The sequence below is a fragment of the Pyrus communis genome, chromosome 8, assembly GCF_963583255.1.
Source record: "Pyrus communis chromosome 8, drPyrComm1.1, whole genome shotgun sequence".
In the NCBI taxonomy this organism is placed as follows: Eukaryota; Viridiplantae; Streptophyta; class Magnoliopsida; order Rosales; family Rosaceae; genus Pyrus; species Pyrus communis.
In genome coordinates, this window is record NC_084810.1 from 5,387,217 (window position 1) to 5,459,305 (window position 72,089).

A 72,089-nucleotide genomic window follows, 5' to 3' on the forward strand; every position below is an offset into this window, starting at 1 on the left:
AGAGCCTTTAGCTGACACCCCCTCCCCCAGTCTTAAGCTTGCTCATGGTTGTTTACTGTTTTACAAATTGCTCGATGTTTGTGCACTGCCACCACTCACGGCGGTGCAAATTTGGTTCCAACATGTGCCAAATTTCATTTAGCCCCAAATGAACCTCAATTTCCTAACCCATACCACAGATCCAACCCTCAAGACTTTCTTTTGCCATCAATTTACCAGTTTTCAATTGAGAAGTCTGACCAAGTTCCTGTGCCCATTGCCCACGCTAGGGTGAATCGCCACTCATTCAGTTGAAGGTGTGCGAAAAGCATTTGAGTTCGGCACAAAGTTTTTCCCTGCCTCCTTCTGTGGTTATGAATTCATGTCCTACTTTGCTGAAGTTTGAACTATGTTCTTGCTGATCTCCGGGCGGTGGATATAGTGAGGTTTGGTTGCTTCTTTTGGCTTGCAAGTTAATTGGTGATAATTGTCAGTTTTGCTTTGGGTTTTATGATGCTATTGGTATGTGGTTTGCCATTGATTTTTATTGGGGCAATTGAAGGTCTGTATGTGGTACGATGTATGGATGGATAATTTTATGGTGTGGAATTGACAATGTGGGTTGTCGGCCACTTCTGATTTCGGGTAGCTGCGACAAGTCATCCCTCATCTAGGCTTCTAAGTTTCTCTCTATTAGCCACTTTTGGGCCTCTACTATTTGAGACCCTGTGGATAATCTTTTTTGGGGGTTAAAACTCTTTTATGTTATTTCTTTTATGTACTCTTTGAAATTGTTGTAAAGAATAACCATTACTCATACTTTGTTTGTATAAGTAGCTCTTATTTTTTTATGCCGACCATTCGAGGACTGCGTACGTTGTATTTTGTCCCATTTGGACTTTCTTTTATAAACGTTATCTACCACTTGAAAAAAAAAAAAAAAAACAAACAAATAGTACCAATACCATCGTTCAAGTCATTTTGAGTAGTCTCATGGGTCATTTCGACCCACTCGTAACACAACACCAATTTTGAACCTTAACCATACGATCAAGTTGGACAACTCCTAAACCAGCCCGCACATAACTCCCTTATTGTCAACCATTTAGTATAGAAGCTTAACAGATTGATCACGCGCTTATTGAACATATATTTGGTTTCTACGCCCGGTTTGATTTAGCAAGTTCGGTTAAAATTACTTTTAAAATGACTAAAAATGATTTCAGATTACAAAAAATGTTTTTAACCATCTTTTAAAGCGATTACATACTAAAAAATAGCAACTGTAGTGCCTTATACAAGACATGCTATGTGCTTCTAATAAAAATGTATTTATTGAAAGTGCTTTCGAGCAAAATTGTTTTTTATTAAAGTACTTCGAAAGAGCTCTAAGATGTTTTGGGCCTGGCCCCTAGATGCACCCAAAAAACAAAAAGGCTATATACTGTATAATACTAGTAAAATACGAAATCTCTACCAGCATATGGTGTATATATTCTGTATGATGGTCATTTCTTACAACTGTACAAGAGTGAAGCTATATAAAGAATATGTTCAGAACAAGAGAAGGCACAGCATAAAACAGCAGAAAAGAAAGATGGTTACTCTATTGAGAGATTTGTCCAGCTCTACTTCCTGCCTTCTCATCCTAAGACTACTTGGGGTGTACGAATTCGGATACGGGTAAGTAAACAAATTAGTGTTTGAGTTCCCAAACATCCTTGCAAACACAAACTCTCCAACCATTCCAATCGTTGGATTGGATAAATTTGTCATCGTTGTACCCCCGAGATAAGCTGAATCTGAGTTTGTAGCATAACCACCATAAGCGGGATAGTACTGATCGTGAACAGACTCTGAATGCCTTTGCAAAAAATTTGGATGAAGTTGCTGTCTTGGCACTGATGTGGCGGTAGTAGCAGTACTCGGTGGGGGTCTACGTGGTACGACCAGATCCAACTGAGATTTCTTTCCGTCAGAATCTGAAGAGGATAAGCCCCGACCGTAGAGGGGAACCACTGAAGAAGGGGTGATGTTAGCCTTACAGACAGGACAAGTTTGCTGCAGGTGGGATTGTTCATCAGAGGCAGTTGGTACCTGAAGCCACTTGTAAATGCACGGCCAGCAGTACAGGTGGCCGCAGAGAGTCACCACAGGTTCATGTGCTGAATCTAAGCATATGTTGCATTCAAAGCAGCCAGTGTCGTTGTCCGAGACTGTAGTTGGGGATGAGACTGAATTCCACTTCTTGACAGAAACATCTCCAACTGAAACAAAGTGTGTCTCAGGCTCATAAAAGTTCTGTTCCATAGCGATATGTTCTGTTACAAAAGGGTTTGTTTATTAGTAAGCATAAATTGCCATTACACACCAGTAAAACAAAACAACTCAAGTGCGTGCAAATGTTTGCGCATCTGACAGAAAGAAGAGAGATTCCGTTAATAAATACTACAAGCAAGGAATTTCGAGAGTACAAAAGAAACTGTCCCTAAATCTTATGACCTCGACTAAAAGCTTTTATAATCAATCTCAACAATGCCACTGACAACTTCCTCAATCCGAATTCTATCTAAATAGACACCAAGCATTTAGAAAAACCACAAATGAATAAAACAAATCCGAATTCTATCTAAATAGACACTAAGCATTTAGAAAAACCACAAATGAATAAAACAAAGGAACCAACATAGAAAATAGTGTTTAGTGTTTAGTTAACTTTAAAGCGACAAAGACAGAAGGATACAGAAATATCACTTAGCCTCTATTGGAGGACGAAAAGAACAAGGGTTTTAAACCCACTAATCATGTATAAGAAGAATATAAATGACCTCTACCCATCTTAATCCTAAACAATTGAAAAGATGAGTATGACTAACATGCCAGGATCATGTTCTCCCCCCTTTTTCACCTCTCACCTCCAAAACAACTCTATGTTAACTGTTAAGCCTACAATGTTTAATTTCGGTTTCTTGACGATTCAGTAATAAATAAAATAACTCTCAAGAATAGATCTTAAGAACCCCAGAGGATTACAAGATTAAAGATTTCAGTAATCCAGGTTCCAAAACCTACAGATCTTGATTCAGGACTTCAAATCAAGCCAAAAGTATCCACAAAAAAAAAAATGTTTTGGAAGAAGAAACAATGTTGCAAGAGTGGATTATGAAATTATGAGGGATTTACGATCACAAAATTAATCAGAAATCGCATATGCCAAATCAAAGCGAAAAGAATAGCAAAAACTTTCTTTTTTTTCTACAAACGATACAGGGGAGGGGGGAATTGAAGTCAGGACCTTGGGTGCAAGGTGAAGGCTTCTAAGCTTGCAAGGATAGCAAAACTCAAAAGCTTAGTCTCCAAAACGGAACAGGTTTATAGATATTCAGAGGGAATTCTAGAGGACAATTTAATTTCAAGAGAACAAATTAGTACCATGAGGATGCCTAATCATTTGTGAAGATTGGCCTTCATAAGAACTATAGTGTAAGATGCTCAATTTTTCGGATTCAGCGCAGCTAAAGTAAGCCTAACAAAAAATTTACATATTCCTTCAAGAAAAATTCCCAGTTCTTTGTAATATTGATCAAACAACCAACTAACAGCTAATGTTTAGCAATTGAAACATGTTTTTGTATAGGATGTAAATCAGTTGAAACCGAAAAATCGCCAGTGGGAGAATTACAAGCAAGGTTTTCCCTACATGAACAGAGACAATGGCAGAAATTGCCACCGCCACTCACTTCCATTAATAAATTCCTCTATGGAAAATCACATGCAAAGATATACACCTTAGGTTCCAGAAACAACTTCTCCCAAGCAAATAGAACTCAGAAGATGGGGGAAAAATAAACAAAAACTCCTAATTATCCAGGACTACATGAAACAGTTATATTTTCAAGGGATTAGAAATCACAGACATAATAAAATCACATTAAAACATGGCAATTGAAACCCCAACACAGAAAAAAGGAGGAGAAAAGGAACCGACCCATCATTGTTCTAAACGTGAAATCAAAATTAAAGAGAAACCCATCAAATAAAACCAACAAATTCAAGACCTTTCACAGACAAAGTCCAGAAACAAATAATATGAAAAAGAAAATTAATAGAGAGCGAGAGGGAGAGATAATGCATACCGAGGAAGAGAAAAAGCTGGAAGGGATCGAGGTGGCAATCAAAAACAAGCTCCGAATCTTACAGGTTACGAAACAGAGGAGAGAGAGAGAGGTGGTGGGTTTGATTGTTGGCGACAGAGAGGAGAGGTGAAATGGTTGAGAGCGAAAGGGTTGAGGTGTAGGTTGTATAAATACAAAACAAGAAAGAGATCTTTGAGTATTGTATTTTGGTGTAATATTGTTTTGGGGCTCAAATGTCATGCAAGATGTGAATATATATATTTACAACGAGTTCAACCGCGTCGGCTCTTCAATCCACGTATGAATGGATTTATTATGGTAGTTCAATTCAACGCCATGATCCCTTTTTTTCCTTTACCCCTCTTTTATTTTCTTTGTTTGCTTGGACGAATTTTTGTATGTATTCCGAGCACAACATGATACACACTTACATGACATAATCACATTGTTATTGTAATGTTCTGTAACATTGGAATAAGAGAAATGTTAAGAAAATTTCAAAAAAGTAGGACTCTTCATAGACTTTCTGTTACCTTATATTTTTTGCACAACATTTATAATATTGACATGTGAATTAACGTTAAACAGTGAAGTGATAGAGAATCTATAGAGAGTCCTACTTTAAGAGTCTCCTTAGCATTCACATGCCTTTGTTTTGTTGGCAAGGGACGCCATTTGCAATGTACGTGTGTCAGGTTAGTTGTTCTCTACTTTTAAGAAATATTTTCTCATTGTCCTTCCACTTTATTATTGCACATAGTGTATCGCTTGTCTTCTAATAGAGGAGAAATTTTTCCATGTGTCATAAACACATACTAATACACTTAATATAATAATATAATTGGTTGAAACTTTTTTTTAATTTTCAATACACTTAGTATACTGAGCCATATTCCCTGCACCATGAAAAATATCTCCTAATACAGTAAAAAACCTGGGTTTGATTGAGGTTAGAAATGAGTTTTCTTGCCACATGTCATTGATGTGGCAAGAAGGTAAATTAGAACGAGCTTACAGTGAAGTGTTTAAGCTTATAAGATCTTAAATTCTTTGTGTAAAAAGTAAACTACTTATTTTTTTGGTAACCTTATAAAATCAGTTTCTTAGCTCTATTTTTTTTTTTTTTTTGTCAATATATTGGCTCAGTTTTAATTGGTCTTGTTTCAATCACTTTTTGTGTATTTGATTAAAGATACGTATACTTAACGATTTTTTATTGTGGACTGGATATGAATATCTTGAATATAGTCTATACAAATCTCTAAAATTATTTTTTAAGGATGAAAAATACTACATCCGCATTAACAAGACAATGTTTTATTTTAAAATTATTGTAATTTACTAGAAAAGAGTTTCAAACTCTAGGAGGTCTCTTTTCTTGAACTGAATTATCTGTTATGAACCGGATCATTGAATTGGATTAGAACAAAATATGATCCACGTACGTCCTTACGTACCTACATCTCATGCACCAATAAATTCACATTTAGATCAAAAACCTGTGCAGCCTTGCTATTGGTGTTTGGCAAGGGCCGGCAACAACAGAGGAACGTTCCTGGTTCCTAGCTATGAATTTAGAAGAAGCAACTAGAAACTACGACTAAACCAGTGAAAACGAAACCTCATTTTCTTGACCGAAGAAAAATATTTGGCTGGTAAGTAAGCAAAAGCTGATTAGGGTTTTCATTGGTTATAACTAAGCAAGGGAAAAATTGAAGTTGATGAAGATTAAGGGAGTCGATGGAGATTTTACTTTTGGACATTGACCATCCAGAAGAATGCGACTTGCAAATTAATTATATTTTAATGAAAAATATAGGGTTGGATGTTGGAGGTTTTGCTGACTAGACCGTTACCCGCAACCGTCTTTATCTTTAATTAGTCATTTTAACAAATAAATAAATTAATTAACTCTAATTAGTCTTAGTTTCTATACGTGCCAGGTGGAATTAGCTGCTGATTAATTATCAGCAGCCTGGTTATTTTGAGAAGCAAAAAATGAGTAGTTGCCCTAGCAGTAGCAGACCAGTGTGTTTTGAATTGATAAGTTGACAGCAGGTTGGACGGCGCATCTTAATAATAAAAAATAATATGAAATAAGCACGTTAATTAACATTTAAGTAATAATCTAATCATCAACAACTACGTCATATGGTCTATAAATTTGGTTTAAATAGATAGTCTTCGTTAGGCTTTCACATGATTGTCACAGAATCGAACTCTAATGTCATTACTATTGATTAGTATGTGGTAGTGCCAAGGGAGAAATAGCACACCAAGGGGAAGAGGAGAATTTTGTTTCACGTTGAATGATTTATCTAGAGGATTAATCTAGAGAGTTGTCATATTTCTATGAATAGTCTTATGATTTTATTCATGATAAGACACATTGCTTATGCAAGATAACCCTTATGATAAGTCATACTTCTTATCACATTTTTGGTTAAATGTTATTAGTACACCAATCTTACGGTGCACCTTCATACATCAAATACACACATAGTAATTAAAGCCAACATCATCGTGATCATATTCTAACATCTCCCACTTGATTGTGATGATATAAAATCTTGTTGGCTACACAGATTGGATATCATTACCAAGTATCAAATCCTATGTACTCTTAACTTTCCAACTGTAGTTTACAAATATTTGTAAATTGTCCTCAGTCCGTGGTTCGGCTTATAAATGTGCATGCTTTGACCACTATTACTAACTACGCTTGTACTAGCGACTCCATTTTACTAATCTTTCAAGTAAAATGGTACCATTACTCTGTTCCAAGAAAATACCATCTATACCTAGTATTAATGGCGACTTCAGCCAAGTCCAACTTGAAATGCATTGAAATTTCGATCAAGTACTTCCTCCTAAACCAATCATGAGGCTTTCCTCGATACACTTAATCCATGACTTTACACATTATACGCCAAGATATTATACAAAGTCGAACTTGATGTGTTTGACAATTTTACATACAAGAAGATCTGTTATAGCTTTGTTACCTCGCTAGGGCCCCTATATCTTTTATCCGACCAACCAATCAGATAGAGTCTCATCAAATTTTTCATTTCAGGCATCCTCGAAATCCTTCTAATGCCTATACCGCATGCCCCGACTGCAACATCTAGATAATTCCAACTTGTAGTCACATACTCCTCTAAATTTGCTTTTAGAGAAATCCTTTGCTCATACAATTGGTCGTCATCTTACTAAGGTTGTGTGGTTGACTTTCACTTCATCCCTCTCCCTATAATTCCATATAATGATAATTTACATTAATGTGTTCTTAAGAACTAACAATTCCTAAAAGATGGCAGACTTATTGTCATATGACACATTGGCATACTTTATAGGAATACAATATCGATATGCATCAATAAACAACATATACTAAAGAGTACTTACCGGCCATATTATAACACAATTTTGTTTCTTAATTAATCAAAAAAGGACAATTATGTTTTTAATAAAAATTTCATGCAACAATGCACTACAACAACAAAAAACACGTATATTATTACTTAATTCAATAAATTTCATATCTTGACTTCTTACTAACTCTCTTAACTTCTTGTCAAGCTGAAGCAGCCCCCTAGAGGCAAGGGGAAGGGCACTTGAGTCAAAAAGCCCCTTCTAGAACAAGTCTTGTTTATCAAGTAATCTCATCATTCTTCTTAAGAAGACAATGGGATAGTGCCTCTTGGATTAGAACAAAATATGATCCACGTACGTCCTTACAAATAAGGTGATGATATTCACACACCCGTTTTTTTTTCTTATACACTTTCTTAATTTCCGGCCTTCGGCTCGAATGAATTGAAAAAAATCAAATGACATAAATCAACATAAGATGTGTAAGAGGTAAAATGCTATATATGAATAGAACCACTTTCCATATATATAGCTACATCACATGCACCAAAATTCACATTTGTGTCAAAAATCTGTGCAACTAGAAACTACGATTAAATCAGTAAACATGACATCTCATTTTCTTGACCAAATCAGCTTTTCATTTGTTTACAATTTTTGAAATGCGGAAAATTGTAACAAATAAATTAAGCAAGTAAAAATTTGAAGTTAATGAAGATTAAGGGAGTCGATGGAGATTTTACTTTTGCACGTTGACCATCCAGAAGAATGTGACCAGCTAATTAACTATAGTTTAATGAAAAATATAGGGTTGGTGATTATGCTGACTAGACCTGTCTAATATCTACAATAGAAAATTAGATTTTAATCCTTAAATAAGATGATGTTTAGAAAAATGTCTTATACAAGATTAAAATTTGATTTTAGTCCCTAAACTCTATTTAATGCCACCATATGTATTCAATGTCTCTCTTTTTTTATTTATAATTTTATGGTGTTCATAATTATAAATTTTAATTCTCATTATGGTAAGTATCTTATATAGAAAATATTTTAGTAAAGATTTTTTTTGGTACACTTATATTTTTGCATATTTTCTTATGTGCTACTAATTCATTACAATATATTTAGGTAAGAACATTTCGGTACACTAGGTTAGTATAATATGTTTAGGTACAGACATTTCGTTAAACTAGTTTAACTAGTTTAATATAATATATTTAGGTACTGACATTTTGGTACACTAGTTTAGTATCATATATTTAGATACAAAATTTTCGGTACACTTATGTTTTTGCATATTTTTTTATGTGCCACTAATTCACTATAATATATTTAGCTACGGACATTTCGGTATAATAAATTTAAAATTTAATGTATTAAATATTAAAAAATAATAATATAATATGAATTTGAATTAAGTACTTGAAGGACTAAAATCAATATCCAATCTAACACCAGATTTTTATTAAATTTTAATCTACTTCAAGGATTAAGGTTCATCTACAACTGTCTTTAGCTCTAATTAGTCATTTTAGTAAAGTCTTAAATGTCAAAATAGTTCTTGTGCTTTGCTCATTTGGCCAATTTAGTTTAAGGATTTTTAATTTGGCTAATTTAATCTTTGTGTTTTATTTTATTAGTTAATATGGTCCATCCGTTTAATTTACTGTTAAAATTTTCATTTTAAATTAATTAAAACTCTAAATACTTAATAAATATAAAAAGATCAATTTAAAAATAAAAATACGATTTAAATAAAATAAAATAAAAAGGAACTGACACTGCTGGGATGGTGGTCGATGAGAGTGTGAAGGTAGGGTTCGTATGGGGTCAACACTGGCGCAGGGGAGAAGAAGGTGGAGATCGACGTATGGGCGACGTACCCATGGAGGCAACGATGACGTATATATGGAGAAATGAAACAAAACTCGATGGCAGATATGGGACAGTGTTGTGAAGATTTCTTAAAATAAGTAGAATGGCTGGTTGCTCAGGGTATTCATGGTGGTTGGGGTGTTGGCTTGGGTCAGTTTGGTGATGGTGGTGGCTAGGATTAGGGTGGAGCCTCATGGAGGTATGAGGCAGGATGCTTTCAATCTTTTGTGTGAGATTTTTTTATATTTTATTCTCTCTTTTTTTTTCTTTTTTTTTTCATTTTTCTTATTTTATATTATTGTTTAATCGATTTCAAAATATATTTGTAAATTTGTAAACAACAATTGGACGGAAAAGAACACAATCACTAACTGAATTGAACACAGTGACCAAATTAACGAAATTGAAAACACAGAGAACCAAATCAGTTGGAGAGATAAAACATAGGACCACTTCAACATTTAAGCCTTTAATTAATTAAAAAAACACTAATTAGTCTTAGTTTCTACACATACGAGGTGGACTTAGCCACTAATTAATTATTTTGAGAAGCAAGAAACGAGTAGTTGCCCTATGCACGTGGTTTGCTTATCGGACACGGTTTGAGAAGCAAGAAACGAGTAGTTGCCCTATGCAAGTGGTTTGCTTGTCGGACACGGTTTTGATGCCCTAAACCTTTGGCTGTGTGGGTCGCCATTCTACAAGTTTCTTGTGACTAGAGTTCAAAGTTTTTGAGATGCAAAGACTTCTCGAAGTTTCAAACCATTGCTTAAAGAAGCGATTACGTTGGTTTTTTTCCTCAACATGTGCTTCAGATTTCATTTTGACAACACATCTTATATTATGACGAAGCCACATTAGGTCCAGAAGGGTTCAAGATTCATCATTTTCCTCTCCCATTTTCACAACATAAAAATAAAAAATAGTTGAAAAAAAACGTTGCAACAAACGCCTTAGTAGAGAGTAGGTGAAGCTCCCAACCTCTAAAAGTCTAACTCCGCCGCTTCTTGTAATGATACGTTGTGCGTGTTCCACATTATTTTGCTAAACAAATTCTATAAATGACTATCATATGGAACGTGAGTCTTCGGAATACATCAAGGCCAAGGGGATATAATAAAACAATTTCTTACAAAATAATTACTTTTTCTATCATGAAAGGATTAATGTGAATTCTAGCGTGTGGATGTGAAGAATCAGATTCTTGTAGAATTCTAGCGTGAGTCTCATCAGTCTTGTCCCTGCAAATCATGTTTCTGTTTGTGCCATTAAGAAATAGGGTAAACTACTAATTTAGTTCCTGAATTATCACCTTAGTGAAAATTAGATTCTGAAATTATTTTTTTCAAAAAAAACAGTCCTTGAATTATAAAAATTTGCCAATTACATCCCTAATGTTCAAAGCTACTATATTCAATTTTCCGTCAATTTAAGTCACGTTACTTGCATATGATACACATTGGAGTGTAGATTGGTAGTTTTTCATAAAGAAATAGTGTAGGTTAACTTTTGAGGGTAAATTAGACATTAAATTCGCAACCTATATGAAATGTTAAGCACTTATAGACGAGAAAATGATGGTATTACACTCTAAAGTGTGTCAAATGATTTAAGTTGACGAAAAATTAGATAAAATAACTTTGAACATAATAGTAGGGATGAAATTAGCAATTTCTAATGAATTTAGGGACTTATTTTACCAAAAAAATAATTCAAGGTCCTAATTTTCACTGAGGTGATAGTTCAAGGACTAAATCGGCACTTCATCCTAAGAAATATAAAGGGTTACTGCAGAGTCCAATATGCCATTCAAAAGGAGTATCATATAATCCAGGATCCCAGAAATCATTTTGAGATCAAATAAAGAACCATTTTTGTTCAGATCAAGATCTCAAATCATATCTAACTTTTTCTTTTTCTGTCTTTAATATCCACCCTCTGCAATTCCTTGTAATTTTTTTATGATGAGGTTGATCAAAGTTCGGTACCCGATTCCCTTCATGAGAGTTGTACTTTAACTTTTTCAAAAGTATATTTTAATGAGAAGATCTTCAACAAAATAGAAATTATGGGAATGATAAGTCCAGCTTAGGACGACAGAAAAATATCTGGCGACTAAGAAAAATTTGATATGCTTGGACAGGTAAATGACAATTCAAAGGGTTCAATCAAAATTTAAAATACACAGTTTTGTTCAAAAGAAATGTATGTATATTATACTACATCGATGAAGCAAAACTACACCAAGACTCGGTTGGTTTACTATTCTTTCAAGCATAACCACCAAAGTGTATGTCTATCTAATTGATTGGTTTTACTTTGTTGCAAGCCTATAGTTTTATTAAACTCCTGATTTTCTATGTAACCCTTTTTTTTTTTTTTGACAAAATAGTAGTTGATTCTTTAGGGAACTTCTAGTTTAAATATCAAATTCAAAATAACTTTTAAGTTAAAATACCATATTTTAGTTTACGTACTAGTTTAAAAGTCAAACTAATTTACTAGTTAAAATGAAAATAATGTCCCACCCTACCATATTTCACTACGTTAATCCCTTAGGGTGAAGGGTACAGTTCCCTGGTTTTAGGCTCCACTCAAGACAAGAAAACTACACCCCAAGCCCTAACCTCCTCCCAAGGACATTCTAAAACCCTAAACCCAAATGATCAACCTCAAACCTTGACAAACCTTCTAAAACGCTAATGGAGCTCGGACTGTACTGACTATTTCTGTCGGATAGGATAAATAGTCACCGGATAGTACTGACTAAATTAGTCGGGTGTTTGGTGCAATATCGGACTAGTGACCGTATTATTTATACAGTGTTTGGTATTATACTAGATAGGAGGAATCAAACTTAAAAAAAAAAAAATTTTAAAAAAAGTGAAATCATTTTTTTGTTCCCATATCTCTCCGCACCCCCCCCATACACCCTCCCTCTCTCTCCCTTCTTCTTCCCCGACTGCAGAAGAATCCCAAATAATTGTTCCCCAGCTCTCTCCGCCACACCCCCCAAACTCCCTCCCTTTCTCTCCCATATTCTTCTTCCCTGACTAAATAATTCAGGCGTTTTGGTTGGTTTTATTAAGCGGGTGTATACCGTGTTAATCCGGCGCTTATTTAGTACGAGTGAACGCCAAACACCCGAGTCCGTATAACTAATCCTATCCGATCCTTTATCCAATCTGTCAAACAAAGACCTTATAAAATCCGTAAAAGAAACAAACTTGAGGGCAAGATATTTTATTTAGTCATAGGCTCAAATACAATAAAGTTTGTGGCGTATTCTGAAATACTTAAAAATGGCTTCAATTTTTTTTCGCAATATATGCCCAACTTGGTATTTAATATGAATTAACCTTTAACGGAATTTTTGTCTCAAAATTGAAATTTCAAAGTGTAAATCTATACCCATGTTGACAACAACTTTTGAGTATCCCTATAAAGAATAACATTCTCTCTCAGCAAATGGAGATCTCAATCTCAGAAAGATAAGTATCACTTGACTGTATATATTCTCATTGGCAAGACGTGTGGGATTCATAAATGCCTTCATTTACTCTATTTTATGGTTTTCGACCCATGCAGTGCACAATATACCTAAAGGGAAATATTCATTGGCCACTAAGAAAATTCAAGATTGTGAAAATTGATGGCTGTGACAAATCCAGATAGGGATGGCGAAATGGTATATGATCCCCACTTTATGCGGCATACAAATATTCAACCTTATCGAAATCAACAAATTAAACCGTATGACATGATTGTTGATGATTGGATTATTACTTAACTGTTGATTAACAAGCTTATTTCCTATTGGTGACATATCACATGGTTTACAAAATTGGTCTGAAAAATTGGTCTACTTAGCATTACTCTATTTTGTCAAGTGTAAATCGTACATGCTCAATAACTTTTTTTATAACATAGGAGGTCTCTCACGATACATTGATGACAAACTAATATTCCTCCTCATCTAGTTTTGGTACCACATGTCAGACGACATCCAGGTCAAATGGTACACCAAACCAAAGTTGGTGGCCCCAAAAAATACATCATGGAAGTTCAAACTTGGATTAAGAGTTCGAAACCTTTACTCATCTTCCACTAAACCAACCCTTAGGATTAGTTCAAATTTTGATCCAGCATTTCAATTAAAGATGTAGTTTATCCTGTTTGGTCATTTACGAACTCGTGCATATTTAATCTCATATATGGCGCTTTCATGCACGTAATCGTGAGCATTCATTTAAATGTAGTTTTTCCTTTAAATTAATGCCGAATGGGAAATAATTAAGGACTTCCCATGTATTTTTCTGTACTGAAAGTTAATGTCAACAGGCAACTACATTACATGAACACAAGTACACGTGTGTATGTGATCACTACTTGTGTTCTTTAATTTCATGTATATTTTCCATGCAAGTTTTGAGGTTCGAACGCGGTGGGGGTATATGTCAAAGAATTAAGGTTCAAAAACGAAATCATGAAGTTTGATCATCCCGAAGAATATGACATGGAGTTCCTTTTCTTTGCAATCTTCTTGACTTTCTGAGATGGATTTTATCAAAACGGAAATCAATCGAAGTTGGAACTTTCTATCATGCTGACTAGACTCTTATCCCTATGTTGGGGGGATATTATAAAGCAAGCCAGCATTCGGGTCAAGTATCTTATTCGACTGTCCAATAAACGGGACCGGCCTTGAGGATAGTCGGAGGAGGCGGGCTGCTTAAGGCCTTCACTTTTAAGGGGCCTCTAATTTTTATTTTATTATATTACATATAAATTAATATTAAGAATTTTATGACTGTTCATAAGAAGTTTACAAACTTTGAGTGTTTGGGTTTTTTATAATAGAACTTTGTTAGTTATACAAGTTACAATTGCCTCTACGGAAAGAAGTTTTTCAAAATTAAAGTTGTTCATATCTTATCTTTGATCAACTATATCACAAGAAAAGACTGAATGAGTTAGCTATTTTATCATTTGAAAAAAGAATTGGTTGAAAAATTAAATTATGTAAACTTAATTAGTACATTTGCGTCTAAAAATACGAGACGTGTTATTTAGGTAAGGTTTCTACATCTCTCTTATTTTGATATTAATTTTTAATGATATATGATGAAGATATCGAGTTTTTTGTTTTTGAGAATTCTTTTTTATACATATCAATGTACAAAGCCATGATCAAAGAACTCTAAGACGCTACTTCAAAGACTCGATTAGAGCGTCCAAATTTTCAAGGTCGGCCTGGCCAATGAAATGTTAAATATCGTCATTTACTTTTCACTAAGAGTTCTATTCGCAATATATTGATGCTATAATGTTGACAAAGTAACAGTAATACAGATAATATGAAAAACATGTTTATGAAAAATAAAATTAATCTACTTCTCGATATTAGGTGATCTTATATGTCACGTGATTTAGTGCTAAGAGCAACCCATGTACGGATAGTCATGTAGCTTCAATGAAATATAATAAGCCACATGAATCTTACACAGAGCCACGTGTTCCTTTCATCGGCAACAGTAATGTGACACTTGGCATACAGTAGAGAATCAAATCTTCAGGATGAAAAATGATGCTTGGCTTCTTATTAGGAGGCCTATGGTCGGTCGGATTTTCTAAATAATCAGGAGCTAATACCAATGGACAAAGCCTTCACATGGAAGAAATTTCTACCGTTGAATATGAATAGTCTAATAAGACCTCTCTAGCAATAAAAGACTCCTCTCTCATGTATTTTCTTTCAATACAGAAGAGTGTGGAGTATCAATTACAACTCTCATAATAACGTATATCAAGTTGATCCACTCTCATGCGCAAATTCAGCATCTTCCAAACCAACAAATAGTGGAGAATGTCAGTCAAACTCGGGATCTATTACAAATAAGATTCTAATATCATGTTAGATTACCACAAAGCCTAAAAGCTTAACCTATCAATGTACCGACAATGTATGTTAAACTTAAACTTATACGTCATCATAGCATGTCAAGAGATATGCTGTTGGATCAAACTTAAAAACAAAATGCTGATTTATTTGCATACATATTGTGCGGTGAATCTAACAACCCATGTAGAGCATTTGATGGTACTACTTCTTATGCTAGCTCTTTTCAAAATCATCATGCTATATCTTTTGAAGTGTACCTGGCTATATTTAGTAATATGAGTCATAACTCTGATGGTGGATAAGGACAATGCTCGATCCTGTGAATTTAGGAGACTAATTGTACATATGTTACTAGACGCTACGGTGACGGTATTTTGTGGCATATAAGTTCTCGAGGTTTAGGGCAATGGTAATAAGGGCAGCAAGTGGAGACAACATTAAAAAGGATAACGTTTGGCACGTACGTTTGAGGAACATCTATTTTTATCAAGACTGCCATAATTGGCAATGTCCTGGACCATCCAGATCCGACCCCATTAGGATTTTTGGGAGATTGTAGTTGAAAGTTGAAACTAAACACAAATCTCAGCTTCTGTCAGAGCCTCAAAGTTAGCTCTCGGGGCATTATATATGTTCACGTAGGATAGGAATATTTTGACCCGTTTTGTGGACTAGATGAGATTGGTCTTAGGTACAGGATTGGATTGGTAGCCCACCATATTTTTCCTATTTCGGATTTGTAGTCAATCCAGTTTATGTTACAATTTTTCTCACCAAACAGATTTACTAAAAATAACTCATCTCATCCTACCCACCAAACGGGTTGGAGGTTAATCCGCACCCTCTTACCTTTTGTAGGAGGAATTGAAGGACCCCAAAGTGTGTATGGCAACACTGCAGATATGATGAATCTCTTGAGCAGCTACTAAAGCGTTTTGAGTTCACATTGAATGTGATAATATTAAAAGAGACACGAATCATCCCTCCCAAACTCATTAATTTAGGACTCGTAATTTGGAAAACGAACACGATTACTTGACTTGAAGATGACACGAAATAAACGGGTTTGAGTTGAACATAATTGCATGATAGGGTTAAATAACAGTTGATCTCGTCAACCTGTTTAACCTGAAAATAACACACTTGAACATGTTTATATTATTTTGTAGCCTGTTAACCTGTATACGACTAGGGGTGTAACTCGGGCAGGTTGGAAGGTCAACCCAATCCTAATCCAACTTTTACAATTCAGGATTGGGTTCGGGTTGGATTTCCATCGAGTTCATTTGGGCTTGGGTTTAATTGGGTTGGGTTCGGATTGCCCAACTCTTTCATAATGTGCCCAAACTTTAGACGGGTTCATATACTCTTTTGCGTTTAGATGTACCTGAGGTTTAATTGTAGCATTTTGAGGCTCTACAGGAGCAGCTGGCAAAGGCTCTCTTGGAGTAGTCTGATTATGTTTTGCCATGTATGACAATCAAATGGACCTGAACAATTAACACATGAAACAAAATATTAACTTATGACAACAAAAATAGCTGATAGGAAGTAACATAAACATATAAGACAGAAATGTCAAAATTTTAATTTAGTTTGTATAGGAACTAGTAATTGAGATTTTATCAGATATGCATGCATGATTACCTAGAACACTTCTTCTTCTTTTTTTTTTTTCTTTTTTCTTTTTTTTTTTAATTTTATAATTCTTTCTTCACTTTCATGCGATTTGATTCGAAAGAGCTCCCTAATCAAACTTTTAGTGTATATTATATTATATTATATTATATTATATTATGTGATATATATGTATATTATATATATGATTAAACCAATAGGTCCATTGATCAAGGAGAAAAGGCTTACTGTTTTGTATAGGCAGAATGAAAGAGGTAGGCTGAGTTGCTGATCAATTGCTTCTAAACACAAAGAATTTAGGGTTGGAGACTAACAATTTAATATATAGCTTTAGGGTTTAAAGAGTGCAAGTATGGGGCTGACAAATCAAAGCCTTTTATTCTTTTCTTCTTCTTTTTATTTTTTTAATGAAAAGAAAAGATTTTTTTTTCAGGTCGGACCCAAAATCCTTTACAATCAATTAGAATAGAAGATGATGAAACGGATTGGATTATGGATTTAAGGGGTAATTTATTAAAAAAATATTAAAAGGATGTGGGTTTTTGGACTTGGCCCACTTAGGTGTAATATGAGTATTAATTGATATGGGCCACAGTTAGTTTTGGTTAATCGGGCTGGTTTGGGTTAGAGATGGATAAGCAAATAATCAACCCAACTCAATCCAATTAATAAATGGGTTAAAATTGGGTTGGATTCGAGCAGGTTATCACTATAAAAAAATCCGCTTGTTCGGGTTTAAAGTCGGGTTGGACATGGACGGATTCGAATTGGTCCAACCCAATTTGCACTCCCATATACGACCCAACACGAGATAAATTATTTAATTGTGTTGGATATTTGGTGGGCTATGGCCACAAGTTGAAACCCAAATTCAATCCATGTTGAACATTGTTATGCACTACAATGCACTATAAATTGAACCAAACACATAGAGATAAAAAGTATATCGAACTAAAGCTGCACAATTTATCTCTACATATAGAGGATCAAAGTCTCCTCTCTAAATTGGTATTCAAACTATTCAAAACCACAAGAATTATCAATTGATTAAAAGCATTTTACCTTGCACACGAGGTTCCAAGTTCAAATCTCCTATTCCCTAATATCAAAAATTAGCTAGGCCTTTCTTTCCAAAGCTATAGCTACATCCAACAGTAGGGGAGTTTATGGTGTAGGGCTTTTCTTTTACGGTTTTGTTGTGCCGATGGTGAGAGTGATATTTGGCAATTAAAGATGTCTAATGTGCGGATTAGAGAAAACGAACTCGAAATTATAACTACATGGACTATGAGTCAAACTTCCTACTTAATGCAGCCTCAAATGGCACTCTAGCCATTTAAAAGAAGAATGCACGCATATAAATAGCCCTAGAGCTCTGAGCTAGTAACTTCCTCTCACCTTAAACATAATACGCAGTTACCCCACCAGCACCTCCACCAAGAAGACAACCTTAAGATGGAAGGTTGTCTTAAACTTGACTAGCTAAACCTAAGGACACCCCTCGCACCCCGCATAACAAAACACACACCCCCCCCCCCCACCCCCCCCCCCCCCACCCCCCCCCCCTCTTTTTGCACGAATAATTAGAAGGTTGTCTTAAACTTGACTAGCTAAACCTAAAGACACCCCTCGCACCCCGCATAACACAACCCCCACCACCACCCAACACCCCCCCCCTCTCCTCTTCCCTTTTTGCACGAATAATTAGAAAGAAAATACTCTAAAATTAAAGGTGAACCCGGGGAGTTGACATGAATTTCAATCCATTGCATCATCCCTTTGAAATGGTCTCACAGGAAATCCCACCTAACACTTACAACCTCCTAACATATATTTTCTATGTTATTCTACATGCGTAGGTTCCTGCATCACTGACTACGATCTTCAATCAAAAGATAAAGAAACATAACTGAATTCTGTAACAATGGAAAGTACGTCTAAGATAACCCACACACAAGATTAATAATAATTTACTAAGTCACTAACATTCTCATAAAGTAAAAAAATAGTTACAACTTCATCCAGATAACTAACTATACAGGAACAGACATGAGTTTATTTTGGGAGAGAAGCATCCGAAATCTGAGAGATCATAATCTAGAAAGAGAAGAAACAGATACAAGGCACAGCTTAGGTCCAACAAGGTGAATAATACTTACCACACTCTACAAGAACTTCTCTATGCTGGTGGTTAATGTAGATTTTGGAACAGCACCAATAACGGCATCTTTCTTCTCGCCACCTTTGAATATGATGACAGTTGGGATGCTTCGAATCCCATATCGGGTTGCAATTGAAGCACTCTCATCAGTGTTAACTTTGTAGCATTTGAGCTTCCCAGCATATTGCTTTGCCAGTTCATCAATTATAGGGTGGATCATACGGCAAGGCCCGCACCACGGAGCCCAGAATTCAACCAAAACAGGGGATTCAGAATCTAGGACAAGTGACTGCCATGTTGCATCACTAACAGCAGCCACTGTAATTTTTAAGAGAACATACTATCAAAAATAAAACTTGTTGAACTACCAAAAGTAATAGACAAATATATGTGAACACAGAACTGCATAACTCTTTCTAATACTTCGGACATTGATTACATAGTAAGCAAGAATCAGTCCAAAAGCACCACCTTGTAGATCAAAACTCAATTTTTCTAATAAAATTTTTTGATATTTTCTCAACCAATTTTATACTTTCGTTGTATACTCTCATAAGTACAATACTTCTGTTCCATATCTATACATAATTTTGATTACATGTCCGAATTACCCAAGATTCATCCACACATCCCTAGGTTTATTATTCGCTTCTGTCTTTAATGATCAGTCACCACACATTCAATCAACATTTCACCTGAAATCCAACATTCATGTTGGAATTTTTAGTCAGTCACTGTGAATTAAGTCCCTTGACAGTCTCAACCATGGCTTGTCTTTAGCCACCGAGCAGCAGGTCTATTTCAGCCATCAACCGGCATGACCAAACAATTACAAGTAACCACAACTTGAAATCACCAGATAAAGCTTGCCTAAGAATCTAAAGTACATCTTCCGAACCATTTGATTACGCTTCTTAGGTGGCCTCATCGTCGGTTCCTTCCATCTTCCCTTACTAATAATCTAATTTTTACGAGTCAACCCAAGTTTTGCAAATGTTTCAAAACCCAATATTTTTCTTCAATAATTTCTTTCCCGATCGATTCCTTTCATTTCCCAACTCTTTACAAACAATGCCACCAATATCATCAACTTATACGATATTCGGAATATGGGTAAAAAGTTTAAAGCCCAATTGATGCAGCTAATAAACAGAGAAAAACAGTTATTTTCTTGGCTAAAAGTTCCACCTTTACTCAATAAACAGTCTAAATCCACCATCTTACAACAATCTCTACACAAAAATCAAATCCTCTGTTGATTGCTAAGAAACTGAAGGAGAATTAAACAGACAATTTTCCAGACACCCAAACACACAGTGTGAAACTTGAAAATAAATAAGAAAAACTTCAAAACAAATAAAAAAATAAAAAAATTTGAAATCCTGACTGGAAGGGAGAGATTACGAGACTGACCTTCGACGGCAGTGTCCTGAGCCTCGCAGACGACGAGCCCGCCACGGCGGCTCGCTCGTCCGGAAGCGGGACCGTAACTCAGCGATCCGACGGAGCGAGTTCGGAGAGCTGATCCGACCTTGAGGCCACTGTAGCGAGGCAAGCGAGGGCCGGCGGACAAGGACGAGAGCGACGAGGGAGCCGGGATCCGAGAGAGCGCGGCTGAAGAAGGGAGAGCGGAGGATCGGGGAACGACGATGGAGTCGAGGACTGTAGCCATGGCCGCAGAGGATCGGGGCTCTAGAGATAGAAAGTAGAGAGAGAGAGAGAGCGATGATGGAGACGGAGTAGTTGATGGGGATGGCCGAAGCAGCAGCTAGTGGATTGGGGAGAGGAGTGTGGATAGCCAAGGCGATGGATGAAACGATTTACTGGGGGCGAGAGCGGCGATATTCTGATTAGATTCTCCCTGCCTTGTGTAAGGTCACCAATCATACTGTGACACCTCAGCACTAATTATATTTTTATTTTTCTTATAAAAATAATACTTGATAACTAATTTTCTAAATTAAAATTGTAAATTGTGTCACCAATATGAAAAACAAAACTTTAACATTTTAAACAATAATCCAATTAGAAACTACGTTATATGGTTTATAAAATATAATTTAAATACATATCGCTCCAACAGGTGAGCATTACCTTTTTAAAATTAGCTATGATTTTTATATATTAGTATTAGTTTTTATCAAAATAAAAAATTGACTTCATATTCAGTTATTAAAAAAATTATAAAAAAGTGATCAAGCACCCACATAGTAGTGGGTGCTTTGTTTGAAAATTTTCAAAATGATATAGTTTAATTTATTATTTTACTCCTAAGTTGTTATATTTTGGTATTCATAACTAGGGAGGGGTATTTTTGGGAATTTAAAAAATCATTATTTTGTGTTCTCAGTTTACATATATAGATGTTAAGTTTACTTACATGTTGTGTTTTGTACCATATATGTGAAGTTTTGGCATCTATATTCTAAAATTTGAGAAAACAAATCCTTAATGTGAAGTAAATTTTGACCTTTTGACGTAACACTCATTGTCACTTAATGTTAAAATAATAATATCTGGATTAGAAAGGTGCAACATGAACAAGAAATACAAATTTTCTTTAAAAACAAAATTAGTGACTCACGCAAACAAAAGCACCAACTTAGTTTGATTAAAATAATAATTAATTTAATAATTTGACAAAGAGATGATTAACAATTAACAATTTATAATTTTACATGTTACTTTTACTAAATCTAAAAAGAAAGAAAAAGAAGAACATGACCCACCCAAAACCTCCAAAGGTGCAAAATGTGATATAAATAAAATGTAATGGTAGCTAATTCCTTGCGGGTTTGTTGTTCTTGGCATATTTGTGGTAAGCAAAAAGCTAATTTTGCTAAGGACAGTATGGCAGCAATTTAATACTTAAAAAGATGTTGGAAACAGCTCCTTGTCTTCGCTTGATCCCTTCACATCATGCTTATTTCAAACATATTTTGGTGTTGTTATCATATTTACAAAAATTAGAAGTCTGAAAAAATGTGTCATTTCCAACGTTTATTGATTTGTTTTGGTGTTCAATCCAACGGCTTGTCTTTTTCTTGACCAATTTCATATATAATATATAAGAGGTGTGCATGAAGAGGAGGAGAGCCATGGAACGGGTTCATTTCTAATGTGGTTTTCGATCAATTATGCATTGTCATGTGGAGGATAACATAAACATAACAATGCATCATTGGATTGGCATGCCACATAATGATGAACCCGTTCAATGTAAGTTTTCTTCAAAAATGAGAGATATCGTTGTCCTTAACACTAATAGGAGATAGAAAACTATTGACATGATAAATTTCATAGTAGAAGTGTTCTTTTAGCTCAAGTGATTAAGGTACCAATGTAGGAAAGAAATTAGATTATTTCACAGGCAATAAAATTAAAAGAAGCAAGCAGCGAGCAAATAAGAAAAGTGATTGGAGAACTGGTAATTCATGTGTCAATAATTTATTTGCTGCTATCATATCCCGAAAGTGGATGTTTTGGATTTTTCGTGTTGTTCATATTGACGCAAGTTTGGTTTGACATGTTTGTTTTGAGCACATAATATATAGATTTCAAAGAGAGTGACGATATCTACAAGACTAGTTGTCAAACAACAATCTCATACGGAATTTGAGCGAAAATGTTGTTTAATATACTTAACTCGGATTTTAATATTTTAGGATTGGATTTTACTATTTTAGGATTTTTTAATTTATATTTTGTTATTTGTTATTTCCTTTCCTATTTAGATACATAGGGTTTTTAGGGTTAAGAACATTATAAATAAGCCACGTTGGCCTTAGTTTTGTGATTTTTCGACTTTAATTCAACAGACATGAGTTTCTCTCTTTCTTCCTAGTGAATTCTAAGATTTGCGAGTTATTTTCTAGCGAAAAGATTAGTGTTCGATTTTCCTTTATATAAATAAATGTAATGATAGCTATTTTTTGCAGGTTTGTTTTTGTTTGCATATTTCTGGTCAGAAAAAAGAAAAATTTTCTAAGGAAAGTATGGCAGCAATTTAAGGTTGGAAATAGCTCCTTGTCTTTTGCTTGATGCCTTCACATCATTCTTTCATTGTACCTTCAACCATATTTTGTTGTTATTCTCTTATATTTCAATATTAGAAGTCTGAAAAAAAAATGTCAATTCCATTGTGTATTGATTTTTTTTTTTTTTTTTTTTTTTTTTGTGTTAAATCCAACGGCATGTCTTTTTCTTTACTAATTGTACATTTAAGATATAAGAGATGTGCATGGAAGGCAAGGAGAGCTATGGAATGGGTTCATTGTCAACTTGGCTTTTGGATTAATCATACATTGTCATATAGAGAAAAAAAAAAAATTAAACATGACAATGCATTATTAGATGTGAATGCAACGTAACGGTGAACGTGTTTCACATAAGTTTTTCTCAAAAATAAGAGATATCGTATCATTATGTATGTCATTGTCCTCATCACTAATGGGAGAGAGAAAACTATCGGCATGATAGATTTTCACATAAAAGTGATTTTAGCTCAAATGATTAAGATACTGATGTAGGACATAGATTAGGTTATTTCACAAGCAATAAATTTAAAAGAAGCAGTGAGCAATCAAACAAAGTGAATGGCGAAGTGGTAATTCGCATGTTAATAGGTTATTTGCTGCTGCCATATCCCAAAAGTGAATGTTTGGACTTTTTGTGTTATCCCGATTGACACAACTTCAGTTTGGTATGTCTGTTTTGGGCCCGTAATATATGGATTCGAAGAAAACGATGAGATCTACAAATTTATTGCAAATTCGAATTTGAGCAAATTATGTTGTTAACAATATTTAATTCGGATTTTAATACTCTAAGAATGATTTTATATTTTGTTATTTCTTTATTCTACCTGTTTAGGGTTTGCTAGTTGTTTATAATCATTTGCTAGAAAACGATTATCGTTTGATTTTCCTTGATAATCGTTTGCTAGAAAATAATTATACTATAAACAATTATCGTTTGATTTTCCTTCATATATAATCGTTTGCTAGAAAACAACTAGCAAAGCCTATTATTCAATAAACATGTGTTTTCTCTCTTTCTTCCTAGTGAATTCTAGGGTTTGCTAGTTGTTTTCTAGCAAACAATTATTGTTCGATTTTCCTTCATATATCCCGTTGTCTCGTTCTTAATAACACATAAGGCATTTCGAGTTTGAAAAAAACTTAACGTCGAACAAAGTGGGAAAATGAAAACTCAGATGGTAGGTAGGACAAAATGGATATGTACTAAGGATAATCAAAACTTTGTTACTTCAAAACAAGTCAATGGATATAGTAGTAAGGAAAGGATTACACACGAGAAAAAGAAATTGTTACTTTGTTAGTATGGCGTGGACAGTAGTTGTTGGGGTGAGCAATGAATGGAACAAATATTTAGTGAAACTTATTGGTAATCTTGGTACTTTGGGGATTTTGGTTAAAGAGTTGGATTGTCGAATTTGTCAAATAAGATGCATTAATTAGTACAAGTGAACCTGCAATGCATGCAGTAGTTGAAGAAGTCCTTGAAACCATTTCTTAGCTACTGCTTTCTTTCTCATATTTCACATAACTTGTTCAATTGTTATTTCTATGTTTAACTAGTTTTTGTATCCCTACGGCGTCTCCGATATGAAAACTCAGTTCGAGAAGCTAAAACTGGTTTTAGCTACACCCTTGCATTGCGCCTGCGTATAAACAAATGAGGATGTAAACCTAACTAGTTTGCTCCAATTTGGGCAGCTGAACGGGGTTCCCCACTTCAAGAATATAATTTTACACATTCCTTTTACCAACTCCGCCAAAATATTACGCTTTCTCTCTCTCTCTCTATCTCATCAGAGCATGCATTTTGAAGTACGACAAGGAGTGTTAAAAGTGATGGTAACCGCCCGTTTGCACCCGAGTATATGGTAGATAATGTTTATAGTTTATGGGGGTTTCCTTAGAACATGATTACACACGAAAACATCATTTTCTTAAAGTATAAAACTCAACTAGTTAGCCAACTCATTGAGGTTACAACTCATTCAACCAAGCAGAGATCATCATCGATTTTAGTGGTATTTTCATTGTTTCATGGTCAATATCAATATATTAATTTGTGGGACATAGTAGTGCTGTCCTTTTAAACGAAGATTATTCTTTAAAAAAAAATTAATGAAAAGCTTTAGGTAATGTTCATTTTAACGAAAAATCACATTTTTAAACTAAAAAGTCAATCCTGATACTATTCACTTTACCTTTTATTTTGTCATTATTGTGACATCCCACATCGCCCAGGGGAGTGATCCTTATATGTATATTCCCATCCCTACCTAGCACGAGGCCTTTTGGGAGCTTACTGGCTTCGAGTTCCATGGGAACTCCGAAGTTAAGCGAGTAGCGCGCGAGAGCATTCCCAGGATGGGTGACCCATCGGGAAGTTCTCGTGTGAGTTCCCAGAAACAAAACCATGAGGGCGTGGTCGGTGCCCAAAGTGGACAATATCGTGCTACGGTGGTGGAGCGGGCCCGGAAAGTGGTCCCGCCCGGGCCGGGATGTGACAATTATCGTTAAAACTCTAAGTTTTCAAGTTCTTTTCATTAGTTTTCCTTTATTTTAACTTATATAATCAAAAGAAAACTAACGAAAAGTTCAAAAAAACTTATCTTTTAATGAAAAACCTTTTTTAAAGGTATAATGAATAGTACCAGAAAAATGTATAAATGTGATTTTTTGTTAAAAGTGAACAGTTCCAAAAGTGTTTTTGTTAAATCTCCCTATAATCAAAGACCTTTTTTTGGAAATTCAATAAATATTGAGAAAACTTTTTGGATTTTTTAATTTCCATCAAGGAGAATAGATTATATACAGAAGATGACAATCAGGTCAACAAGAAAACGCAGAACCTTGTAAACTAATTCCTTCCTCTTCTTGTGTCAAAGATTTGTACACGGACTCTCAGGTAGCAGGTTCAGCAGGACCCTCAGTGCATGACTTGTCAAAGTAACCACAATTAACTTTTACCAAAAAACTAACCACAATTAGTGATTTAATTTATAAAAACAATAGTCCTTTTGACTTCAGCATTAGTCTTGTATTTGTGCTTGTTGGGTGCTTCACGGGTCTCATAAGCATGGATGATTAAGATAAACACTGAAGTATGAGACTTGTCCTAACATTTTCAAACCAAATAATTGTATTTATTTATTAAGAGTGATTTTCGCCGCTAATTTTTACCACTTGCATTCTTTTCTTTTGTTATGTTCTTTGTTTGGAATAAAACAAGAAAATTAGCGAATAAAAACAACAAAAGAATTGCATAAAGAGGAGTATAAATAATTACTTTTCTCATGCTGAACTACAAATCCTATCGAAGCTTGTGAAAAACAATTTAATTAAAAGGTGTGTGGAGTTTTGTTTGTTAGTATCAGAAGTAAAACGACAATGAATGTTAATCAACACTTATGTAATAATTTAATTATCAGCATCTGTATTATTTGATTTACGAAATTTGATCTTTCTAGCATTACTTTTTTTTAGTTCAAATTAATTAAAATAAATTAAATTAAATGTATAAGCGAATAAATAATGTGTGTGATTAATCATCGTCACTCCAAACACTATAGACTCATTTGGAAGTGCTTTCAAAGTGACTAAAAACGCTGTTAGAGAAAATGTTTTTTTTTGTTCCAAAAACACTAAAAATGTTTCGTGCAAGAAATATTAATTATGTGCTTTTTATAAGAAGCATTTTAAATGTTTTTCCAGGATTCATATGTATTTTTACTAAATATTAGTTCCAAAAATATTTTTATAAATAACACTTTCATTCATTTTAAAAACACTTCCACCTAATTTCATTTTCATCGATTTCCTTTAGTTTGTACATCATTGTACTAAAATTCTCATATTCGTTCCCAGTTATAAGATTCAGTCAAAATTCAAACCCCCATCAACCCTCTCTCTTTTTGCCCTCCTTTCTCGTTTGTCTATTCTTCTCAAACTTCAAAAATTCTCCAATACTTCTTCTTCTTCCGTTTCTTCATTACACGACATGGAAAAAGCTCTGAAACTCATAGAGAAGAAAAGCCAAGGCCAAGGCCAAGCCATGCAAATATTCCAGAACCAACAACAGCGAGAACCACAAGACCAGATCAAGCTAGCTGCGACTGCCATCACCCTCAACGTACGCTTGAGATCATCCGACATGCCAGCCCACATGCAGAACCATGCTCTCCACTACACCAGGTCACTCATCGACTCACCACTACAGCCACCACCAAACCCCAAAACTCGTCCCAACCCAACTCACCTTGCCCGAGCTCTCAAAAAGGTACCTGCATGATACTTTACTTTCAATCACTGTTTTTAGAGAACAACTTGCATGTAAACGGTTCACCGTCATGTGACATTGTGTTCCAATAATACAAGGTCATGTAGAAGAAATTTACATGTACCATTGTATAAGTCTTCTCTATAATCTAGATTGTTTGTATTTGTTTAATTAATCTGGGTTAATTAATTTAAAGTAAAATTAACTGTAGGAGTTTGACTCGGTGTATGGACCGGCGTGGCACTGCGTGGTGGGGACGAGTTTTGGATCCTTCGTGACTCACTCAGCTGGTGGGTTCGTGTATTTCTCTGTCGACGACTCGCTGTCGGTGCTTCTCTTCAAAACGGAGGTCCAGTTGGTCCCGGAACCACAACCACCACAAGAAGCAAAGCCTTCAACTTTGAGTCTTTGTTGAAAATTTTGTGTTGACGCGCGATACGTGTTAGTTGTGATTACTCTCCTACTTTGACTAGCATGTACCAATATATTTTCATTTCTTTTATTTTTCTTTAAAAAAAAACAACATGATGTAGTGATCATCTTTGAGCTTTGCATACAAGAAGGGTGCTTAATTACTGGCTCTCTTTAATTTTTATCAACTTTAATTTGCTCATTTTGGGGTTTTTTGTTAGGATATAAAGTTCTTACTTTTTGGGTGAGAGGCTTGTCGTCTGTCATCCCCCAATATCGGTTGTATATAATAATAAAAAAGTTTCGATTTTCAGTCCATGTAGTTCAGGAGAGACATTCATGTAAATATTAATTTTGTAATTTTAAACATGTAGTTTACTCATTCTTTCATTTTAATGAAAACTAATAAAAATAACTTGAAAATTTTGAGTTTTAACGATAAGGACAAAATAAAAGATAAAATAAATAATATCAGAATTAATTTTTTAATGTAAAAATATGATTTTTTATTAAAATAAATAGTATTAGAAATTTTTCATTAAAGTTCTATTCATTTTAAGCATGATGACTTGATTTTGTCTATTTTTTTGACAGAATTAGCACGTGAATGACGTGTAAAATTAGGGCTGGAAAAAAATCCCAAAAATCCCAAACCAAACCGAAAAAATCCCGATCCCAAACCAAAAAAATCCCAAACCAAAATTCCCGAAAATTTCGGTATGTCATCCCGAACCAAACCGAAATTTTCGGTATGGGATTCGGGATTACATCTCCATTTTTTCGGTATTCCCATACCGAATAGAAATAAATATTATATATATATTATTTTTTAATTATAAGAGAATTATTTTTTAATTAATGGTATTGGTAGCCACTAGTGTGATTAATCTTTGTCTCAACTAAATAACTAATGTTTGTTTGTTCAATTTGTTTGTTTCTATATTCCAGTTGTCTCAACTAATGTGATTAATCTTTGGATATTAGTTTCCTGCATACCTAGCCACTAGTGTGATTAATATGTGGATATTAGTTTCCTGCATACCTAGGCAAATCAAGGAAACAAAGGAGCAAAGACCATTATGCATGCATGAACATATCAGTATACATATATTGTATATATATACACGGAAAATCATAACATTGGCCACTTTTCGTTGGAAATTTTTGATTGCACGGTAAGGCAGGTACACAATATAAGATTATGAGAGAGAGAAAGAGAGAGATTTGGTGTTTGATTGAGAAGCCAAATCAAGGGTCTTTTCCATTACATTCTGTAAAGAAAGATTAGAGAGAGACAATTTCAGTCTGCAAATTCCATATAACTACACGCAAACACGAATTGACAGCTCAGACATCCGTCTCCACTCCCCAGTAGTATCTCTCTCTCTCTCTCTCATCTTCCCAAAATTGATCTCTGCTCTTCTGGCTTTGTTTCTATATATATATATATATAATATTAGAATTGTTAATTAATCAATATTTTGATCAATTTCTTCTGTTTGTTTGACTAGTCCTTAACTGTCTGCTACTGTTGTCCATCACACTATTACCTTGGAAGTTTGCGTCCTGGTTTACTCACTCCCGTTGGATCCATGTTTCCTAATTTTTCCATCTTCTTGTTTTCCCAAATTCTATTGCATGGGAGAGTGATTTCTGCAGTCTCCGTTGACATTCAACTCCTCCGCGGATTCTCTTTTGAACTATTCGATCCAATAACCAAGAGCAAGTTCATCAGGGACTTTAGGCCGGCACCCAGCACAATTAATAGCCCGGCATCAAGCCAATCCCCTCCAACCCAGTAGATAGGAGGCACCCAACCCAAGCTGGTCTTTAGGCTAGTCCAAAATGGACTGAGCTATGGGACGGCCCAATTGATGTCATACTGACGCTAGCGTGACGTCGCAGGGCATTTTAATTTTTTTTTTTTTTGCGCCAGGTGCGTGCGAAACACGCGTGGGTGGTTGCGAGTCTCGACAAGAAAACGTGGGGTGGCCCGCTAGCGCAGGCGCACTAAGGGCTCTGATGGGGAGGCCACATGTTTGGTTCTGGGCCGTTGGATTTCCAACGGCTAGTTTTGTCATGCCCCGAACCCGACATACATTCAAGATCGACGCGTGACATCATCTAACATCCGTATATCTAACAGATCCTGCCTCCGGGATATGTACAAGGCATAACTCAAGATCCAACTGCGTAATATTTTTTCGTATGTTTTATGGTTGCATCTAACCTCCTCGTTAAACTGCCTACGTACCCTAAATAGGGATCAAGCCATTCGTAGTTCATCGTTTCACTACACTGGAATATTCATCACATAAACCGCCATGTCTTAACATAATACACAATTCAGCGCATGCAGCATCTCAAGGAACAATCGATGAAGCACAATAATAATCTATAGCCACATTGGTCAACGGTTTATCATAATCATAACAATTACATCCAACAGCATCCAATAATCACACCAAATAATAACACGTACAATACACTAAAATACAGGGCTAGAGCGACACAGTTTGGCCGAAGCCTACATCTTTTAAGTTGAAATCAAATCCAAGAAACCAACAAGTCAAATGATGCGATTTTGGACCACTCAACGGAACCAAAACACCAAAGGGATTCCGGACCACTCAACGGAATCCAAACTAGGATATGATTCCAGACCATCACTCAACGGAATCGCGAAGTAGAAGGGATTCCAGACCATCACTCAACGGAATCCGAGTGGATACGATTCCGAACCATCACTCAACGGAATCGCGGAGAACAATGCATATAGAACCACTCAATGAAATACAAGCTGGATACGATTCCAGACCATCACTCAACGGAATCACGAAATAAAAGGGATTCCAAACCACCACTCAACGGAATCGTAACCAAGATACGATTCCGGACCATCACTCAACGGAATCGCGAAATAGAAGGGATTCCAAACCATCACTCAACGGAATCCAGATGGAACAAGGAACCAAACCTCTCAACGGAACCCTAGTGGATACCCAGTTCCGGATCACTCAAAGGAACCGAGTGGAAGGCCAAGGGAAATAACAATGGCTCGAAGAAACAATACAAAAACCAAGTACTCAATTTAGAAAGGTTGAACGAAACAAAAGTGAAATAAGGAAACAAGATGTGAACCATGTGTCGAATCAACAATCCCCATGACAATGGGTTAATGGTCCACTACTAGCCCTCACATTTCATCACATCAAGCCAATCATACAAATCAAACCACACATTCCACAACAAGTTCAATACACAAGTCAAATCACATAAAATAAACAAGCATATCACCATATAATGCCATCATTATGTAAATCGAGGAGACACGTCATCACGATGAGCCCATCAAGCTCCATAGAATCTTAATCGCACTCTAAGATCGACAACACGCTAGAAGAACTCATGGTAGTTGACTGAAAAGTCAACCATTGATCAAGGTCAACAATAGGGTCCATAACCCTAGATATCTAAACCGAATTATCTGCTTATCAGATTTCTGATCTGTAACTTTCCAAGATCCACATTATACTTCTAGAATAATATACTAAAATCTCACTACAATCCAAAAGTCGGATCCCTGCCAATCACAAATTTAAGTGGAGGTCAACATTTTATTTTACAAACTTACAAATCCAATTCGGGAAGATCCGTTCGTCAGATCTCGCTTTGCCAGTTCCTATGTCCTCAAATATTACATATTATAATGTATCAAAGTTTGGTGACAATCCAACGGTCGGATCGTCGATTCATACAATGATCAAGTGATGTATCGTAATGAAACTAAGTTCAAACAATCAACCACGTCATACGGATATCAATTCAAATATCAGGATATCAATTTAGCGTAAATAACATCGGCAGCCCACTGGCCACACACCACCGCACACGCCGCCACACGTGCTGCCGCCGGTGGCAGTTTCCAGCGAACGAAAACCCAAAATTTTGAACTCTAAAAATTACCAAATTTTACAGGCAAGTAGAGTTCAATGATAGGAACAACTTTCATACCTGGGCCGAAGTCCAATTCAACCAGGAAACCCTCTGAAAGTCCGTTGATTTGCTGGAAACCCTAAAAAAGGTCCACTTCGATTCGATCATTCTGGTGTTCCATCGCCCCAAAATATGTTTGGGGTTTGTTCCTGGGACCAAAATGAGTTGAATGATGGTGGTACTCGACGGTGGTACCTACAAATTTTGTTAATCGCCGTCACACCCCCAACGAACCCGTCAGCGTGTTCTAGGAGAAATCAAGGCCAAAACCCATAAATTTTTGGATGAATATGGAAAAGGAAGGAACGTGGAATAGTTTCCAGGTGGTTTCTCGGCATGATTCGTCGAAATTCGGCCAGAGAAAGCACCGGAAACCATTGTTTCCGTCAGTTGAGTTGGGTTGGCAAAAAGGGGAAACGGGTTGGGGATAATCCCCTCCTTCTCTCCCCCTCATTTCCCCTCCCTTCTCCCTTTTATCCTTGGGCAGCAACTAGACCTGACATTCGTGTCGTGTTTCTCGTGTTCATGTCGTTTTCGTGTCATACCCGATAGCTTAACGGGTCGTGTCGTGTAATACCTGTTAAAGTAAACGGGTAATATGACCCAACCCGAAATCAACCCGTTAATATTATCAGGTAATATGACCCGACCCGTTACCTGTTAAGAAAAATATATTTTAAATCAATAAAAATTAAAATGAAAAACATAATTTGACCCAAAAATATGTAAAACATAATACTAAATTAGTATGTACATACTAAATTTCGAAGTTGACCCCTTCATGAAAGTCGTAAACCTTTTCATTACGAGTGATTACATTTTTCACACTTCTACAATAATTATTACTAATTTTGCACTCAAATAAAAAACATTGTTCATGAGATTTTAAGGGTTTTAAAAATCTAAACGACCATGTAACCATCGTCTAAGCGTTGAGGATGCAATTGTGAACGTTTATTATGCTTTCACATCTTTCGGACTTATACATTAATGATTATGAATTTTGTTTATTTTGAACTCCCTTAAAAATACTATTGATGAGAGTTTGTATGGTTTTAAAAATTCAAACGATCATATACCCATTCTAAAAGCATAGAGGATGTGACTACGAGCGTTGGTATATTTTTTCATATTTTTAGCACATGTAAATTAATTATTATAATTTTTTTATGTGTTTGGTATTTTTAAATTACTTGATATTTTTATTTTTAATGTGTTTTATGATTTTTAATCTTAATCTTTACCTATAATATACTATAAAAATAAATAAATAAATAAATAAAACTTAAAATTTAAAATTTATATAGAATAATAATTAATAAACAATATATACATATTCATTATATCTATTGCATTTCATGGTAAGTTTTTTTTGGTAGTTTAAAAAATTAAAATCATCAAAATAACTTTTTTCTTATCGTGTTGAAACAGGTTACCCACGTGTCACTCTCGTATAAACTTGTTAAAGACTCGTTATTAACGGGTTATTATCGTGTGACCCGATAATGACCCGATTAGTTATCATGTTGATCTGAAACCCGTTATTTTCGTGTCGTTTACGTGTCGTGTTAACAGGTCGTGTAAGAAATTGCCAGGTTTAGCAGCCACCTAATCCCTCATTTTCTTTCCTCTCCTTTTAATCCCAGCCGTCCATCTTTCTCCTTTCTCTTCTTTCCTTCGATCCCTGCCACATACGTGGCTTCATAGATCTTTGCTCCAGAAATCTGGAGCCTTCCAAATTGAAGAAAATTACCAAAATGTCCTTATCTTTAAACGTTAATAACTCCTTCGTTATAACTCCATTTCACGAATGGTTTACGCTTACGCGTTCGTAAGATCGAGCTCTATTCAAAAATATAAAATGTGACCTCGAAAGTTCTACGGTTTTTAAATAATTAATTTCCAAACTTCAACTTTGTAACTAGTTTAATTAAAATCTAAATTCAAATAAATTAATATAAATTCTCAATAATACAAATACGCAGATTATAACAACGAAATCCAGGAACGAGATTTCACAAGCTTTCTAGACTGTTGGATTTCTAACGGTAATTTTTTTTTAAATTTGTCATCCAACAACTAGTGACGTAGACCGTCCGATCCAGAGATCAATAATCCACGTCCCCCCCCCCCCCCCCCCCCCCCCCCAAAAAAAATATAAAAAAAGCACATCAGTTAGAATTATGATCATTGGCCATGTGTCAAATATCTTAACAAGAATAAGTAACCCAGGTGAAATAAATCAATATGAAATGGTTTGTCAGCCGGATCCACCTATTGTGGCATGTACGGCTGAACCAATAACTCATCAACATACTAGCCAATAGCTCATTAACATGCTAGCCAATAGCTCAATAACATGCTAACCAATAGCTCATCAACCTGCTAGCCAATAGCTCATCAACCTGCTAGCCAATAGCTCAATAACATGCTAGTTAATAGCTCATCAACATGCTAGCCAATAGCTCAATAACATGCTAGCTAATAGCTCATCAACATGCTAGCCAATAACTCCATAACATGCTAGCTAATAGCTCAATAAGTATACCTGCACACGAGTCGGAACCACCTAAAGTGGTCTGTACGATAGGACTGGGTGTAAATAAATACCCTAAAATGCTACGATCACGTGAAAACTGTGTGAATAATCGCGGGTCACCTACGAGTCGGAACCACCTATTGTGGTCTGTACAACAGGACTGTGCACCTACCTTGGATCCAAGGTGATCGTAAGGTGAACATCACGTGAAAGACTGTGCCCTGGCCACGGACATGAACACTAACACCAGGATGCAGGTTTATGAGCTCTCAATGCATCTCAACATAACATGTATGACTTATAGGCAACCTGTACGACAGTGTCGGAGTTGCTTATCATTGCAACTTGTACAACAAGGTCGGAGTAGCCTAAAGTATAAATATAGTCATGCCATAATTCGATCATTTCAAGTAACATCATAAACTTACATGTGCATCCTGCGTTCCTCGTCACACTTCAAAGCATTCATAGTAATTCCTTACAGTTAGTATACATATGGATATGTCATGATGCAATCTAATACTCAATCATATCATAGTATTTACCAGTATATACATATACATATATATATATATATATATATACATATATATATATATATATATATATATATATATATAACATGACGAAATATGCATAATCTGTAATACCCCACTCCCGAACTATTTATTTCGTGAATAATTATCGGGAACAAGTCCAACTAAATATTAGTTTAATTCACCATCATTATTTACGATTCTTTACTTCACTCTCTCAATGCCTCACACATTGATTTATAACCAACATTTAACCACAAAAAACAAAGGTTAAATCTCACATTTCCACCAACTTCCTTCACATTGCTCAATTATCCAACTAAGGCTTTTGTCTCAAATATATTATGGCTACATCTAACATCTCGTTAGACTGCCTACGTACTACAAACAGGGATCAAGCCATTCGTAGTTCATAATAGTACTTCAAGCATTCACATTAATTATACGAAGGTAATATACCTAAATCAATTTAAAAGCGTCGATGGAACTATCAATAATATGTACCACAAAAAGAAAAGATCCACTCATCTGGAGTCCAAGCTATGATTCTCTAGCGCACGCATCGAGGCATCCCGAATGATTGGCGCCTGTGACCAGTTATCGAATCATATCTCGGAAGTCTTATCAATAGAATACGTAATTCACCTAAAACACATTCTCAACGACATTCTAAAATAGTTCGAGACCCATTGACCACAAGTCAACCGTCGATCAAAGATCGACGATAAGATCTACAACCCTGTATAACTCGACCCTGAAGATCCGCATATCAGATTTCCAATCCTCAACACCCAAAGATCCACAATATGTTTCTAGAATAACATATTAAAATTTCATTACGATCTAACGGTCGAATCTCCGTCAATTGCCCAAAACCAAGTAGCGGTTAACATTTATTTTACTAACTTACAAATCAAATTCGGGAAGATCCGTACGTCGGATTCTCGATCCATAAATTCCTATGATCTTTAAATATTACGTATTATAATGTATCCAAGTTTGATGACGATTCAACGGTCGGATCGTCGATTCATATTTTTATCAAGTAACGTATCGTACTGAATTTAGGTTTCAACAATCAACCTACGTCATTCAAATATCAAAATTGAATTCAAGACATTCGACATAGCCTAAAAATAGCATTGGCAGCCCACTGGCCACCGTGGGTGACAGTCGTCCGTCCTGACTTGCAGGAAAATCCAACTATTTCCAAAAATTCTCAAACTTCACAGAAATGAAGATATCAATGAGTGGAGCAACTTTCATACTTGCAATGAAGTCTAAAAGTGGACAGAAGATAGTCAATTTTGCCCACAAAACCAGCGGTAACTAAAACTTTCTAGCGTCGATTCGTCTATGGTGGACCAACGGGGTCAAGGTTGGTTGGGATTTTCTCCTGGGATGATGAGCTACAAAACCCAAATGGTGGCATTGGTCATCGCTTTGCCGGAAAATCAAAAGGGATGGCCAGGGCACTATGAGAACCATCAAATTTCGTGGCCTCAAACCGCCACATACATAGGTTAATCAAAGTGGTTCTTGGGTGGATTTTGTAGAGGGAAATGAGAGTTTCAAGATAGTGGTGGTGGCATTGAAAAACTCCATCGAAGTTGGCCAGAATCGGCCTTGGAAGATGGGTGGTTGTAGAGGTGTACGGACGGAAAACCCACGAGAAATGCTTTCAGCTTTTTCCCTTTTTTTTGTTTTGTTTTTTTTTTTTTGATTTCTGATTGGGCTGCTGCCCTTTTCTTTTTTTTCATCTAATTGGTCCTTCTTAAACTTTTAACTAACTCTCAATAACCAACTTCAAACGTATTGTAACATCCCACATCATCTAGAGGAGTGGATCCTGTAAGCCTTATATGTTTATTCTCATCTCTACCTAGCACGAGACCTTTTGGAAGCTCACTGGCTTCGGATTCCATGGGAACTTCGAAGTTAAGCGAGTTCACACGAGAGCAATCCCAGGATGGGTAACCCACTGGGAAGTTCTCATGTGAGTTCCCAGAAACAAAACCATGAAGACGTGGTTGGGGCCTAAAGCGGACAATATCGTGCTACGGTGGTAGAGTGGGCCTGAGATATGATGAACCATGGGCCGGGATATGACAATTTGGTATCAGAGTCTAACCCTGGTTGTGGTGTGCCGACGATGACGTCGGGCCCCTAAGGGGTGGATTGTAACTTCCCATATCGTCGAGGGGAGTGGATCATGTAAGCCTTATATGTATATTCCCATCTCTACCTAGCACGATGCCTTTTGGGAGCTCATTGGCTTCGGGTTCCATGGGAACTCCGAAGTTAAGCGAGTTCGCGCGAGAGCAATCACATGATGGGTGACCCATTGGGAAGTTCTACTGTGAGTTCCCAGAAACAAAACCGTTGACCATCGTCTAGAGAGACGTATGACTTATTCTTTTAGCATATCCTCGTAGTACTCGTTGGTGCGAACGCATAGGCGAAAACCGTTTATGAGTCCGGATTATAACGCTATAGTTATGGACGTTTGAAGTTGGTTATTGAGAGTTAGGTAAAAGTTTAAGGACCAATTAGATGAAAAATAAGAAAAAGGCAGAAGCCCAATCCGAAATCAGAAAGAGAAAAAAAAAAAAAAAAAAAAAAAAAAAAAAAAGGGAAAAAGCTATGAGCTTTTCCCGTAGGTTTTCCGTCTGTACACCTCCACGACCACCCACCTTCCAAAGCCGATTCCGGCCAACTCCGATAGAGTTTTTCGACGCCACCCCCACCATCTTGAAGCTCATATTCCCCTCTACAAAATCCACCCAAGAACCACTTTGATTAACTTCTGTAAGTGGCGGTTTGAGGCCACGAAATTTGATGGTTCTCACGGTGCCCCCGCCACCCTTTTTTATTTTCCGGCAAAACGGCAAAGCGATGACCAATGCCATCATTTAGGCTTTGTAGCCCATCATCCCAAGAGAAAATCCCAACCAACCTTGACCCGAAAATCCCAACCAACCTTGACCCCGTTGGTCCACCGTAAACGACGAATCGATGCCGAAAAGTTTTAGTCACCGTCGGCTTTGTGGGTAAAATTGACCATCTTCCGTCCATTTTTGGACTTCGTGACAGGTATGAAAGTTGCTCCACTCACTGAGATCTTCATTTTTAGGAAGTTTGAGAACTTTTGGAAATAGTTGGATTTTCCGGCGAGTCGGGACGGCCGATCGCCACCCACAGCAACGCGTGGTCAATGGGCAGCCAATGCTATTTTTAGACTATGTCGAATGTCTTGAATTCAGTTTTGATATTTGAATGACGTAGGTTGATCGTCGAAACCTAAATTCGTTACGATACGTTACTTGATAAAAATGTGAATCGATGATCCGATCGTTGGATCGTCACCAAACTTGGATACATTATAATATGTAATATTTAAAGATCATAGGAATTTATGGATCGGGAATCCGAAGTACGGATCTTCACGAATTGGATTTGGAAGTTAGTAAAATAAATGTTAACCACCACTTGGTTTTGAGCAATTGGCAGAGATCCGACCGTTGGATCGTAATGAAATTTTATTATGTTATTCTAGAAACATATTGTAGATCTTTGGGAGGAAATCTGATATCCGAATCTTCCGGGTCGAGTTATACAGGGTTGTAGACCTTCCCGTCGATCTTTGATCGACGGTTGACTTGTGGTCAATAGGTCTCGAACTATTTTAGAATGTCCTTAAGGATGTGTTTTACGTGAATTATGTATTCTATTGATAAGAGTTATGAGATGTGATTCGATAATTGATCATAGGCGCCAATCATTTGGGATGTCTCGATGCGTGTGCTAGAGAATCATAGCGTGGACTCCAGGTGAGTGGATATTTTCTTTTTATCGTACATATTATTGATAGTTCTATCGACACTTTTAAATTGATTTAGGTATATTACCTTCATATAATTAATGTGAATGCTTGAAGTACTATTATGAACTATGAATGGTTTGATTCCTATTTAGGGTATGTAGGTAGTCTAACGAGACACTAGATGCAGCCATAATATATTTGAGACAAAAGTCTTATTTGAGAAATTGAGCAATGTGAAGGAAGTTGGTGGAAATGTGAGATTTAACCTTATGTTTTTGTTGGTTAAATGTTTGTCATAAATCAATGTGTGAGACATTGAGAGAGTAAAGTAAAGAATCGTAAATAATGATGGTGAATTAAACTAATATTTAGTTGGACTTGTTCCCGATAATTATTCCCGAAATAAATAATTTGGGAGTAGGGTATTACAGATTATGCATATTTTGCTATGTTTATATACTGGTAAATGCAATGATATGGTTGGGTATTAGATTGTATCATGACATATCCATATGTATACTATCTGTAAAGAATTACTGTGAATGCTTTGAACTGCGAAGAGGAACGCAGGATGCACATGTAAGTTTAGGTAAGTTTATGGTGTTACTTGAAATGATCGAGTTATGGCATGACTATATTTATACTTTAGGCAACTCCGACCTTATACAGGTTGCAATGATAGGCAACTCCGACACTGTCGTACAGGTTGCCTATGAGTCGTACATGTTATATTGAGATGTATTGAGCGCTCATAAACCTGCACCCCGGTGTTAGTGCTTCCGCCTATGGCCAAGGCACATTCCTTCACGTGATGTTCACCTCCCGCACCTTACACTCACCTTGGATCCAAGGTAGGTGCACAGTCCTGTTGTACAGACCACAATAGGTGGTTCCGACTCGTAGGTGACCCGCGATTATTCGCAATCTCCACGTGATCGTAGCACTTGAGCGTATTTATTTACACCCAATCCTGTCGTACATACCACTTTAGGTGGTTCCGACTCATGTGCATGTATACTTATTGAACTATTGGCTAGCATGTTGATGAGCTATTAACTAGCATGTTATTACACTATTTAGGTTGATGAGCTATTGGTTAGTATCTTATTATTGTAACATCTCACATTGCCCAGGGAAGTGAATCCTGTAAGCTTTATATGTATATTCTCATCTATACCTAGCATGAGGCCTTTTGAGAGCTCACTGGCTTCGGGTTCCATGGGAACTCCGAAGTTAAGCGAGTTCGCGTGAGAGCAATCTCAGGATGGATGACCCACTGGGAAGTTCTCGTGTGAGTTCCCAGAAACAAAACCGTGATGACGTGGTCGGGCCCTAAAGCGGACAATATTGTGTTACAGTGGTAGAGCAGGCCCGGAATGTGGTGGGAGCCCGGGCCGAGATGTGACATCTTCCACCTTACATCACATTTCAATATTTTCAACACTTTCTACCAAAGCTTTCATATAATTTTTGGGAGAAAAAAATGACTGTGGAAGCTCATCGAAGATGTTACGTTGTGGGAATGTTGGGTTCACACTACTCATGGAAAATGCGCCAGAAGTATTCAAGGTCATTAAACTCAACGCATCCTTTACTTGTTGGAAAAACACTATCTCTCATGCTTCCAGTAATCTGCGTTGTGGGACAAGTTTAGCGGATCATGTGACTATTTTTATTTATTTATATACATCAATATTTTAATTTATTTATTTGTGTTACACCCACATTTTATAACAGTCTTATCCCACATTTATAGACACTACAAACACAATACAATGCGAAGAACCACAACAAATCATTCAGCAAACAGGAATGTTGGCAAATTGTCAAAGATTGCCCCAGATACAGAATTGTGGCAACCGGTCCAGAAGTTGTCATGCACGACATGGGTCTACACAGTTTGCTAGAAGTAGACACAGCCGAACAAGAAGGCGGTACATTTGAAGAGACAGAAGGGACACCAGAAGAAGTGTCGAAAACCAGTTGACTCGTCAGTCCCTTAGGCCTCAAGGGAAAAAGGCGGCAAAGAACAAAAAGAGTTCTTCAAAAAATGACTACACAAAATATATGTACGAACTTGCTTGCCAAGGTGAACTAAACATGGCGCAAGAAGCAGCTAGAGATGAGGAAAAAGCATCTATTATGGCAGTAATATTAGCAGCTACTGAAAGACGTGATACGACGGCTGAGAGACATACAGAAATAGTTAATCGAGAAAACAAGAGGATTAGAAAAACACTTAATCGAGAAAATGAGATGCTTAGAGAATAAAGGATAACTCAAGCAGATTGTGACACTATAAACAAGTCTCTAGTAGGACTGTTTTCGAATTCAAAATATCTTTGGACATAAAAAAAAAAGAAGACGTGGTGTGAAGGAGGCGTGCAAGAGACGCGGAAACAAGTCGAGGGGGTTCTAACTACAAAGATCCTAGCACCACATATCCTAGATCCACAGACTATGTATAATTTCTTATTTATTTGTAGTACTTTAATTAATTTCGTCTTTACTTTTAGTTCTTATATGTAATTTCGTCTTTATTTTTAGTACTTTATGTAATTTCGTCTTTATTTTTAGTACTTTATGTAATTTCTTATTTATTTTTGGTACTTTATGTAATTTCTTAAAAAATTAAAACTATTTATTTATTTATTATTTTATAAAGAATTTAATAATATTTTAAATGGGTACCCAGCCAGCACATTTTGTAAGGGTAAAGATCATTTGTGCCATCGCATTTTTTAGAAGTGAAGATGCCTCTGACCTATTACTGTTCATTGGGGTCTATTACTGTTCACTGAATGAATTAAATGGGCTAAATGCTGGTGCATTTTTTTAGGGGTGGACTTGCTCTAAAGAAAAAAAAGAGTGCAAAAGGTGGAGGGAATGAGAGAGATGTGAACAAAATTTAATCCTTCAATTATGTCACATAATAGTAATACACACTAATTCATATGATAAACATCATAAAAATACAACTTATAAACAATAAAGAATCCTAAACTTTCGGCTATGGATACCAAATTATCAGTGGAAGAGACAAACAGATCCACAAGGAATGACTGGTAATAATTCACTCTTAATATACAAAAGGATTTGCAAAAACTCGGCAGCATGCCGGCAAACCCCTTAGAAAACTTAACAGCTACAATCACAATAATTACGAGTGTACAGAAGACATACTCTTTTCCGTGGTCTGATTTACTGCTGCAAACTAGGAACTCCTAAGACAAGTTCCTTTCGCGCATTAGAGATTCAATCTTCTCAACATCCTCAGGGGCGTCAACACCATGAGCCTCATGGTCAACTTTAATCACCTGCAAACGTAGAACCATTTGAACTTTTGGACATCCACATTTAAGCAAAAGAACCCGTCCAGGTATTCTACATCCTGGGACGTTTGATTTTTATACCCCGTATTTGAGGAGATCAACTACCTCAGGCAAATATATGAAATTCCAATTCTTTTCCCTATTGGACTGAGGTAGTAGTGTTTGAGAGTTCCATGAAATTAAATTGATAGCATTTTGACGAACTAGCTTATTAAATCATCGCAAGCTACATGTATGATGTTTAATGCTCATGCCGCCGAGATAAAGGACTTCATACCCATGAAATGGCATGGTTAAATTCATTAAATCAATTTTGATGACTGCATCAATGTCAAATATGACTTGAATACAAACAGAATGAACATACCACAAAACAACGCGAAGATAAAACGAGTAAGATCAACAGAATAGAACAAGAAAGCATTGCAATGAGATGCGAGTAGGGAAGAAGAACGGATCTTTTTGTACCTTCATCTTATACCCATTTTCAAGGACCTTAAGCTGCTCCAGATCCTCTTCTAGTTGCAAAGGAGTAGGTTGAAGTTCTGGATATATCTTTAGAAACTTTGTATCGTAGCTCTGAAAACACAGGAATGGAGAATAATAAGCTCGCAAGTTAAAAGCCAATACAAGTGGTATAAAATAACTTACGACCACAAATAACCATGCACAATTTATCAAAGTACAATGTCAATTTAATACCTGAATTCCTAGATGAAGCAAATAGGGAAACTGTGGATTTGCCTTTCCTGACCTTTATCAGAGGACAATTAGTCAAGTCTTGCTAACAACCAGAAAACAAGTTCTAACTTTTTTCATTCACCACGATATAAATAGTTTCATGAGAAAAGAAAATCTCGTATGCAGACCGATAAACACAAGAAACAAAAACAGATAAGCATAAGCTTACTTGTTAAATGGAATCAGCCCCCTTGAAAAATAGATGGCATAACCATTATTATCCACCACACATTTCACTCGATTTGGATCCCATGCATCTTCAAGTTGTAATGACGTGACTGCAGTGCTAAACACTGCATCTGGAGCTTCCTGACAAGATTAAAACATCCATTAAATACCGAAATACGTCATCACATTAGAAATGAAATTAAACGGCTGAAGGAGAAGAATTGTTGAAAATCGAAAATAGCAGAATGCCAACGTCGATTTATTCTTCCTCTGGTGGCAGTCACATCTGAAGGGGCAAAATCATGGAAAAAAGGAGAAATTAGTTACCTGCAAAGCTTTAACAATTCCGTCTATTATCTCAGGTTCAATAAGAGGCTCATCCCCTTGAATATTGACAACTATATCATAATTCTTCTTGAGCTTCTCAATTGCTTCAGAACAACGCTCGGTACCTTTAAGTTCATAAAAAAGAATATAAGCTACCGTAAAAAGCAATTATATAATTAATCTGAAAAAGGTGTATACCATTCCGGCAGGATTCTGAGGTCATTACGACATCAGCTCCAAAACTGTGACAACATTCTCGAATCCTCTCGTCATCTGTTGCCACAACTACACAAAGGAAGGTAAAATAAGGTTTCACACATATACATAGACAGAGTTCACGTCACAAAATTTCATGAAGCCTTTTTATCACTCTCATCGGCATTAAGAAAAACTTAACGACATCAAGAGGATGTAAGCGTTAAGCCTAAAACGAAAGGTCACTTAGGTATTAAAATTATAGAAGATTGAACCAAATCTTATCACGTCTGGTCTATTTAAATCAACCTAAGTCACTTGAGGTTGTTTTGGTTATCGAAGATCTCTGTAAAGGTGATTATTCTTTGGGGAATACAATGTCTTCCTCTTTCAACCAAAGTCAAGGATGTTACTTGTAGTGGATAGGAAAACTAATGAAAAGGGTTTGAAAACTTTGAGTTTTAACCAAAAAGGACAAAAATGTGTTGTAAGTGAATAATACGAATGACTTTTTAGAGAAAAAATGTTCTTAACGTTAAACGTGAACAGTATCATGAGTGTTTCGTTAAGACTCCCTTAATGGATACGGGAATTGGACAAGTACCACATCGAATCAGCTGGTAGAAGTTGAGATAAGCTGCCTAAAATTCAAATGACGGCACGGGGTTTTGGATGCCTCAAAAAACCGCTAGATCTAATGGAATGCCTCAGAAATCTGAGATTAAACACGAAAAACCAAAATCGCATGGAAATGAGTAGACATACCAACACGATCCAGTGTACTTGCAAGTTTTGCCCTTTCCCATGTTCTCTGTAAATACCAAGAAAAAATTATGTCAAATGTTGCCCGATTACAATTTACCAAAATCCCAATTTTTTCTAATTTTTAACACACCCTGCTGTAGATCCATACTGCTTAAAACTCCCAAATTTCATTGAAATTGATGTCCAAATTCAAAATTAAACAATACCATTTCAGACTAGATATGAAGCATTTCTTACAGAACAAAGATTTCAGAAAAACATCATTAAATTATATGTTTTTAAGGTAAACTGAGGGACCTGGATCATGGGTTTTCCGAGGATCTGAACGAGGGGCTTGCCCTGGAAACGAGAAGAAGCAAAGCGGGCGGGTATGATGCCAACGACCCGGCTCCGGAACTTCTTAGTCTGACCCAAGTAGACCCGGGCCCCAATTGCCACCGCAACCGCAACTCCGGCGACGATTCCGTGGACGATCCATGCCTTTGTGCTGTTCCAAGATCCAGAGGAGGACGACGACGAGCACGTCGACATTGGGTTGATGTTTGATTTCACTGAACAGAGTGAAAGCAACTGTCGTTTTCTCTGGTAAGATTTTATGGGTATTTATACTTTTCACCCGTTCGAAACGGGTGGTTCGGGGTAGATGGAAGTTGGAAGTTGGAACTCACCTGGGTGGACCGCGATCCCAATGAAATTTGGAAGTTGTAACGAAACCCTTCAAGATTGTTTATTTTTAACGAAAAATGATATTTTTATTTTAAAATTTTTTATGAAAATAGCTTAGGTTAAATTTATTTTAATAAAAAATCATACTATAACTTTATTTAATTAAAAAGACTTAAACTTTAATGAAAACCCTTAAATTTTAATAAAAAAGACAAAAGAACTTAAATTTTAATGAAAAAGATATAATTTTAATAAAAATAACAAAAAGTCTGACGCACGAACTCATAGTGCACTGTTTATAAAATTTATGACACTTTTATGAAACTTATTCCACTGTGAAAACTTAGCCCCACTCTTCGAACCCACCTTCATTTTCTCAACAAGACTGTATCCATCAACAATTGTTTCGAACACAATGTGCTTTCCTTCAAGCCACGGGGTCATTGCAGTGAAAATGAAGGCCTGATTTGGTACTGAGGTGATTATGAAAAAAGCTGGTATAAAAGAAGCTGCAAAATCCAACTTTGAAAAATCCGCTTTTTTCACATCTATTTTACATAAAAGTTTACCAAACACTATAATACTGCTTTTTTTTTTTTTTTTTTTTTTTTTCAAAAGCACTTTTACAAAAAAGTTTACCAAACACTTTGTTACTTTATTTCACAACTGCTTATTTTCACAACACAGCAGAAGCAGTTTTTTTTCAAAACACAGCAATACCAAATCAGCCCGAAGAATTGTGAACCATTAGTATTAGGTCTAGAATTTGCCATGGAATATATTCCAGGGCCGATATGCTTCAAGTTGAAGCTCTCATCTGCAAATTTCGCCCCATAAATCGACTCTCCTCCAGTCCCATTGCCTTTTGAGAAATCTCCACCCTGATACATGAAATTATATAGGAATAAAGCGATGAAATGTAGAGCCCTTAAAGTGCAGCTGCTTCCCTTTCATTTTATGAAAAAAAGGGTAGGGGCTGAGGCTCTGAAGGCTTTCTAACTTGCTTCAATTAGGGAATAGCCTGATAATCCAATCCCCTTGTCTTCAGTACAAAGAGCACGAAAATTTTAAGCATTTTTCGGTTTTTTTTTATTAGCAAATAACCCCATTACAACTCGACCCTCATCCTCTTCACATGCATGAGGCAATTCTGTAGGCAATTCAAATTTAAAATGAAAACAGTCAATAATATATTTACACAAATCAATTAGACTATATTAATAATTAGGGATTGGTCAAGAGTGAGTGAGTGATTAAAATCAGAGGAGGATTTGGTTAGGAATTGATCAAATTCACATATATGCACGCGCTTCCTTTCATAGTTTTTTTTTTTTTTTTCTTTTTGTTGTCCTTACCATTAAATAAAGTTTGTAGATGGTTTTTAGTTAAAATCCAAAGTATTGAAGCTCTTTTCATTAGTTTTCTTTTTTATCTTTTCTTGGTACTATTCACTACATCTTTATTTGTTATTTTTCCTTAAAACTAAAAAAGATTTAGATTTTTCATTAGTTTTCCTATGAAAATTTTCACTCATTTCTTTCACTATTTTTTTGTTTTTCAAAATGAAACAATTAAGGGGTTCAAGAAGATTTTGGTTGAATTTGATTCAGCTCTCACTGTGGAGAAATTTTATTATTGTGCCCGAAACACATATGATACATCACGTGTCATTTTATAAATGGAGAAAGTTTTACTTTCAAATTGTTAATTTTTTAACTCAAGTATCTCACCACTTATATAATGACACATGATGTACCACCCTGTATTCCAGGCACACTGAAAAATCCCTCCTCATTGTGCACTTGATTCTAAATGCTCAAGTTGGTAATCATTCTATATGGAGTTTGATCTTAATTGTAGTGGTTTTATGCACTGAAGTTGGTCTTGTGACACGTCTATCGAGAAATGAAGTTTTTTCTTGAAATCAAGTACGATATTCATTTTAATAGGGAACAACGTACAATCAAAGGAAAAAGGTGCCAACAATAAGCCTCAATAAAAACCTTCCTAGGAAGAAAACCTGAATGGAAAAAAAACGTCCCGCACCGACAAAATGAAGTATATTACTAATGATTTGGCTAGTTAGATTTATCTTGCAATTTTGGTCTGTATTTTTTATAGCAAGCTCCTCCATTCTTCTACTAGTTGACATAGAAAGAGTCGCTTGGGCTCCAATTTAGGAGTCAAGTCTAAGGTCCAAGATTTGGGCTCCAATTTACAAGCAGAAAATTTCACCACACCCGTGTCACCTAGTCGGGTTAGTGCCGAAGATGAGAGCATGTTGGCAAGGAAGTAACGACGTTAAATTTATCTTTCTATCGAGAACGATGTGACTAAATCAATTAACAACATAAAGTTAAGTTTCTGTTACATTTCCGAGCCGAACACTCGGATCACTACACCAAGTAAAAAATGGTTAAATAGTCTCACCTTGCAGAACACGTTTTGATGTGCTGCATATACAGGCGACGGTAACTCATCGCAAGCTCAACACGCGCCTGTTATGCACGTAAATGCAGTAAACGAGCAGCTTTTGGTCAAAGGCACTGTTCAAAGGCACATGGCCAGGCTCTGATCTGTAGAACTTACAATATTCTTTCAAATACATAGTAGATGTTAGAATATGCAACAAACCTGAATAAAATCAGCAGCTTTTGACGCCTGATCCCATAATCACCACCTACAAGCAATATCAATCAACCAAATGCGTTACTTGAATCGATACTTTAGTAAGCATTATAGACCAAAGTAACAAAATTTCAAATGCGAATTCAAAGTTAAGTTCCTAACTTTATATTACCATAAAGATCAGCCTACTTACATCGATATCACTAGCGGGAAGATGGAGCCCCGTCTTGAAGGACCCAAAAACTTCAACCTAGAGAGCGACCATTCATTGAACACCATCACGATATCATGAAATTGTTCGTGCTTAAAATCACACACCTGCACATTCGCACTCACCCATACGTAGGAAAAAAACAGTACCTTGGACCGAGGAAATATATATTTGATTAGGTCAGAGACACGTTGTACTGCTGCACTGCGTGACTCTTGTTCTTCTGGGGTTGGAGACAGAAAATCACAAAAATCCACAATCTCTGCAATACCCATAACAGATGCACAAATTTGAAGTTGCACATACACACCACATTACAATTACACAATTTTTTCCCTAGAAAGACATTGAATTCAAATACAAGTAAGAGAAAAAAGCCAAAAAAAAAAATATATATATATATATATATATATGTGTGTGTGTGTGTGTGTGTGTGTGTGTACGTATCTATGCAGTTAAAAGTGGAGGAAGTACCTTTATGAAGCTGAAGCATAGGGCTTTTGAATTTACAATGACCACGAAACCACCCGCTCTCGAGCTTCGGTTCGACTTCAAGAGCCGGCGTCGTCGGCTCGGATTGGTGAAGCGGCGTCCATGGCTCCGCTAGGCGGACAGAAGACGAGGAGGAAAGAATTGGGTCAGGTTCGTCGGCGGCGACGTCGAGGGAGAAGAAATCAGGGGCGGCGGTGTCGACCGGAGCGCATTGGGAAGTGGAGAGAGTAATTTCGTTGCGGAAAACAGAGTAGGGCTCGAGGTCATCGGGCGGCGGCGGAGATTGTTTGAGGGCGGGTAAGGTTTCGTAGAGAAAGCTTTGTGTCAGTGGCTCCTCCATGCTGCAGAGGCGGATACGGCGGGTACAGGAATTCGGGGTTGTGACTTGTGAGGGTTTATGCCTTTTTTTGGGAAACTTGGGAGGGTTTTGCACTTTTTAACTTGTTTGAATGCTGGTCAAACAATGATTTCTGCTAACGGAAATATGAAAATTTGTAAAGGCGACCAAAGAATGTTGGTCAAACATTGATTCCTGTGGTGATGAATTATATGTTGGTCATTAAAAAAAATACTTTAATTTTACAGAAGAAATAGTTCAACTAAATTCATAGTTTTAGTTGTAGTAAAATAAAAAAAAATACAAAATAAAATCATACTTTTAGTTGCATTAAATTTTTTGGGATAGCTTTTTGTCTAGCTTTTCGGACCCCTTTTAGAAACTACTTGGAAATTCGTCTCCGTACTCATCGAGAAATAGGGCATCAAGTAATATATCACTCAAGATAAAAGAGTCGACACACTAACCATTCGAGATGGGCGGCCTCAATTGTTGTTGAAGAGGAGACATTCTTACGTTCGTTGCCCGAACCACTTCAATCATACGACCCATTGACAAAAATTTAGGCCTACTCAACTGCATCTGATTTTCAGGCTCACCAAACTCCACTCTTTGGTCTCACCCTCCTCTCTCTTTGTCATAGCTCGGGTTCTAGACATAAAAATCTCTACTCGAGGGAGCTTAGGTTGTCTAAAGATAGCCTAAATTACTTTTATTTCCAGCCTAAAAAAATGATTTTTTTTAACAAACGATATTATCTACACTAAAGCAGAGGGAGTCTGCTTAGCCTCACAATGGGCTAGCAATTATGTGGTTCAATTTCACTTTTGGCGAAAATCGAACTTAAGAGCTTTCACTTAGAAGTGAAGAAGAATACAACTAGACCGTAGTACTAAGTGGCGACCCCAAAAAAAAGGCTTGTACATGAAGTTAAATACAAAAGTGGATTCTTAATTTATTCATGATGTTCTTGTTTAATTTTCAAAACGATGTCATAATTCAAGACAACTCTTGGTTTTGTGATGCAAGGCAAGTAATTACAAATAAGAAATTCACTTGAAGTCAAATTAAGCACGTCACAAGTTCTTGATCAGTAGGGCATCACCTTGGCAAACACACACAACCATTCCACACATATTATTACAAAAAAAAAGAGGGAGTTTTAATAAAACACTCCCGGTACTATTCACTTTTAACGAAAAATCATATTTTTACCTTTCTCTGATACTATTCACTGCACATTAATTTATTTGTCATTTTTCATTAAAATTAAAATTTTTTTTGAAGTTTTCGTTAGTTTTCCTATAATAAAAAAAAAATGATCATTAATTAAACAAATTCTTTTTGCCAGTCCACATGTGTGGAATATCAAACAACATTAATTACCTAATTTAACTACATCCCCAAAATTCTTGACCACAACGTCTCTAACTTCTAACCGTACGATTGGTGGTTATTGCAAGAGATGAGCATTGTTTGTTGTGTGCAACAATGTTTCATAAAGTGGCTTCCAAGTAGTTGCCTAACTTCAATTCTTCTAAAATTAGAATCCAAAACAAATGCTGGTGCAACTCCTTTTGCTGCACCACATATATATTTTGCTGCTACAAATTTCCCAAAATTGTGTTTAACCACAATATTGATGAACTCGTGAGGCGACGGATGTAGCTTCAGTGACGGAAAGGATCTACCCCTACACACAAAACGTGAGTTCAAACTTTTCCGATGGCTTCCCCACATGACCTCCCAATGGACAATCAAAGTTTGTTCACACAACGAATGGTCCTCGTGTACAACATCTTTTGTGAAGCCTTCGTTTCGGAACCCGATCCTCCAGAGCTTCCAGCTAAGATCATTGCATGCATCTCAATCGTCACCTTGTTGTTCTTGATTTGCAACCACATTCTCAATGTGACCCTTGCCTGGCTCCTAGGAGTCATCCCAGAACATGATCTTGAGGGGGGAGACATCATTTACGGGCCTCAAATTGACATTCTCGATTCGAGTCCCTTTCGGATAGCTATAGTGCAAAATACGCAGAGGCTGGGAGTGATGACGAGAGTCATGCTGGATTTCGATGAAGGAAGAGGGCCAAGGCTTAGGGCTTTGAAGAAACTGCCACCATTACTGAATTATGGAAGCTGTGAAATAAGATCAACGAGTTCATCAAGGTGTACTGCATGTGCAATTTGTTTAGAGGATTTTGCAGATGGTGATTCGTGTCAAATTTTTTCACTTTGCAACCACATGTTCCATTCGAATTGCATCGACCATTGGTTGATGAACAAGCCAACTTGCCCAGTTTGTCGAAATTGTATCATGGATGTATGACCAATACTTTTAATTCTTTTTAATTTTTTTAGTTTTTGAGATTTGTACGTTGTGAATCTGTCAAACACCAGTAATTACCAACATTCTTTGTAAGGCATGTTAATAGTTTGCAACCACTTTAGCAAACACTTTAAGCCAAGCAATTACCCTAATTTTGGGGTTTAAATGGAACTTTGTTCATACATTCGATTCTTGGTATGCAACCATATAACGAATTTAAATTAATTATATTCCCAAGGCCTCGACACGAGACGACTCTTTCTTAAACTAAAACTTTCCCAAACAAATTATAAACCTTCGTTCTTAAGTAGAAACACCTACATGTTATATATTGGATACAAAATATGAGATGTAGAAAATTTAGAGGTAGTGTTGAAGAATAAGAAGAAAAAAGTACATATTATCATTGGCGGAGCTACACCCACACTAGTACAAAAATCAATTTGCGCGACGGTAATTTGCGCGACGCAACAAATTTCGTCGCCCAAAGTGTGTTTGCGCGACCCTATCCTAAAAGCGTCGCGCAGAGCTATTTTGCGCAACGTACTTTGCGCGACGAAGACGACGTCGCGCAAAACAGCTTTGCGCGACGAATACATCGTCGCGCAAAGTTGCATTGCGCAAAAGACGTTTGCGTGACCCCTATATGCGTCGCGCAAGATTTTGGCGCCAAACGAAGGATCTTTACCGCTTTTTTTTCCAAATTTGCGCAACGAAGGCAGAAACACGTCGCGCAAAATAGCTTTGAGCGACGTAGTTGGGAAGGCGTCGCTCAAAACAGCTTTGCGCGACACAGTTGTACCTACGTCGCGCAAAGTCCCTTTTTTTTTTTTTTTTATCCCTTTTGCTTTTCTTTTGGGGTTCTTTCATTGCATTTTCCTTTTGTGGTATCCACTTGTGTAAATATTTGAAATTGACGATCCAATTAGTTCATTGTATTCATATAGGGTTAAAGAGTGTAACTGTAAAAAATCATCAAAATCAGAGTTAAAATAATCATTTGATCGTCATTTTTTCGTTTATGGCCGTCGAAATGGTTTGTCCCATTACTTGATTTCTGAATGTTTGTTTTTTGCGATTTTGGCGTATGCGATCTCGAAGCATATACAAATAAGTTTGATGGTCAGATTGTTGAAACTAGTTTCGTACAATGCGTTTTCCATCAAATTCAATGGTATATGTATTTACTAAGTAGATTTCAATTTATTTATTTTGTACTCATAAGCAAAGGGCAAAGAAAAAAAAAAAAAAAAAAAAAAAGGACTTTGCGCGACGTAGGTACAACTACGTCGCGCAAATATGTTTTGCGCAACGTAATTGTACCTACGTCGCGCAAAATCCTTTTTTTTTTTCCTTTTGCTTTTCTTTTGAGGTTCTTGCATTGCCTTTTCCTTTTGTGGTATCCACTTGTGTAAATGTTTTAAATTGATGATCCAATTAGTTCATTGTATTCATATAGGGTTAAAGAGTGTAGCTGTAAAAAATCATCAAAATCAGAGTTAAAATAACCGTTAGATCGTGATTTTTTCGTTTATAGCCATCGAAATGGTTTGTCCCGTTACTTGATCTCTTAATGTTTGTTTTTTGCAATTTTTGGCTTATGCGATCTCGAAGCATATACAAACAAGTTTGACGGTTGGATCGTTGAAACTAGTTTCGTACAATGCGTATCCCATCAAAACATTAGCTTCACTAACACTTGGAGTTTATTTATACTTTCATTTAAGTATAACATAAGATTTTGTGGTATCCACTTGTGTAAATGTTTTAAATTGATGATCCAATTAGTTCATTGTATTCATATAGGGTTAAAGAGTGTAGCTGTAAAAAATCATCAAAATCAGAGTTAAAATAACCGTTAGATCGTGATTTTTTCGTTTATAGCCGTCGAAATGGTTTGTCCCGTTACTTGATCTCTTAATGTTTGTTTTTTGCAATTTTTGGCGTATGCGATCTCGAAGCATATACAAACAAGTTTAACGGTTGGATCGTTGAAATTAGTTTCGTACAATGCGTATCCCATCGATTTCAATGTGTGTCTATATATATATTTATTTATTTATTAAGTAGATTTCAATTTATTTAGTTTGTACGTATAACACTTAAAAAATTTAATGGTATATATATTTTTATTAAGTAGCTTTAAATTTATTATTGTAGTTCGGGTCGAGTTTTTTTTTTAGAAAAATATAGTAGCTTGGCTTGAACACTATTTTGTTCATTTTGGTATGCGGGTTCCTTTTGTTTTCACCCGGCTTAGGTTGAGAGTTCTTAGATATAAAACTTATAGTTAATGATATCCTTTACCATATCAAGGGCGAAGTATATCAATGTTCCAAGTATGAAGCTGCTTGTTTAGTTTCTTGAACCATTGGTTTTTTAAATAATCTTGTATTGATATTATTGCTCTAATTACTTATATTACTTTGGTTGCTAATTTATTAGTTTCAAATGCAAGAAAGGATTAGTTTCTAATGTCATATTTTTATGGTTCAAAAAGTGTATAGATGTCGCAATTGATCACTCGTCGTCGGAGTGTGTCTAATGCGGCTCCTACATCATCAGCATCTACTCCAGGCGTGAGTGCTCCATTGATTGGGGAGCCTACACCCCTTACTGAGGCTACTCCTACGGCGTCTCAGGTGCCCGTATCATCAACATCATCAGTGTCGGTTCAACCTCTCAATGCACGGCGGCCTCACCGTCGCCGCCGCGAGCTGGAGCCTGGTGATCACGCTTCCTCCTCCTCCGGAGTCGATGGTGGGGCCTCCCAACCAGGTAGTTTTTTTTCTAATTCTCACTACGTTGTATTTTTTTTTTCTATTTTAAAACTATTATTTTATGATTGTGAAAATTTGTTGGATTGTGAAAATGTGTTGCGGGTTGTGAATTACTGTTTTAAGGTTTTGGGAAATGATATACTATTAGGGGAGGTTTTGCCCAATTTTCTGTACAAATTTAAGCTTTTTACCATTTAAGTTTTTTTGGGCAGCTAAAAAAAACACCAGGGGGCCTAATCGAATGCTAAAGGAGGCACATGCTGTACGTATGTCCGCCTCCTTGATCAAGATTGCATATGACTCGCAACATCGTGGAGCGGCTACCTCACAGCAGCATAGCAGCGTTGTTACTAGTTGTGGTTATGTTATTCGGAATTGTTGTCCTATGCGGTGGGAGTCTTGGGCACAAATTCCCGAGGAGACGAAGAAACTGGTGCGAGACAAGTTGTCGGTTAGTAAATTAATTTTTAGCCCTTATCATTTTTTTTTAAAATTTTGTTTACAAATATTATAAACCAAAGTATATTATCTTAATATTATTAAATTTCTTAATATTATTTTATTATTTTTCATATTTGTAGGTCAATTTTGATGTTAAGGACTTATCCCCTGAGGTCAGTGCCTACTTAGAGGGGACCTTAGCAAACCGGTACAAAGATTGGAAGAGCGCTTTTCACACGCATTTTCAGCTATGGGATGATCCGGAGATTGCTCGCCTAGAGGGTTGCCCAAACGAGTTGAGGGACCGGCCAGAGGATTGGGAGTGGCTCTGTAAACATTTTATGGATCCAACATTTGTGGTATGTACATAATACTTTAATAATAATTTACTGTTTTTGTTATTTTTTTAAGTTTTTTTTAATAATTTCAATCAAATAATCGCACTAACATGTATATTGTATGTTTAACAGAAGAAATCTATTGCTGGCAAGAAAGCTCGGGACTCAAAGACACTTCTCCACCATTCCGGTTCGAAGCCCTTTTCGTATAGGCTTGAGGCACGACGTCAGGTAAAAGTATATTAATTTTTAAATTTTATACAGTTTATTCTTTATTATTGACTAATAAAATTTACTTAATGATTTTTTTTTAGGAGGGTTCTAAGTTCCCACAGATTGACTTGTTCAATGATGTTTACGTTCGACCCAGCAATGAGACCGCTAAGGAGATTCATGTAAGTATATGTAATTCTTATTATTCTTATTTTTACGAATCGTTCAAATATTATTTATATTTTGTTATTAAACATTATATATTTTTTCTTTATTATTACAGGATGTTATGGTGGAAAAGTCCACTGCTGTTCTCCAAGAAGCAACATCGCAGCTTCCCCCGGAGACCCCGATCGAGGACGTCAATGTACCCGAGGATGCAGATATTCAGATCGTGACTGAGGTCTTGGATCAGAAGTTGGGTCGTCGTTATGGCAAGGTTGTTCGATGTATGGGGAAGGCGGGGGTTCGTGAGACGGGTGCCTCCTCTTCCAGATCGTCCACAGGAGAGGTCAATGCCTTGAAGGAGGAAGTGACAACCCTAAAAGGTCAGCTTGCGGCCCAGGGCGAGCACATTAGGGCCCAGGACGAGAGGATGAGTATGATTGTACAAGCCTTAGCGATGTCCGGCCTCCAGATCCCGATGCCAACACGTGATGTTGCTCCACCTTCAACTTCCCAGCCACTTCACCCAGCTGATACCCAGTAGCATCATGTATCCTAGAAGACTAGTAGGTTTTTTTTTGTGTTTGGACATCTTGTGTGTACATTTTTATATATTTTATAATTAAATACTTTTTCTTGGTTTAATAATTATTGTTTAGAATTTCATTACAATATTTATTAAAAATTAAATAAAAAAAATTCTTTGGCCAAAAAAAAAAAAAAAAAAAAAAGGGTTTGCGCGACGAAGAAGTGATCTGCGTTGCGCAAAACCACTTTGCGCGACCCAGGTTCTTAGTTGCGCAAAGTTGTTTTGCGCGACATAGGACCTAGGTTGCGCAAAGTGGTTTTGCGCGACGCAGGACATTCGTCGCGCAAAGTGGTTTTGCGCAACGTAGATCACTTCTGCGTCGCGCAAACCCTGCTTTCACGCACTTGGCGCAACAGTGAATGCGCGACGAACGTCCGTTGGGCTAATTTTTGCACGACGTTTTTTGACTTTGCGCGACGAAGGTCCTGCGTCGTGCAAAGCCTTTTTTGTACTAGTGCCACGGCTACAGTGGGTTATAGCCTAGGGAGGATTTTAACAAATTGCAGCTATAATAGTTTATATATTTGTTGCTTATTGTAAGTATAATAGCCCACCCAAATCCTATCAAAACTAATAGTTAATGTGTTTCTTAATTTATAAATAATACTTTTTTTTTTTCAAATAATACTTTTATTACCTAATATATTATTTTTAGGCTAAAAGTAAAAATGGTAAATTAATACATAATTAGGCCTCTCCTACTCTCCATGCTTTTTACCATGCATATTCGTTCAAAACAAAAAAAAAACCCTCTACCCTACTCCACAAAGCTGCGTTGCTTTCCCAAGAAAAGAAAAACTATGAATCACCATCAAATTATTCAAATGAAATTCAACACCAAGTATGTTCTTCATCTCTTCATTTAACTTATTTCTTGATTCAATTGTTAGGTTTTTTTTTTTTTTTTTTTAGTCCTTGAATTTGTCTATTAAGGTTAAAGATTTTGGGAATAATCCATGTTTCATGGTTCTTGTATTTGTAACTAATAAAAAAGGGCTCAACGACAATATCAATTCTGATAATAACAAAAGATTTCAATTCCATTACAGATATCTATGGCACAACTTGAATTGGTATCCCCTAACCTTATTTTTTCTTTTGGGTACTTGTTATCAACAAAAGTGATAATATTTATTCTCTTTCTATTGCTTTTTCAGTTTTTTGTATGCATGTTTTATTTGTGTAAAAATTAGTTGGAAAGTAATTAATAAACTCATTTGGATTAGTACTTCATGTTCTTACTTTTATGTAGATTATTATATAATTTTATGTAGGTAAAAGAAATATCATATGATTACATGCTAATAATTTTAGCTAGCCCACCCAAGAAAAATTTTCTAGCTCCACATGTCTTGACACACCCCGACCCAGAAAGTCCACTTGGACCCTGAATCGAGCTGTGCTGGCCGACACCCGGAAGGTGACGAAGCCATAAAATGTGATAGTGTATAAAAAGTGAATAAATTTGAATCTAAAAGTGTCTAAGTACCAGAGTGCGCTACGAGTGGGAGCGAACCCATTTTCACACGCGATGTCAGAGCATAAGTAAGGTAGAGTAATGTGGGTAAGAATCATACCCTCAGAAATACCCATCAATACTAAAATTCGCCACAGATTCTTGTCGATACAAACTCAGTAGCTAAAACCTGGAGGGCACCAAACAGAAGGTGTGAGTAAGCAATAAAATCAAGCTTCCCAAAGTTATTACCTCTCTAAAGTAATGCCCCTAAATGTAAAACCCGTATCGCTTTCCATAAGACAGTACCACATATATACATATATCCAAACCATACTCAGAAATGACCAAAACCACGGTTTGCCATCAAATCCACCATACATTAATAAGTAGGCCAAATGAACTAAATCAATACAAAGTGATATATCAGTCAGAGTCATCTAAAATGACATGTACAACTTATTCGTATCTCGTCAATCATGGCTAGCATATAAGTCGGAGTCACCTATAGTGACCTGTACGACTTATCCATATCTCGTCAATCATGGCTAGCATATAAGTCGGAGTCACCTATAGTGACCTGTACGACTTATCAAAATCTCATCAATCCTGGCTAGCATATAAGTCGGAGTCACCTATAGTGACCTGTACGACTTATCCATATCTCATCAATCCTGGCTAGCCAATAGCTCAATAAGTATACCTGCACACGAGTCGGAACCACCTAAAGTGGTCTGTACGACAGGACTGGTGTAAATAGATACGCTCAAGTGCTACGATCACGTGAAGACTGGGCGAATAATCGCGGGTCACCTACGAGTCGGAACCACCTAAAGTGGTCTGTACGACAGGACTGTGCACCTACCTTGGATCCAAGGTGAGCATAAGGTGAACATCACGTGAAGGACTGTGCCCTGGCCACGGGCGGGAGCACTAACACCGGGGTGCAGGTTTATGAGCTCTCAATGCATCTCAATATAACATGTGCAACTCATGGCAACCAGTACGACAATATCGAAGTTGCCTAACACATAACTATAGTCATGCTATAACGCAATCGATTCAACTAATATCATAACTCACCTGAACTTACCTGGGTGTCCTGCGTTTCACCTTTGCACTTGAAAGCATTCTCAATAATTATATGCAAGTAATATACATAAGGATATACCATGATGCAATCTAATACTGAACCATGTCGTAGCATTTTCAATTATAAACAATACAGTGAGAAGTGTACAATCAATAACGCCTACTCCCAAACTACTTACTTTCAGGGATAATTATCCATGACAACTCAATTAACACTAATTTAACAAACTAATTCATAAAACTAAAACTTGCATTTACCAATTTCCTCCGCATTACTCAATTTCCCAAGCAAGGCTTTTGTCTCAAATATTTTATGGCTGCATCTAACGTCTCGTTAGACTGCCTACGTACCCTAGACAGGGATCAAGCCATTCGTAGTTCATATTGGTACTTCAAGCATTCACAATAATTATACGAAGGTAATGTACCTAATCAATTTAAAAGTGTCGATAGAACTCTCAACAATATGTACGATAAAAAGGAAAAGATCCACTCACCTGGAGTCCACGCTATGATTCCCTAGCACACACATCGAGGCGTCCTGAATGATTGGTCCCTGTGACCAATTATCAAATCACATCTCAGAACTTTTATCTGAAGAATATGCAATTCACATAAAACACAACCTCAACGACATTCTAAAATAGGTTGAGACCTATTGACCACAAGTCAACCGTCGATCAAAGATCGACGGTAGGGTTTACAACACTGTATAACTTGACTCGGAAGATCCGCATATCAGATTTCCAATCCGCAACTCCCAACGATCCACAATATATTTCTAGAATAACATATTAAAATTTCATTACGATCCAACGGTCAGATCTCCGCCAATTGCTTAAAACAAGTGGCCGTGAACATTTATTTTACTAACTTACAAATCCAATTAAGGAAGATTCGTAAGTCGGATTCGCGATCCGTAAATTCCTATGATCTTTAAATATTACGCATTATAATTTATCCAATTTTGGTGACGATCCAACGGTCGGATCATCGATTCACATTTTTATCAAGTAACGTATCGTAACGAATTTACGTTCCAACTATCAACCTACGTCATTCAAATGAAAAAACTGAATTCAAAACATTCGACATAGCCTAAAAATAGCATTGGCGGCTCACTGGCCACGCGCCGCCGCGGGTGGCGGTCGACCGCCCCGACTCGCCGGAAAATCCAACTATTTCAAAAAATTCTCAAACTTCACAGAAATGAAGATCTCAGTGAGTAGAGCAACTTTCATACCTGCCACGAAGTCCAAAAATGGACGGAAGATGGTCAATTTTGCCCACGAAGCCGGCGGGTGCCTAAAACTTCCCGACGTCGATTCGTCGTCTACGGTGGTCCAACGGGGTCAAGGTTGGTTGGGTTTTTCTCCTGGGATGATGGGCTACAAAGCCCAAGTGGTGGCATCGGCCATCGCTTTGCCGATTTGTCGGAAAATCGAAAAGGGTGGCCGGAGCACCAATGATTTTCGTCAACTTTCGTGGCCCCAAACCTCCACATCCCATGGTTAATCAAGGTGTTTCTTGGGTGGGTTTTGTAGAGGGGAATGAGAGCTTCAAGATGGTGGTGGTGGCATCGAAAAAATCCACCGGAGTTGGCCGGAATCGGCCTCGGAAAGTAGACCCACGGTGGGTGCGGGTGGACGGGAACCACCTCTTCTTTTTTTTTTTTTTTTTTTTTTTTTTTTTCTTTCTTTCTTTCCTCCCTCCATTTCTGATTGGGTTTGTGGGGATTTAATTTAAATAAATACTAAACCTTGAATAACCAATTTCGAACGTCTGTAACTATACCGTTATAATCCGGACTCGCAAACGGCTTTCGCCTATACGTTCGTACCAATGAGTACTACAAGGATATGCTAAAAGAATAAGTTCCACATCTCTCAAGTTGATGGTCAATGGAAGTCAAAGTCCTTGCCTCTAGGGCAATTTCGTAAATTCACGCTTTTAAAATAAAATAAAAACGTAAAATTTGGAACGGGTTGTCACATGTCTTTTTCCAACTCATGTCGAGACTTGGACTTTGTCATGTCGGGAAAATGTATGTCGCGACATGCCAAGACTTGCAAAGTGTTAGCACAATGCGTGTCATGATTTGTCTTTGACATGCCAATGACAAGCCAAGACTCACAAAATATCGATCATGACATGCCAATGTCATGCCAAATTTTCTACCATGGCATGCCAAACCTCGCAAAATGTCCATCATGGCATGACATTTGTCATGCCAAGCTTAGCAAAATGTCGACAATGACATGAGGCTTGACATGCCATGCCTCGCAAAATGTCCATCATGGCATGCAAAGCCTTGCAAAATGTCGACCATGGCATGCCAATGTCATGCCAAGCCTCGCAAAATGCGACCATGGCATCATATTATGAAAATGGAAAAAAATTTAAGGATTATATTTTACTTCCTAAGTTATTATATCCTTGAGGAGGATAACTAGAGGTTGAGGCTCATGGATTATAGGGCTCGTTACAAGCCAAATCAAACAACCCCCTCTAATATTAGGTCAAGATTTCATAAAGACAGGCAAGCGATTTATTACTAATTATACTTATAATATCGGTCAACTTGCATCTTAAGCCAGTAGCAAAGCTACACTAAGGGCAATGGTGCTCACAACTCCAATAACCCAATGTTCCTCGTATTTTTTGTCTTCACCTTATAATTTGTTCAAAAAAGAATAAATTTGATGGTGTAGTTGGAGCGGTGCTAGATATTTTGCATACCATTCAATTGGAATTTGGCTTTATCATTTAGACTGGAGGTACAATTTTCTTTAATTTTATTTTATGAAACAATGGTATTATCTAGATTAAGGTGTGGAGGAGTGAACTATGCCTTATTATAGGCTAGTAATAATTGTAGAATTATCGGAGAGACGGGCTAAATGCCCACTTCCAACAACACCGATATTATCCCCAACTTTTTAATTACCACTTGCACAGTCACTCGGATGTGAGGTTTTATCACAAAATGCCTCGGTATTAGTTAGAGTGGGATTAAGATATTTATACTCTTATTTATTTATTTCTATAGCAGATGTGAGATTTCAACACGCCCCCTTACGTGGGACCCAAATAGTGGGTCACATGTGGGAGATCCACACATCGGCAACTACGTGGAGCCAAAAGGACTCACCCTACACGTGAAGCCAAGGGACTCACCATCATCGCGCGGGGTCAAGGGGACCCACCCATCACGTGACAATACGAGCCCCCTCCCTGACTCTTATACCATGTAGAATTTTTAAGGAGACGGGCCAAATGCCCACTTCCAACAACACTGATATTGACTCTAACTTATTAATTACCACCTGGATAGTCCCTCAGGTGTGAGGTTTTATCACAAAAGGCTTTGATATTAGTCGGAGTGGGATTAAGATATTTAAACTCTTCTTTCATTATTTCTCTAGCCGATGTAGGATTTCAACAATAATATGGTTCAAATTCATCTTTGGCAAAAATGGAACCTAAGACCTCTCACTTACAAGTGAAAAGGAATACCACTAGACCGTATTACTAAGCGGCGATACAAACTTTACTTCCTCATTCATGTGGGTTGGTCTTTGCTTGACCACTTTATGCACTACATATGTTCATCCTTCACTTGCAAACTAGAATATTATAGAATTCACTTAATTACGTCTCTCATTAATTGTTTCAGACAACTATCTTATTGTTAAATCTAAGATCTCATACAATCACTATTAAATGTAGTATTAATGATGGGGTTTTAGGTTTCTTTTCAATTGATTGAATAAAACTAATAATTGAGTATTGTAGGTGGTGGGAAATTTTATTTTTTAAGTTATTAACTTTTTAACACAAACATCCCACCATTTGTATAGTGACACGTGTTGTACCATCCCATATGCCGATCACACTGAAAATCTCTCGTAAGATATATTATGTGAGCTTTTTGATATTCTTTTAAGACTCATAGCTACTGATCACATGTATTTATATTTTTTTTAGTACAACGATAGATTTATAATAAAGGTAGGGAAACGAATTGGTTGCGAACTAGTCATTAACGAGATTCAAACCTAAGACATCTCACTTATAAGTAAAGAGGAATAAACTAGACTATAGTACTAAGTGGTACATGTTTTTATACTTATAACTATAAGCAGGTTAATTCATTAAGGGTTTTTTTATTATTATTATTTTTAATTTTTTTTTAATTTTTTTTTAATTTTGTGGAAAGTTTATTTATCATGACTCCATTATTATAAAATTCTGATTGCACCACTAATCTTACCGCATGAACAATAAGACATGTGTAAGGTTTTTATCACAAAAAAAAAAAAAAAAAATCCCGATGATAGAACCAATCAAGATAAAACATATTTATTTATTTATTTTCAATTTTAGGATTATGGTATTCTTTAAGAACGTTAACACAATTAATTAATATGCTTATATGCATGGTGTGTTAGTTTCTAACACGAGTAAATTGAATTTTCGCATGATAAACCAGTTTAACAAATATTATGTGAAGAAAAGAAAATTATAGAATAATTACATGTGCAAGCATGTTATACTAAATCAGTATGTGTACTGTTCACTTTAACGAAAAATCATATTTTTACACTAAAAGGTCAATCCTGGTACTATTCATTTTACCCTTTATTTTGTTCTTATTATTAAAATTCAAAGTTTTTAGGATTTTTTCATTAGTTTTCCTTTATATTTAAGATTGTAGCTCAGTTGGTTAAGAGTATATGCTCTTGCACTCAGGGTTCCATATTTGAATCCCCCTTTTCCTTACGATTAACGAACTTTTATTGTCCCAACATCATAATTGAATATGTTTTTTCTCTTTGTCATCATCTAAAGATCATTTTTATAATAATAAAGAGAATTGATGGTTCCGATTATAATATTCTGGCAAAATTTGGTTAATAGTAAGTGGATCGTGACCGTTCTCTATCCTTATCATCATCTAGCTAGAGATCGAGGCCTAATCCTACCAATTTGGGGTAAATAGAATTGTAAAGTTTCTAAACTCAAGTTTGCATCGTCCTCCTCATAACTTATTTAGTATTTTAGAATACCACCTTTCAATAAAATAAAATAAGGTCCCAAAACGGCTTTTTTTTTATGTCTGGTAATTAACATAGAAATTAAGGAAAATTATCGAAAAGTTCAAAAAATTTTTAGTTTTAAAGAAAATTGATAAATAAAGATGTAGTGAATATATAGTATTATGAAAATGTAAAAATATGGTTTTTCGTTAAAAGTGAACAGTACCAGGAGTGTTTTGTTAAAACTCTCTAGAAATTAACCGTACCTAAGAACTCCAAACAAAAAAAAAAAAAAAAAAAAAAAAAAAAAAAAACTCTACCCGAACAACAAATTTAACGATCTCCAAGACTCCAACGTCTATACATGTAACAAGGATAAAACAATGAAACCACTCCAGGAAAGCGTAGAACCAGATTTTCATATTTATGTCATCAACCTCTAGATCTTCTTGAAAAAGTTTGTTAATTTGAACGGCAAAAATCTCGAATATGGGTCTAATAGTTTTTCCGTTCAACAACTTCTTCATAGACAAATACCAAGCAAAGCATGCGCATCCATATCGGATTCCCAAGCCTTCGTTGATCATAACGTTAGCATTCTCATTCTTCGTCACCATGAACATGTTTGAAGCCCTTAAGCTTGTCATCCCACCTCCAGTTTTTTCTCTTCTTTCTTTCATCAGCACGATAATTTTCGTATACGTCTGCATCATAGCATTCTCCATCATACTTACGTTGATTGTCATTGCCCTCTTTTACGTCATCTGCGAGTTCATCCAGACGCCCTCTTATGAGAGGAGTAGTAACCCTGATACTGAAGCCGGGGATCAACAACGACTGTTTCGACCAGACAACAGTTCAGAATGGAATGACCAAGCTACATTTTATCAAGCAACCCTCCTGCATAATTTCAGGGTTTTGGAAATTTTGGACTCGATTGTTGATGTTTTGGAGGAGAGAAGAGACGAGAGGCAGCAGCGAGAAAGGGAACAAGTTATGGAGAGCAAAATGCCACCAGCTATAGCTTATGGAAGCCAAGAAATTAAAATTAATTGCAAAGATTGTGTTATTTGCATGGAGGATTTTGAGACCGATCAATTGTGTCAAGTTTTTCCCTCATGCAATCATACGTTCCACTCCAACTGCATGAACACTTGGTTGAAGAAGAGCCTAACTTGCCCGATTTGTCGTAATTGTGTGTTGGATTTATGAGGCATGCATGGGTCTACGCGAAAATATTGTACAAGGCGTTTAATCATTATTTTTGGTTGGACTGTCGTCTTCGGCAAGAGCCTACCATGGTGCAGAGCACCGTTCTCTTTCCAATATTGGCAACGTCGTGGCCATATAGATTTGACAAAGTAAATTACCATGGGACTTGGTTCTCGGGCGAGGTCAAGTGGACGGACTGGATGGTTGTTAGTAACAGATTTTTGGTGGTTCGAGCAAAGTTTCAAAGTTTCAATGCCACTTTAGTACCACGGTGGAGATCACACATTGTTGAGGAATTGAGGCTTGCTTTCTTCCGGGGTGTGATTAGTGCTTCAATCACATGCGAGGCTTTGAATATGAATTTTCAAGGAGTTTTTGTGCCTCAACATTGTGCTAAAAATCCTTGCCTCGCACTATCTAGGTGCTAGACAGTTAGCCACCATCCCGATTAATTTCTAAGCGTTTGAAAATTAAGAAATGGTGCCTACACCTGTTTAGACATCCGCTTAGCCGGTATAGACCCGCCTAGGCGCTCACCTAGATTGCAACTTTCATTTAGACATAAGACATATAACTTTCATTTTACATTTTTTTAATAAATTGTATAGCTTGTAGAATAGTTTAACGAATCCCTCATGTTTTCAATATGCTATCATATTTTATAATTTATGTGTCATTCTATTTTTCAATTTACGTATCCTAATACAATTATGTATTTTTTGAAGTATAAACAAGCACTTACTTACACAATAAATAATAAATTAACTTAAACCTGTCAAGGCTCGCCTAGGCGCTAGGCCTAATGAGTCCGCCGCCGAACTAGCGTCTAACGTCTTCTAGAACTTTGGTCTCAAACGATGCCCATTTGGTTGCATCTCATGACTTACATGAAATGGAGACATTGGACCTGGACATCTTAAATCTGTCACGCATTGACAAGTGAAATTTTTTTAATATGTAACGACACGTGATTATTTAGGACGCCAAATGATGATAGTGTTTGTTTTCGCGTAAGTCCCTCCCCTAGAAGTGATGCGCTAAGTGCGTTTGAGTTTGATTATGCTCGATCCTCCCTGATTATGCTTGATTAGTTTCTCAGCTTTGAAAAGGGAGTACATATTTTATCTCATTCCCATATTATTTGTATAAAAAATAAATTGTAAAGGTAACACCTTTTGTTCTTTTACATTAATTTCACTAAAAAAAAAAAAACTTTTTTTATCGATGTTTGTGAGAACTCGTCCAACTGAGGTATACGCTGACTGAGTTTTTAGTTCACTTCACACTAATTTTGATCTTCTGTCGAATTGGTTCAAAAATACATGTTTCCAACTCCAATCTAAAAGTTTTGAAAATTGGAATTTCATAAATGCATGCCAAAATCAAATTTTTTAGAATTGAATTAATTTCAAAATTTACAAATTATGGGAGTAGTATAACTTCATCTACACACACTATCCCAAGATCAAAAGTATCTCATATTCATGACTCTCTCTACATGTGTGTGCGTGCGCTCGTGTGTGTGTCTATATATATATATATATATATATATATATTTTTTTTTTTTTTAAGTTTTCATTTTTTGTATATAATATATTTAAGGGAGCTGTAATTGAGAAAATAGAATCTATATTCTATAACAAAAAAAAATGAACATATAAAAATTGATGAGTACATAATTAGGTTATATAATATAGGGAGTTTTAACGAAAAACCCACGGTACTGTTCACTTTAACGAAAAACCATATTTTTACACTAAAAAGTCAAACCTGATACTATTCACTTTACTCTTTATTTTGTCCTTATCATTAAAACTCAAAGTTTTCAAGTCATTTTCATTAGTTTTCCTTATATAATAATAGAGTTAGGCAAGTTTAAGAATTTTTAATTAGATTCGAAATATTCAAATATAGTCAAATTCATATATAATATTTTCAAAATCAAAATTTCAGTTTCAAGTTTGAATAGGATGCAATATTTTGAAACTTTTCGGCTCAAAATCAATTAGAGTAAGATATTTCTATCCAAGTTGCACCCCTAATTCTTACATAAAAGTTAACACAATGAATAAGATATAAGGGGTCCTTCTTGGAAATGTCATGGTCGTCTATCCGAATTTAGGGGTCTTGTGCGAAAATTTTAAATGGTCCCCTCTTTAATATAATCTTTTAAGAAAGTATTAATATTTGTTAAAAAAAAATACTAATTTTTGTTTTAGACATTGTACAAGGGAAATGATAAACACACATCATTTTTGGCCTCTTAGACACTTATATTTAATCTTGTTCGTTATATTCGTTTTATTTATCCAATTTGATGGCTAAAAATAAAAAGGAGTGTCTAAAAAGCTAAAAATGGTGTGTGAAATCACCTGCCAATAAGCAAATTTATTATTAAAACTAACACAAACTTTAAAACTAAATCTCAAGATCAATTAAGAAACACACAAGTCAAATTCACAATAGCAATACAAACATAAAACACCTAAATTTACTATGCAAATTCAATCAACAATTGTATCATAATATATGTTAAATGCCTTACATGAATCGAATTGTTAGCACTTCAATCCAAGCAATTGAATGATCTCATTTATTTGAGGATTTACTTAAAAACAATACTATGAGTTATTGACTTATGAGAGAAATAATCCAGTATTATTTTCCCTATTCAGCTATTTTCTATGTATTTGTTATTGAAGAAAATACTATATGATACCGCAATACAATAAATTTCAAAAATATTTTTTCATCGTTCACCAGTATCCAATAGTCTACATAACCAAAAAGTAAATGGCATCCCATTTGAAGTACCCGATACATATCGGAGAGTATCATGGGATGTAGGTATCGGATACCAATACTTTTCCAAATTATAAGTATGGTGCAACATAACTAAATAGTAAATAGTGTCATAGTCATATTTAACTGGAGAGTTATATAAAGATGGATAAGAGGGTGCGGCATGGAGTAGAGAGAACTCTGAGATGTATTTTCTCACCTAATTGTGTTTTTATTTATAGTAGTTTCTAGGAAGTCTTTAAGGGAAGGAATTCTCATTTTTTTTTAATAAAAATGGGGATTAGTTGTGGGGTGCACACCATATTAACGATCCGAACCATCTCTTTTTCAAGTTGTACCTCATAGATCATCCTTGCAAAATATTAGCCAAATCGGAAATATTTAAGACATCTAATTGGGTTCAAAGAAATGAACAAGTACTTTGTTATATAAGAAACAATAAAATTTGATCTTGATAATAAAATAGGCAAATTGTTTCGGATTGAATTGAAATTTTGTAAGGATGATTTATGAATTGAGACTTACAAAATAGACGGTTCAGATCGTTGAAATTCGATGTAGAGTTGGCCCCACACCTAGTTCTCATTTTTTTTTAAAAAATGAGAATGCCTTTACATAAAGGGCCCGATAGTTTCTAACCCAAGTAAATTAATATGCATTTCTAACACGAGTAAATTGAATTTTGACATGCTAAAGCAGTTTAATTAGTATTATATGAAGAAAAAAAATTAGAGTAATTATTTTGCAGGATGCAAGGCATATGTTAGAGTCCTTTACGACTTGGAAGGCTACATTTGGGCGCCGAGAGACAAATAAAGTTGCACATCGGCTAGCGAGATTGGGTTTATCGCTGAACACTCAAGTTTCATGGTTTGAAGAACCTCCGGATGTAGTTTTTGATTTGCTTTTAGAGGATAGTATTGTTACTTAATTTAGCGGTGTGTGACGCTCTTTTTCCCTTGAACCGGGTTGAAAGCCCGGGCAAGGTTTTTATCGAGGCCCATTGTATGCACCCTATCTTCAAGTGTTGTACGGTTACATTCTAATTAATAGAATATCGTACTTTCTCAAAAAAAAAAAAAAACACAGAAATTAATTGTACTCGAACAACGAATTTAACGATCTCCAACGTCTATACCTGTAGCAAAGAGAAAACTAACTAAGTTATCAACTATAGATCTTCAAAAAGATTGTTTAAACCGCAAAATCTCGAATATGGGTCTAACAGTTTTGCCGTTCAACAACTTCATAGACAAATACCAAGCAAAGCAATGTCGGATTCCCAAGCCTTCATTGATCATTGATCGAGCAAACGTTAGCATTCTCTTTCGTCGTCACCATGAACACGTTTGAAGCCCTTAAGATTGTCATCCCATCTTCTGTTTTTTCTCTTCTTTCTTTCATCAGCACGATGATTTTTGTATATGTCTGCATCATAGCATTCTCCATCATACTTACGTTGATTGTCATCGCCCTCTTTTATGTCATCTGCGAGTTCGTCAGGACGCCCTTTTACGAGAGGAGTAGTAACCCTGATACTGAAGCCGGGGATCAACAACGATTTTTTCAACTAAACAACAGTTCGGAATGGAACGACCAAGCTACATTTTATCAAGCAACCCTCCTTCATAATTTAAGGGTTTTGGAAATTTTGGACTCGATTGTTGAGGCATTGGAGGAAAGAAGAGACGAGAGGCAGCAGCAAGAAAGGGAACAAGTTTTGGAGAGCAAAATGCCACCAGCTATAGCTTATGGAAGCCAAGAAATTAAAATTAACTGTAAAGATTGTGTTATTTGCATGGAGGATTTTGAGACCGATCAATTGTGTCAAGTTTTTCCCTCATGCAATCATACGTTCCATTCCAACTGCATGAACACTTGGTTGAAGAAGAGCCTAACTTGCCCGATTTGTCGTAATTGTGTGTTGGATTTATGAGGCTGGCATGTGTCTACGCGAAAATATTGTACAAGGCGTTTTTTAGTCATTATTTTTGGTTGGACTGTCGTCTTCGGCAAGAGCCTACCATGGTGGAGCACCGTTCTCTCTCCAATATTGGCAACGTCGAGGCCATAGATTTGTCAAAGTAAGTTGCGATGGGGTTTGGTTCTCCGGCGAGGTCAGGTGGACGGACTAGATGTTTGTTAGTAACAAATTTTAGGTGGTTCGAGCAAAGTTCCCAAGTTTCAAGGCCACTTAAGTACGACGGTGGCGGTCAAATAATGTTGAGGAATTGAGGATTGCTCTCATCCAGGGTTGGATAGTGCTTCAATCTCATGCGAAGTTTTTGAAAATGAATTTTCAAGGAGCTTTTGTGTCTCAAACGATGTCCATTCGGTTGCATCTCATGGCTTACATGAAATGGAGACAAAGGATCCGGCATCCTAAATCTATTGCTTATTGACAAATGAAAAATTTTCAATACATAACAACACGTGATTGATTTGGAACGCCAAATAATAGTGTTTCTTTCATTCAAGTCTCTTTCCCATAAATGATGCACTAAGTGTGTTTGAGTATGATTATGCTCGATTTTCCCCTTGATTATGCTTGATTGGTTTCTCAGCTTCGTAAAAGGATGTGCACATTTTATCTTCAATCCCATATTATTTGTAGAAAAAGTAAATTGAAAAGGATAATACATACATACTCACTAGTGAATATTTTATATATGTACTCACCTTTTGGTTTGGTTCAATAAAAAAATGTCACGTGTTTCTTGTTTTTAATGCTCAAGAAAAATTAAGGGTGTATTTTTGCTCATCACCATAAACTATAATGTATGCTCACCATACATCTCATTATCTGACACGTAATCTTTCACTTAATCATAGTTAATTTTTGTTCGAAATTGGAAAAGGAACATTTAATATTAGTTAACCAAAGATGAAAAAACATGTGTCAGATGATGAAGTGTATGATGAGCATATACCATAGTTATGGTGTTGAGTAAAAGTACTTCCAAAATTTAATGATACGTTGTTATTTTTTAAAATAATAAAATATGTGTGAATTTATCATTTGACATAAGTACTCACTAGTGAGTACCCAAGTATTATCTACTTGTAAATATAATACCTTTTGTTCTTTTACATTTCACTAGAAAAAATGTTTCTTTATATTGATGCTTGTGAGAATTCTTTATAATACCCATGTAGTAAGTACTGACGTATACGCTGGGTTACTAAGTTTTAAGTTCACACCAGGCCTAATCTTGTGTCGAATTGGACAAGAAAGTACATATTTCCAACTCCAATTCAAAAAGTTTTGAAAAATGGAATTTCATAAATGTATGCCGAAATCAAGATCAACAATACTTGGATATTCAAAGATAAGTAGAAATTTCTACTCAAAATTCTTAGTGTTTTAGTAACGAAACTTTGTACTTATGATCAAAATCACATTGTAAAGATTATCTCTGTAAAAAATTAATTAAAATTAAGGTCGTTTAGTCAATCTATTGTAGTCAATACATAGACGGTTCATAATGCTTTTACCAATACCGTTCATTTGTTTTTAAATAGTTTAATGACTAAACGACCTTAGTTTTAATTGATTTTTTGTAGATGTGATATTTATATGGTAATTTATAATATGAACGGTTCTAATTATAAACACGAAATTCTATAATTTGACAATGAACAATTTTGAGTAGGAATTCCTACTAATCTTTGAGTAGCCAAATAGTGTTCAATCAAGATTTTAGAATTGGACTAATTTCGAGATTTAAATAAAATAACACTTATTTAGACTTCATCTAAAAAGTTGTGAAGTATCAATAAAATAACCTTTGTTTATACTTCACAAGACAAACGTAGTACGTATTTGGGTGTTTCCATTTCGTCTAGCGACCGAGTTTGGCTAATGTTTGCGCCTCCCGTGATTCCTATTAGTTGAGGTCATAAATTATGTTCCTGCCTAAACTCTCAAGTTTCACTTGTTAATTCTTTGGTTGGTTACGTAATTCCAAGTAACCCGGAGTAACCAATTAGGTTTATGATAAAATTAAGAAATTGAGATAACCCTCGGGAAACTAAATAGTAAAAGTGTTGGTTATAGCGTAACTTCCCCTCACAACATGCAACATACATGCAGATCGACTGCCGTTGCGGCGGCCGGTGCCCAACTGCAAAGCCATTACTGGCATAGTAAAATAAATTTCACCTCCGCCGTTACCTTGGTGGTTAAAAAAAAAAAAAAAAGTGCACCTATTTTTGGAATGCATCCAGAACAAAGTAGAGTTGTGGTTCTAGTGTCCTGCTCTACCTTGACGTTAATTAATTAGTTGCATAACAAAAATAATAATTCCCAGAAGGGTTTTGGCAGCTCTGGAAAAACAACTTCATCGATGAACAAATAACAAACAAGAAACCAAAAATACTGCAGGACTACGACCGAGGGTACGTTCTTCATCATGAACACCATGATTTCTAATCCCAGAATTCTTCATCAATCTCCTCATAATCCTCTTAGTTTTTTATCGTGCATTTTTGCATTCGGAATTGCAGGTTTCTTGTTTCTTCTAGGCCAAGCAAAATTAACGACTCTCAGCCGCCTTGTAGTTCGGATCCGCAACTTAGCGCTCTGCACTGCGGCTTTGTTTCTCATTGCCTTGATGCATCACATTGTTGGAACCATACTTTCTTGGCTTCCAAACGGAAGCCATAGCGATCAAGAATTTGAAGGTGGAGATGACCGGTTTCGTCATCACCATGATCAAGACACATTGCCACAAGCACCTGCACAAGATATCGTAACATTGTTCCACACGGTTTTAATGGAAGTGCTAGATAGAGTTTGGGAGGACTTGGTGATGGAGGAAGGGCAAGAACAAAGGCCTCAGGCTCTCCAAGTTCAAGCCCTAGAGGCCCTCCCACCGCCTTTGACGTACTGCAAAGGTGGCCGGGACATAGCATCGAGTTGCTACAGTGACCGGTGTACCATTTGCTTGGAGGATTTTGTGGACGGCGAGTTCTGTCGTGTTTTTGCGTGCAAACACATGTTTCATTCCGACTGTATTGATCATTGGTTAAAGAACCATCTAACTTGCCCAATTTGTCGAAACTCTGTTGTAGATATCTGAC

The 72,089-nt window shown here is 36.2% G+C and overlaps 6 protein-coding genes across 6 annotated transcripts; 2 read left to right on the forward strand and 4 right to left on the reverse strand.

Annotated features, from left to right (window-relative positions):
• Positions 1–1,403: 1,403 nt before the first annotated feature.
• Positions 1,404–4,336, reverse strand: LOC137743319 (E3 ubiquitin-protein ligase RMA3-like). Its single transcript, XM_068483185.1, has 2 exons — positions 4,116–4,336; positions 1,404–2,300 (listed from the first exon to the last, which is right to left on the reverse strand). Exon 2 carries the CDS (start codon positions 2,287–2,289, stop codon positions 1,534–1,536), a length of 756 nt encoding a protein of 251 aa, XP_068339286.1. The 5' UTR covers positions 2,290–2,300; positions 4,116–4,336; the 3' UTR covers positions 1,404–1,533.
• Positions 4,337–18,840: 14,504 nt separating this feature from the next.
• LOC137742065 (uncharacterized) lies at positions 18,841–20,866 on the reverse strand. The gene is made up of 2 exons (XM_068481810.1): positions 20,483–20,866; positions 18,841–19,387 (listed from the first exon to the last, which is right to left on the reverse strand). Exons 1-2 carry the CDS (start codon positions 20,739–20,741, stop codon positions 19,074–19,076), a joined length of 573 nt encoding a protein of 190 aa, XP_068337911.1. The 5' UTR covers positions 20,742–20,866; the 3' UTR covers positions 18,841–19,073.
• Positions 20,867–26,961: 6,095 nt separating this feature from the next.
• On the forward strand, positions 26,962–28,013 carry LOC137741380 (uncharacterized). Its single transcript, XM_068481097.1, has 2 exons — positions 26,962–27,382; positions 27,594–28,013. The coding sequence occupies exons 1-2, from the start codon at positions 27,104–27,106 to the stop codon at positions 27,795–27,797; spliced, it is 483 nt and encodes a 160-aa protein (XP_068337198.1). The 5' UTR covers positions 26,962–27,103; the 3' UTR covers positions 27,798–28,013.
• A 13,572-nt stretch (positions 28,014–41,585) lies between these two features.
• On the reverse strand, positions 41,586–44,884 carry LOC137742612 (3-deoxy-manno-octulosonate cytidylyltransferase, mitochondrial-like). The gene is made up of 8 exons (XM_068482522.1): positions 44,513–44,884; positions 44,216–44,261; positions 43,454–43,540; positions 43,256–43,380; positions 42,930–43,069; positions 42,722–42,773; positions 42,488–42,598; positions 41,586–42,004 (listed from the first exon to the last, which is right to left on the reverse strand). Exons 1-8 carry the CDS (start codon positions 44,744–44,746, stop codon positions 41,912–41,914), a joined length of 888 nt encoding a protein of 295 aa, XP_068338623.1. The 5' UTR covers positions 44,747–44,884; the 3' UTR covers positions 41,586–41,911.
• A 796-nt stretch (positions 44,885–45,680) lies between these two features.
• On the reverse strand, positions 45,681–48,614 carry LOC137742826 (poly(A) RNA polymerase protein 2-like). The gene is made up of 6 exons (XM_068482777.1): positions 48,195–48,614; positions 47,870–47,982; positions 47,703–47,759; positions 47,516–47,542; positions 47,312–47,379; positions 45,681–45,762 (listed from the first exon to the last, which is right to left on the reverse strand). Exons 1-6 carry the CDS (start codon positions 48,550–48,552, stop codon positions 45,681–45,683), a joined length of 705 nt encoding a protein of 234 aa, XP_068338878.1. The 5' UTR covers positions 48,553–48,614.
• Positions 48,615–53,146: 4,532 nt separating this feature from the next.
• On the forward strand, positions 53,147–55,398 carry LOC137743931 (uncharacterized). Its single transcript, XM_068483861.1, has 6 exons — positions 53,147–53,658; positions 53,873–54,111; positions 54,242–54,460; positions 54,572–54,670; positions 54,754–54,834; positions 54,936–55,398. The coding sequence occupies exons 1-6, from the start codon at positions 53,388–53,390 to the stop codon at positions 55,359–55,361; spliced, it is 1,335 nt and encodes a 444-aa protein (XP_068339962.1). The 5' UTR covers positions 53,147–53,387; the 3' UTR covers positions 55,362–55,398.
• Positions 55,399–72,089: the final 16,691 nt, after the last annotated feature.

Coding starts and splice junctions, on each gene's coding strand:
- LOC137743319 (XM_068483185.1), bottom strand. CDS start 2,289: ATGGAACAGAACTTTTATGAGCCTGAGACACACTTTGTTTCAGTTGGA.
- LOC137742065 (XM_068481810.1), bottom strand. CDS start 20,741: ATGGCTACAGTCCTCGACTCCATCGTCGTTCCCCGATCCTCCGCTCTC. Junction 19,388..20,482: donor TCAGGACACTGCCGTCGAAG/GTCAGTCTCGTA, acceptor TAAAAATTACAG/TGGCTGCTGTTAGTGATGCA.
- LOC137741380 (XM_068481097.1), top strand. CDS start 27,104: ATGGAAAAAGCTCTGAAACTCATAGAGAAGAAAAGCCAAGGCCAAGGC. Junction 27,383..27,593: donor TTGCCCGAGCTCTCAAAAAG/GTACCTGCATGA, acceptor AATTAACTGTAG/GAGTTTGACTCGGTGTATGG.
- LOC137742612 (XM_068482522.1), bottom strand. CDS start 44,746: ATGTCGACGTGCTCGTCGTCGTCCTCCTCTGGATCTTGGAACAGCACA. Junction 43,070..43,255: donor GAATTGTTAAAGCTTTGCAG/GTAACTAATTTC, acceptor TAATCTTGTCAG/GAAGCTCCAGATGCAGTGTT. Junction 42,005..42,487: donor AAAATGGGTATAAGATGAAG/GTACAAAAAGAT, acceptor CTACGTTTGCAG/GTGATTAAAGTTGACCATGA.
- LOC137742826 (XM_068482777.1), bottom strand. CDS start 48,552: ATGGAGGAGCCACTGACACAAAGCTTTCTCTACGAAACCTTACCCGCC. Junction 47,983..48,194: donor TATGCTTCAGCTTCATAAAG/GTACTTCCTCCA, acceptor TGGGTATTGCAG/AGATTGTGGATTTTTGTGAT. Junction 47,543..47,702: donor TTCCCGCTAGTGATATCGAT/GTAAGTAGGCTG, acceptor TTATGGGATCAG/GCGTCAAAAGCTGCTGATTT.
- LOC137743931 (XM_068483861.1), top strand. CDS start 53,388: ATGTCGCAATTGATCACTCGTCGTCGGAGTGTGTCTAATGCGGCTCCT. Junction 54,671..54,753: donor GGCTTGAGGCACGACGTCAG/GTAAAAGTATAT, acceptor ATTTTTTTTTAG/GAGGGTTCTAAGTTCCCACA. Junction 54,835..54,935: donor AGACCGCTAAGGAGATTCAT/GTAAGTATATGT, acceptor TTATTATTACAG/GATGTTATGGTGGAAAAGTC.